Source organism: Chiroxiphia lanceolata, chromosome 2 (assembly GCF_009829145.1).
Source record: "Chiroxiphia lanceolata isolate bChiLan1 chromosome 2, bChiLan1.pri, whole genome shotgun sequence".
NCBI lineage: Eukaryota > Metazoa > Chordata > Aves > Passeriformes > Pipridae > Chiroxiphia > Chiroxiphia lanceolata.
Window position 1 is genome coordinate 45,731,508 of NC_045638.1, and position 72,089 is coordinate 45,803,596.

Genomic DNA, 72,089 nt, shown 5'->3' on the forward strand with positions numbered 1-72,089 from the left:
GAAATTTCTCTCATTCTGACAATCACAGTTTCACTGTCAAGCACAAAATTACTAGAATACATGTAATATTCACATCGGGTTGTTAGAATAAAATACATGACTCCATTGATCACACACTAATAAATATGCACTGCATTACTAATGATTATATTAGTATTTCAGAATGGTTTTAATCTGAATAATTTTTTTTATTGATAAAGTTCTGTTTCCTCTTTCCTACTAAAAATCATTGCAGTAACTTAAGAGATATTTCTATTTCTGTAGTAGTCTAACATTTCAAGTCTTCCTGACATACGGTCTTGATACTTCCACTTCTTTGAATCTGATATATTTACCTTTTTCTCTTATGGTAAATCAAGTCTTTTAGGCCAGTCAGTCATTTTTGTTACTCAATTTACCAATACTTTTAGTATAATTAAATTCTTAAATTACTATTCAATTTATGTGTGCCTTGAACATTAGACAATTAAGTGCTCTGGAAAGTAAATTGATGCCACTGATTAAAGGGTGTGGGGGGGGTTAGATAACATCATCCATAGTAGTGCAAATAGCTCAGCAGGTTACGTAGGGGAACATGCTAAATGTCAGCATTCTGAAATTAGATCTAAAAACTTATCAAAATTAATCATGCCATATCAAAGTTAAATGTTTCACAGTGTTCCCTTATTGCCCACAGTATTTTCTCAAGCAAAACCATAAATATTTTAAGACATTCATGAAAGATGTAATTCAAATATTTTTCCTCTAATAATTTCATAGTTTTAGCAGTCTTTCCACGTGGCAGTGTCCAGAGTTATAGAAATAAATAATACTTAAAAAAAAAAAAAACTGGTTTGTATTTTGGGGGGGGTTAGTGTGGTTCTTTTGGGGTAGGTTTTGGGTTTTTTGGGGGGATATTTGAAAAACAGTACTAGTTTGTGTGAAACAGCAGAAATAGCACACCATTTATTGTTTCGGTCCTGGAAGTATGGGGATGTTTGTGCACACATGTGTGCATATTTGGGAGGAAGGTGGGAGAAAGATGTGACGAGTTATATCACCAGGGGGCTTTTTCTCCTCCAATCTCCATAGTGACTGACAGTTAGTTATTTTCACAGATTCAAGGGAGCACTGGTCTTCACAAGTTTAATACATCTCACACATCAGGGAAGGCATTTTACTGTGTGAATGTCAGTGCTGATAATCACTTGACTTACTATTCTGTTGAGAACAGACCACTAATAATGCATGGAATGCCAGACAAGAATACCTCTGTAGCCTAGTTTTTAAATGACTCTTAGCAAAAACAATCCCCAACATACTGGCTACTACATGAAAGACAGACTGTGAGTTCCACAAGTGTTTTCTTGGTTTAAAATGGAAAACTTAGAAAGGAAAATCTCTTCCCACTTATTGACTGAAGTTGCTTTGTTACTGAAAAAAAGTCCCACTTTAAACTTTTTGTGTGTGTTATTTGGAGTTATTACTTAGAGTTATTCAGTTGTTACACTCCTAAATTCTCCAAGAATGGTCTCTTCATTAATATTCAAATCTATGTCTTATTCTGTAACTTGAATAAAAGCAGCAACAATTAAAAATATCCCTACCCATTCTTCTGAAAAAAATTTAAGGCCTCTTCATGCCTTTAGTTTCCTTAAAAAGAACAATTTTATTTCCAGAATGCATCTACTGAACACAGTATATTCTTCTTAATATAAATTTATGTACTGAACTACTGTAATTTTAAAGAAAGAAGGAAGTAAACTTATGCATTAAATTTAGACCATCTCCACATGAAGTGAATTACCTCATAAAGGCTTCAAATAAAAGTCAGTCTGGATCTATGACTCCAATCAGATCACACTGATCGGAACAAAAAATTTACCCTGAAACTAGTATAAAGTGCATTTTTCACAGTGAAATATTATAGCAAATAACAATCTGTAATCACAAAAAGACACACAACTTAAGGTACACAGATATGATAGTTTTAGAATATAATAAGAATTCACAAATCACTTTCGAAAGTTTTGAAACTTCAGACCAGTTTCATTTCTAGATATTCACTGTCCTCAGTACTCCTACTTAGAACACTCTGGGAAAGTCTGACTCACCATTGGTCTGTAATTCCAATGAGATTAGATTTTCTTTTCATTTTGCAGTGGCTGACTTGTAAATGGACTGCAAATAAGAATATTTTAGGACAGCTAGGCAAAAAGCAATTCAAAACAATAGAGCATTCATAAATTCGTGCAATGCAGCAGGTCTGACTAACACAGAGGAACAGAAAGTTCAACGTACATATGATATGTGAATCAACTGTAAAGTAGGGAGTTGAGAAGAAAATTAATTTCTTACTTACAACTAATCAGTTAGTAAAGGCTATAAATAAAAGTAGTTTTTATAAAGGAAATAAAATGATAACTGCAAAATAAAAGTTTCTAATGTAGTGAAGATTAAAAGTTTGGAGGGGTGATACAATTAGAAATAATTTGTAATGTATTTGTAATTCCTGTTACAGATGGAAAGCTTTATAATCATCAAAAGTGTCAGAGCAAGATATAATATGCAGTGAAGACTTGATGTTCTATTAATGTCAGAAAAGATGTGGAAAAGTATTTTTCAGCATACTGTTAATACTTTCTAATAATGATCAGAATTGTAATACCAGTTTTCCAAATGTCCTGAACTTTTTCTGTTAGTTGGGTCAATTTTCCTACATAAGCTGCTGTATGTATAATATTAAAAGGTGGATATAAAACTCTGGGTGTAATTTTGCATATAAAATTTTTGTTTGTTGATGTAAACTTTGACATCTGCAATTGTGCATAATGTGTATATGCAAAAGTTGGCATATAGGTTGTGTAACCAAAAACATGAGCATAAGATTTTCAACGCTTTTTTTTCCCCTCCAAATTATCATCCATATGCCTAATATATTTTCCTTTTATCTTCCTCCAGGCTTCAGGCTAAATTTGGTTCTACTTGGCAGATACCAACAAATGTGTGAAAGCAATAGAAACATTGTGTAATAACGACAAAAGAACAAAGCTATTGAAATAGTTATCTAGAGCATTCTCACAGAGAATAAAATATCTTTAATTAGCAACTATCAGGATATTGCTTTGTTAGAGATCATATTCTTTGTCTTCAAATGCAGGTCATCACAGAATAATTTTAACATTCAGTGCTAAAATATCTTAATAGACAATTTTACATTAAAAAAAAAATGCTCTTTGTAAAAGACAGTCCTGACGCTGAAAGAATGAACAGCTCAAAACACCCTTAAAATTCATTTTTCAATATGATAAAGCTGTGCACCTTCAAAACCAGGAGAAAAACAGTACGTAAAAAATTTGAATACAACTGAAATTACTTGTATTCCCCTCTACACAATATCTAGATTAATGAAGATATTGTTTTCTAAAGAATCTCTAATAGTGAAAACGTTATGATGAAGTATCATCTGGTGTTTAATTACTAATATCTGCTTCAATGAGGTGAATCTGTGAGAAAACATAACATCTAGTAGTATCATTAGTATATGGCTGTTGGTTTGGGGGCATTGTGTCATTCTCAATTATATGCAACTGCACTGAGAAGGAGCCTATCAGAATCTGAACTCCGTCATGCTTTCAAATTTTATGTCTGCAATATGTGACCTCTGTGTCACTTGCTTTTGAACCATGTTGTATGCTAAATAAGTGACAATAGCTCAAATTAGGTTTCCCACATGTTGAATATAAATTTAAATTAAAGCTTTTTTTCATTATTCTGAAGTGCTTTACCTCAAGAAGCAGACTAATGCACTCTGGATGCGTCCTTTGCACATCCTTTCACTTAGTTTGACCTAAATCAGGTGTAACTGCCAGATAGAAATATCAGTGGAGTTCATCAGCATAAGTCACATGTTCACCAGTATAAGTCAAGGCCACAGCTTGTATACAAACCTTCACAGGAAATCATTATGCAGATCATTTGTAGATTACACAATCTGGATGTTACAACCATCAAGGGGTTCTTAGCATAAAAAGTTTAGGCCACTATTTTGTTACAATCCTGTAAAAAAACTCCACAGTGCAGAAAGCTATACAGCTATTCTTTTCTTGTGTGTATATATATACACAGAAGTTAAAAGTGGCTAATCACATTTTGATTTAGGTAAAACAAGTTACTAAAGTTTCAGGAGTTATGTGTACATAGCTAAAGACTACCACTTGGTCTAGTAAGAATAGTCAATGTTACTGCTAATTTAGTTTTCTCCTTGGTCATCCCCATTCCCCAAACCAACCTTGAGAATCAGTGTTCACCATGTCTAAACTTAATAATCTTACAGGTTACAACTGTACTAAGTTGAGGATAACTCTAATGTCACTAGGCATACAATTAGAAATGCATCTCCCTCCAAACAATATGAACTTTCAGCCATTTCAGTAGGTTTTCACCTTGTCTGCTTATTGTTTCTCTTTAGTCCTACCTGCAGTGATTTTTTTAGCCTCAGAGCTTTTCTTTGGTCCTATGATGCCCCATCCCAGCTAATCTTTAACTGAAGGGTAAAAGAGAGGGCAACAAATGACAAAACCCTCATGATTCAGCGCATGCTACGATAAAAGGTACCTGGCATAGAAGACCTTTCAGAGGGAGGAGGACAGACAGCAGAGGGAGAAAGATAGAAGGAAATGCCGTCTCAGGCTTCTAAAACCTTGAAAGGGATGAACACCCTGCTGCTGTCTTTAATAGTTCATAACAACAGCTGTCTTCCACTTGTGAATGATTCCTATGATGTGGCGCTTCCTTATATGACATTCTTCAGTTCCTTCTACCTCTTGTATTGCTTCATGCCTCACTGCACCACAGGAGACATCATATTGCAAAAAACTCTTCTCTTGTGAAGTGCCTAAGCACCACAGGAATAGCACTTCTCTGTCAGAATGAAACGAGTCTTCATTACATATTCCAGGTTTGGGATTTCTTTCGTTGCTTTCTTTGTTTTGTTCGGTGGTTCCTCCTCCTCCCTCCCCACCCCCGAAATATACCAGTAACAATTAAAATAATCTGACACCTTTAATAAACTAACATTGTAACAGAACTCAGTTAAATTGTCAGATACATTAAGGTCGTACCTTGCTGCATAATTTATGTCTAATGTGCTTTCAAGTTCATGAGACTTTTATATACATCTATGAGCATACATAGATATCATGTCCACCTATGATGCTGTATAAGTGACAACTAAAAGTATACATGTCATATACGTTTATGTCTATAAAGTTATGTATATATGATTTTCTCTAATGTTTCTAATGCTTTATGTTTAATATTGCAAATACAAATAAACACAATCTTTGGATCATTCTGCTAAGTATCTCACTGGATTTGTGAGGTATTATTTGATGCTTGCTTTCTTTACTGTTCATTGAAGGATAATGTAAAAAGTGTCAGACAAAAATACATGAACCAATTTTATGAGCTGAAAAGCTCCAGTGACTACTGAGTAGATATTTTTCCCATTTGATTAAACAACCAAAAACTGAAAGTTCAGTCCTGCAAATGCTTAGACATATGAAGAATTTTACTCCCATAAGTAGGTCCTGGAGATATTATTAAATTCCTGGAAGTAAAATTACTCATATTGTTCAGAGCATGCGAATCTAAATATGAGCAATATATTAACTATTAAAAGTGTTATTTTTGCTGTATATGTGCACTTTTAATTATACATTCTATTTGACAATAACCCATTTAAAAACATTATGTGAAAAAACATTGCTTGGCCTATTTTTATTTTTTGAGTATGGCTTTTTAAAGACCAAATAAAACAAATTAAGGATTATTTCCTTATTAATTATATAAATTTTGAAACCTAAACAATATAATGCATTGGTAAAAAATCCATTGTTATAGCTTGCAATTATGAGGTGACTGTGTACAAAAACGTGTATTTTATACACTTAATTACTATGGCATATTAATAAACTGAAGAATATAGAGCAGTACATTCTGTACGATAGCATTCAGCTGTTTCTAAAGTTTAGATCAACCATTTGTTTACTGACAGGTTTTGTTTGGGCTTTTTTCAAAATTGGAGAGACGTTCAAATTTTGAGACATTTGACAAAGGTTTTAGTTCAATTTAAAACTAGATAAGCTGAATGGTTTTCTTTTTTATTTTAGGCAAAGTTCTGTTTTGTTTGTCAGAGATATTTTTATTTAACAAATTCTAAACCACATTTGACAAATAGTACTTCCTTGGGAAAATGATGTGAGTTGATTTTTATATTGAGCACGTCCACAAAAAAAAGAAAAAAAAAATGCTATTTTTACCTCAAAAAGTTGATGTTATCACAAAAAGTTGATGTTTCCTATAATGGTTACAAATATGCCAATAAAAAGATGTTTAATGAAAAGTATTGTAATACACAATAAATTCTTACAGAATATTTATTAGTGAAGAAATACAATACAAAAGATTTTAAAGGTCAGATCCTACAATGCTTTGCTGAGCAAAATGGAAATCAGCAAAGAATGCAGAATTGGACAACAGCTAATTTATTTCTAACATGAGATGGATATGTGATCTTTGTATTGCATTAGTCATTTAGGCCCAGATACTTAAAGGCATGAAACTTGATCTTATTTTTTTTTTTTAGTAACTCTCATTTAGCCCTTTATTTATTAAATGTATGTATTAAATAATTTGAAGTCTAAAGAAGAATTGAAAACTTCTTTGCTAAGCAAAAGTGCCCTGGTTTCTTTGGGTGTTTTGCCTGTCTAAGGACTGCAAAAAAAGGCCTTAGGGAAGATTTAACAGGAAACATATTAAGTGACCATGAGATCACACACTAATCCTATCCTTAGGATAAAATCTAATCCTATATTTTTGATTGAAGTGCTAAATTCCTCCTGGCCTGTCATCAGCACATGCGTAATCACTCCTTTTTTGCTTTTGCCTGTGCATGTCTAATAGAGACAGTGCAATTTCAACCTCAATATCTTTTATTATAACCTATGTTTATGACATAATAATGACTTTTTTAGAAGTATTAAGAATGTAACACTTTTATTGAAAACACATATGAAACAAAATGGAAAGAACTGGCTGTTAACTTCAGTGATTGCTGTTCATATTCTCTGTAGCTTTCTGGAATAGTTATTCCAGAAATTATTTTTACTTATGTTAAATTGTTATTGGAGAAGATGTGTTTTCTAGCCAGAAACGTAAGAAAACATGGCACTTGTTCATTCAGCATAGATTTAATAATTTTTATATTTCAAGGTTCTTATTGTTAGAAAAGGTTGTAAAATAATGTGTTTCTAGTAGATGGAGACACTTAGATCTACTGATCTATTTGAATTAAGTTCTGAGTGCCTTCCTCTCCATATTCAATACTACTTGAAAGCCACATCTATGTAAGAGATGAATACCATATGCTGTTGTTCCTCTGAAAACCCCTTTTATGAACTACCTTACAAACCTTCTGTCCACGGATGTCCCAAATTATTCAATTACTGTAAATATTTTATCCAGGTACTGTATAAAAAGGAGAATATTATTTTAAAAATTGCATTAGATCTGTTTTTCAGTTTGGTTTTGGGGTAGTTCTTTTGTGTTTTCTTGGTTTTGTTGGTTTTTTTCCTGCAATTTTGCCAGTAGATTTAGTAAATATTTATTCAATAAGACTAGAAAACTTCAATAAGACTATTGTTGAGTTTATTTGTCCCTGTAATCTCAAAACTTCTTTCTGAATATACAGTATGTATATTCACCTAATTCAAAGACTTTAGTTGCTACATATTCAACTAGACAGCTTGTTGTGATGGTTAGTTCTTGGAGCTGCTTATTTTTCAGGCCCATCTTAAACTATCTAACTAGAGACAAATGAAACAGTCCAACAGCCAAGTTTTCCTCTTTCATTTGTTAAATTGTAATAGTTTTTTAAATGCTAAATAATTTAATTATTCCTTATTCACCAATATAAATGGTCAAGAAAAAAATGCAGAGTGAAAAACAAATATCTGCATTAGTTCTCACTTTTTTTTTTTTTTTGCATCTATGCATGCTGCTTAATGGTTTTGTAGCTGGCAAAATTTTTATATGAAATGCCTCTATATTAAAAATAAAGAAAAATATCAGAATACATGGTATAATGCTTGCTTTCAACTTGCATTTCAGGCATACAAACATCAAATCCTGTTCTTCGCATATCACAGCAATCAGCTCAATATGTAAAGTGAACAAATGTGGAAATATACGCAAAATACTGATTTGAATATCAGGCTTTCTCAGCTAGACATTAAAAACTAATCAGCAGAAAGATACAATTATTATAGAAGATTTCTAGTATTTCCACGTTATATTTTTCTGAAATTATTTTAATTATTGTACCAAAACCATGCAAATCTGATCTCCAAAATATGTGTATACAACATATGAATAATGAAAATGGTATCAGTCATTACATCTACTGGAACTAATGTTCAAATCTTCTGAAAAAATACAAAAAATGTGTTTGGATGAAAACTCAAACAAATTTTAACAAAGGCTTTGCTATTAACACTAATATTAATTTGTACCATGTACCCTTCTAAAATCATACTTGTTTTTTAAAATTTGCAAGCTGTATATGATAATATTCACTTCCTGTCTCAAACCACTGGGAGTATTGCTGTGTAAATTGAACAGTTTCACATTTCAGTGGCAGAAGTGATGTTTGAATGCAGCTTTTATTAGCTTCTTAAGTGCCCAGTGCTGTTCCCATTGGCAGTGCTCCCATTGACTTCAATCAGGGCAGGAACAGGCCCTAATTTTGTAAGGCACTTTAGGATCCTTTGGGAAGAAAGGTGTTAGAAGAATACACACCATAATTATCAATTAGTTGTCAACAAAGCACTCTCACAAATATCTCCCATGGTCACAGAACATCATACCTTAATTTCAAATTTCACTTTGCTGTAGCAATTTTAATGCTGCTACTGAACTATTATTTGCCCAGACTCTGAGACATTTTGTGACATCATTCCAAATTTGACATGAAGAATTTTGATGCCTGTGTAATTAAAAAAATAAAATAAGCCAACCAAAAGGAATTTTTTCTAGGATTATATAAAATAAGATAGATCAAAATACCTGCCTCTCTTCTGACTGTGTTGCCCTAATTATAGCTAAAACATCATTTATATGTAAGAATCTCATATGAAGGGCTGAAAAGTTTCACATATCTAAAAAGAATGCTTACAAATTTAAGAATTAGTATTAATTACGAATTTAAGAATTAAATACTCTATGTTCTGTATACTTTTACTTTTGCATCTCTTCATTTGGACAGTTAAATTAAAATCTTTGATTTAACTTCTGGTAAAAAGAATACTTGCTTTCAGAGTCTCTGCCCTGAGAATAACTACTTCCTTTTCAGTATTAATAAACAATTTTGACAATGTCAATCTTTTTGGTATTAAAATGCAGAAATAAATATATATTGACCATATTCCCAAATATGAATTCACTAAAAAGGGCTCCTATTTAATCACTGGGGTAATTTAACTTGCTGTAACATAGAGGGGAAAGGCCTCTTAGCAATTGTTCACTCACCTCCTAAAAACCCTGTAAGTCCCAAAAATAAGCATGACCTGATTTTTCTGAGCTTGAGAAGAAAAATAACAATAAAAACAACAATTCTTATTGAAGATTTTGAATGACAGCTATTTAACATCTTTATATTTCATTCAAATACTGCAATACCTATTCTAATAAAAAAAAAAAAAACAAACAACAAACACCCTAAGCCTTGTTTTAGAAAACAAGACAAAATGAAGACATTCAGAACCTATAAGAACTTATATTCTATATATGGCTTTACGGTTCAAATCTCTGAATAAATAAAAATATTCATTTAACCCTCCCAGTACCCTTCTGCCACTCAAACATTATGAGGAGTAACCTTTTCAAGCCAGCAACATTCAACTGAAAACAAAATATAGGAAAACAAAAATGAAGCATTTGAGAAACTGAACCAGTTTTAGATTTCAAGGTCCTCAGGTGTTTCTGAATATATCAAAGTGCTTTCTGATACACACAACTAATTGTATATGGTCTACATGAGAAATATCAAAATATACTCTTTTAAGAGGAAGAAAACACTTTGGTAACAGTAACATTATCCTAATATGTTCAGAAACACACATTTCTCCATCAGACAAATCAGAACTCGGTCTAAGGACTGAAGTAAGCCTGCATGTGTTAGATATATATCTAAAATCAAACTCCAAACATAAAGGTACGTTACACAAAAAACTCTGACGGAATCTGGTGAGACTACTCTCATCAATCAAATTATCCACATGTGGAAGTAATCAGAGAACCAAAATCTATCTGGGAAATTTTGTCTTCATTGCTGCGTTAAATTGTCTTTCTCTTAGGGTTGTAAAATAATATTGAGTTTTAATGATTAAATGAACACTTGTGAAGCCTTACACACAGAGCTGGAGATACGGGTACCTAAGTATAAGACATAAAAGAAAACAGTTTCACTACGTAACTGTAAATTGAAATTACATAGTATTCATCAGGCCAAAACTGGAAATTTTTGTTATTTCACCATAGACGATTATATAAAGCAGTTAGTAATTCTCAAACATTTAAACAGAGTGTGAGGTAAAATAAATACTTATTTTGACATGAAAAAAAATCAATCTGAGTCATTTGGATAATTTTTCATAAGATAAATAGTATGAAGACAAATTGATGAGACGGGGGGGGGGTTTCTCCACAATTAAAGCTCTGATCCGAATCAAATCTAACAAAACTTTTTAGTAATTCAACAACTCCTAAGAAATATTTAATTACAGACAGTATTCAGTATATAAAATATACTGAAAATTATAGAATACATTCATTGTATAAAATTATGTATGGATGAAAAAATATTAACCATCATAAATACATTCAATTACATTTCTAAAAAATTGGTGAATTTAGAACCATTATCTTAACCACTTTTTGTAATTATAGAAAAAATTTTCTCAAAAGAGCAGCAACTTCTTATTCTTTAGGAAAAAGTATTCTTAAGGAAGAATTAATGTACAAGTAAGAACAATATGCATAAGTAGATTTCTACAATTTAAAACTTATTAAGTAATATATTGCACAATAAATCTAACAGATCCTACTGTTCAACACATTATAGTATGTTGCCACTTATTTGTTGGTAGCTATTACCAGTCATGCCAAAAAGGAAAAACCAAACATTTCAAACCTGATCAGAAATTGTCAATAGTGAGTTAATTTTACCATTTAAATTACTGTGATGAAAAGCTTCATTATATAAGCATTGCCTAATTATAAGACAGTTCCTCTTTTTAAGACAAGGTGCATTTTAAAAAATTATTCACAAAAAAACCATGAAATTTTTAACTGTCTGGTGCTCCAGAATCACCTACATGTTTATGTGAGTAGGTATTTGTGTTACAAGTTTACATGAATGATGCTATAGATAGAACTTTTTAAAAAATCCCTACCTAAAACATCATTTCCTTTGACATTGATGAGGATTTTACTTAAGGTTTTACACCAGCTATCAGAGCTACAAAACCAAACACACCTCTTCACTGCCTCATAGTGTAAGAATGGAGAAAGAAGGAGGGGAGAAATGTACACCATGTGATTCTGCTCAGAAAATCATCAACTACCTAAAAGACTATCATATTTTTCTTTAACGGAAATAAACACATTGAAGAACAATAGCTTAGATCCCTGCTCTGTACTCAAAATAAAATAAAAAGCAGCCTTCAAAGCAAAGACAGGTAGTATGATTCAGTAATGTGTAGGAAAAAAAGAATGACAACGAAACAGAAAATTAAACCAGAAAATGTGTAACTGTTAACTCCATTTCAAAGAGTTAGAATGTTTTTAAACATTAATGTTACAAACTTTAGGAACCCATCAATATGTAGTGCTTTTAAATCATTTCCACGACTAGTATTGACTACATTGCGTGCTACATTTGGATGGAATAAACAAAAATATCCACCCTTAAAAGACAAGCTTAATTTAATCACTGAAAAAATAAAACAACCTTAAGAAACAGCCAAAGCTGTAATCGATAGTGATGTTATTGCCATTTGATATTTGAAACACCTTTGTAGCAGGGATTTTCCTTATGCATGGTAGGTTAATAAACAGTATCTAACAGGAAGAGAAAAAAACATGAAGTGTAAAGACATTCCATACTTTCAAAAACCAAAATCAATTGCAGGATTTTCATTCACTTCAAAAACATCAAATACATTGATTAGCCAATTTTTCCTTTGATGCACTTTTCATCATAACTAAAGGAAGATATTTAAGAATAAATGATTCAGCAGAATATTCATTCTTTGAAAGTATGTGGTTCAAGTTCTTTGATGTCAATGTAGGCATTTCTTATAAATTTGCAAACAGAAAAATGGACATATTCTTAAATTTTGAGCTTAATGTGAAGCATATTGTAACCTACACTTTTGGGTTTGCTATAAATTACCCAATAACCACCTAACTCAATGTGCAGTACAGTATGTATCTACACATAAACTCATGCAAACACATCATTACATCACTTATAAAGACTTGTATGAATGACTTAAAAAAATTATGTCAAAACTATTTTTACTTGGATTATTAATAAATTTTAGACAAAATTAATGATATATTCGATTCAACTTAGCAAACTGCCAGCCTGAAAATGCTTTTAAAATGTTTAATTTTCCATATTTTAAAAAAAATTACAAGTGTAAAATTGTATCGTGGCTGAAGAGTACCAATGCTGTGAACAACACTGCTTTAATTTTTAGTAGAAAAGTGTCATTGGGACTACCAGTTTTATTATAGCTGAAACTAAAAACCTGATCATTTCACCTAAGTTCAACAGTTAGAAAGAGAACAAATCTTTGTCATGTAGTAATTACTGCATAATTAAACGCAGTTATGAATTCAGTGATTTAAAACTAAATTCAGATATCTGATATTGAGACCTTTGTAAGAACTGCTGTCATACTCATAAATACATTTGGTATGTGTCTATTTATCCATTTGACTGGACAAAATAATTGCTATGGTAATGAAGTTACAGCAAGGTCAAGCTCAGGCCAGTTTAGCCATGTGATGGTACATGAAATGTAAAAGGTAGAGGTTTAAAATACAGGAACATTAATGGCCCTCAATGCATATTCAGCTAGTTGCAAACTGCATTTGAGCTGAACTTTTGCTCCTAGCAACTCCAACCCCAAATTTATATTACTATACTAGAAAAGCTGAAATGTTGAAGGACTAGACTGACTTTTTGGTGACTACGTGGATATAACATTCATAAGCTACATATGCTATACGAAGAACTTTTGTTTCATTACAAACCTAAACGCTTTCAAAACTCACATGGAAATATTCTTACATCACACTAAAAACAATGTTAATTAAAGAAACATAGATAGCTATAAGTGTATGCATACATATATATTTGCATACTTATATATATGTACACATACACTTCCATACATATACACACAGAAATATATATTTCTTTTTTAAAATACAGATGGTAAAAAATACAGATGGTTAAAATAATAATCTACTTGGTAATTAAACACTGTTTTCAGAAATTCAAAAACTGTACCAGATTGTCACCTCCCAAGTTTTAAGAATCTAATTTAGTACTTCTACTCTAAGCATTTCTGAATAAAGTTGATATGATGTCTCTGACAAAAGCAATCTCATTGTTTGACCCTCTCCTCAAATGTAAACTTTTTGCCATAGTATTGGTACAAAATTACCAGAAGGCTTCAATAATCTAATGCTCACATAATCAGATATACTGTTGAAATCATGAGAAGAAAATGTTTTATTACATGAAATACTGAACTAGACAAATATTATTTCAACTTTTTATCTTATCCCACTCTAGACCTTTTCAGAAGGTCATCCAGAACCATGTCATGATATACAATAGTAATCATGTATCTGACCAGAAAAAAACATTTATGTTTGACATGGTCTATAGTTTACTGCAAAATTTAAAAATGCTGTAAATATAAGCCTGCAAAATCGCAGTAAAAGTAGTTACATCTTCCATGGCAAAACCACCACAAAGGTTATAATTTTTATTAATACGTATTTAATCTAATTCAAGGTTTCAGGACCAAGTCCACAGAATTAAATAGAGGTATGCTGTCTGTTCATAAAGTCCATCATTCTGAAGAACCACATCTATACATGTGGATTATATGGACTTCCCATATAATCAGGACAATGTGGGTCCAAGTATAAATTTTGCAGTGCTATACTACAGCAATGTTAGTTAATATGTCAGCAGATTGGAAATAGATGTCATTCATTTTTTAAGTACATAGAACTACAAATGTTTACCATTACTGTATTCGAATTTTTCACTTTACAAAAGAGAAATACTAAGAGAATGGCTTATTTCAATGACAAAAAGCCAAACTTGCAAGAGCAAGGTAAATGTTTTGTAACTTCCTTAAGTCAATGGAATCCAGTTTAGTACTTATACAACAAGAAGCAAAATGTGGCCCATTAGCTGTAAGTTAAATAGTTAATTTGATAGCCATTTAATTACAAACTTCATTACACTTTACTTCTTTGACTATTCAATTAACTGCCTCTTGTTCCTAGTATCTAAATGTGCCTCTTTTTTTGTGTCCTAACTGTTCTGTTCAGTGTTTTAAGAATAAACAATTATTCTAAAGCATAACTGTGCTTAGCATTTCTGGAGTATCATCATACTGCTAGCTACTTTGAAATGTAGCTAAATAATGAACAGGGGAAAAAAAACTATTGTAAAGACTTGTGATATTAGCATAGTATTTACAGACAGATGGATAATCACAAATCTGTAAGGCAGTATTGATGAACTGTAAGGAGAGCTATGTGTCCTTATTTCATCAGAGCACATTGCAAAGCATCTTAGAAAGGTTGGGGAAAACAACTAATATGGCTGCCCCATTCAGAGGGCTGCTATCCTGCTGTCTTCTCTCACAGAAACACCTCACTCATCTACTCCTCCATCCTCTTGTCACTACTTAGTCCTACATTTTCCAGAGTTAAGCAGATGCTGCAGAGAGGAGGTACAAGTTCCCTACAATGAAATAATCAATAGAAACGTGAAGACTGTTTGAAGGTTGACAGCTATGGAATTGTGTCTGCCATTCACTCTCCCTTCTCTCCCCATTCTTCTTGTTTAATGCCAGTAGCATCAGTAGTGTTCTCAGTTCTGCATAAGACAGCAAAAGATTTCAGCCTCCTTCTCTGGTTTGGAGACGCTGCATTTCAGTATGCCAGTCTTTAATCAAATGAAAGGCTATTCAGATTCCCTGGAGACACTGAGCAGTATAAAGAACCTGCCCTCTAAAAACGAAGGAGCTCTTGTTTACCCTGTCCTTCAGGATATAGTGCTTTAATGGACTCTGCCCCCTGAGAGGGAACCATATGCATTAAACAGACTCTCAAGTTTCTGTAAGAAACAACATGCTGGTCAGACATTTTAGCTCCAGCTAAACAGAGGTCTAAAGAACCTACAGAACCAGGATCTTGCCTTCATATTTTCAAACAACTAGAATTAGCTATTCCTGCCTTTCCAGATATATTTTCTAAAATGTGTTTACCATGGGTCATAAGCTCACTTTTACGATATTTTACCATTTTTGTATTACTTTAATAATTAACTTATTATGTGAAAAAGGTACCACTGTATCTGTTTCCTAAAAAGAATACTCTTAAGATATAAACTTCATAAAAAACTAAAACACAGGAAAACATTCAGAAACTAAATACTGCAGTATAGAGAATCAATTGAACATGTTTTCACAACCTTAAGTGACCATTAAAATAGTGGATGGTAAATATAAAAAAAAAAATTAAAAATTTGGGTTTTAGAACTATAGAAGTGTAAGATGCATTTATATCAGACTTTTAATCTGGTGTTTCAAGCAGTGCATAAGAATGTCTAGGAATTACAGAGTGTATCTTCTGGGATTAAGTTGAAGAAAAGGGAAGGGGAAGGGAGGGGAGGGGAGGGGAGGGGAGGGGAGGGGAGGGGAGGGGAGGGGAGGGGAGGGGAGGGGAGGGGAGGGGAGGGGAGGGGAGGGGAGGGGAGGGGAGGGGAGGGGAGGGGAGGGGAGAGGGAAGAAGAAGAAGAAGGGGAAGGGGAAGGGGAGGGAAAGGGAATGGAAAGGAAAAGGAAAGGAAAAGGAAAGGAAAAAGTTCTCACTCCTAAACTCACCATTTGTATTTAAGACATTGAATTGGCTCGATATGGGAAAAAAAGGTAAAAAATATTTCTTTTACGTAATAAATATATATGTTTTATATTATCACAATTTATGTTTTGTTTCCAGTAATTACACTGAGAAATCAGGATTCTCTTCTACCTTTTTTCGTTCTTTTACCACAGAATTGCATGCACTTTTGAAATAAAATGTGAGGCCATACGAGTGATTCAGCACGCTCAACATTACTTGTCAAAGGACAAAAAATAAAGAGGGGAAAAGTCACTTTAATTACCAATCTAAACCAGTCTGATAACCAACTTAAAATAATATACTGAATTCTCAAAATAGTGTGGATTTTTTTGTCTTGCAGTATTACCCCTTTGGTCAGCACTAACTGAGCAGATCATCATGCAGAAGGTTTCACTGATCTTGCTAACAAAACAAAGGCTATATTCTTACAGAAACATTTTTTCTTCAAACAAATTATCCTATTTTCAAATCAGAGGCATATCTACCTTTGTCTATGTCTATTCCTTTCCTATTTCTTATGTCTTCTCCTTCTTTCCATAATTATCCAAAGAGGATATATCACTGTAGCCACTGTGTGGAAATTTCTACTTCCATTGAAGTCCTCATTCACAAACAGCCCTTTCAGATATGCTTCAGGATGTTAACAGACTAAAGAATATTATTTTTCACTCTGTATCCTTTCTTAAGGATTTATCTTCAGGAATACACTTTCTGTAGGTAACTGATGTAATTTAATTTTTTTCTCCATTAACGGAAGCAATAATATTTTTTTTTTCTGCTGAAGATAGGAAGCTGAAAAAATTTAAATTAATTGTTCTGATTGCAATGTAGATGATTAGAAAAATTCTTCATTACCAGTTATTAAACGCATGTGGAACACATGGAAGCAGCAGTAATATTAACCTCAGAAAAGGCAACATCAGAATGTAAGCATAAACAGAATGCCAAGGCATTTCTGTCAACTATTACAAATCAAGTAATTCCTGCTCATTTACTCATTTGTGGATGCTGCCTCTTTGTGGCAGCATGCCATGCAAAATGTACCTTTCCATTAAGGACCTAATCCTATGTTTGTATTGACACCTATGCAAACTTATGTTTATGAGTTTAGAATCATACAGAAAACATATATATGCACATGAACAGATAAAGTTTGCAGGAACTTATTCAATCCTTATTGAGTTAATTTCTCTCTGACAAAGTCAGCAAGGCTGAAAATTTTCTTACTTATACCATTTAACAACAGTGTGCCTCTACTGAGTTTAAATGGGAGAACCAGACCACTGGTTTCAGCAATAGTTATAAAGGCAGTAATTCAAAATTAGGGCTCCAAAACTGCACCTCAGGCAGGAACACACACATCTCTCACTAGTGTCAATAGGAAGTCTGCAGGAGATGGCGAGCAGTGAACAGAATAGCCATGTGTTGTGTCTCTTGTGACAAAAGAACACTCCTCATCTCTGTGTTTCAAACTGAAAAAACACTCCATGTACTAAACTGTCCAAACTAAATACAGTCATGCTTGCTGGTTTTTTTTTTTTTTTTTTTTGCTTTCGCTCAATGTGGGTGGCATAGAGAGAACACATGCCAAGAAAACATTTATCTTGAATTCCAACAGACCAGTTATATAGCTTTGTTTTTGTAGAAAGTGACAGATTGTACATGGGTAAGAAAAGCAGAATCGAACAGAGCCCTTTTGCAATAAAAGATTTACTAGGGAAAAACTCTGCGAACAATATAATATATAATAACCTAATGAAGGAAAAAAACCCACGTGAAATATGACTTACCCTATTCCACATATTAAAGAACACTTCAATAAGGAGACAAAACGTAAATATAAAGCTATCCTATTCAATATGTTGTTGAATCACATATCCCTATGTTGCTTTCTGACCCATGTTATGTACGCTGGTAATTACCACACCGTATTTTGAAAACAGAGAACACGTTATGTTTTGCCTAGAAACATTAAATCTTTTTGATGAGCCATAATCGCTAGTAAAGAGAATCCAATGTAAAAGCAGATTATTTTGGCAAGAAATTTTAAAGTTCAAATACTCATTACTTCAGGATCTTACATTTGAAATATTTACCAAGTGTTTATTCAGAAACTATTAAAAAATCACATGTGCTGGGATACATATCAGTTGTCCCCTCTTACAGTGACGCTGTGTTTATGAATATCCTTGCCATTGCTTGCTGCCCAAAGGGGAAAGACATTTTATATAGACGTGTACAGTCCACCATTTGGTCTTTCAGGATGCCAGTAAACGTGGATCTGTACAAGTGCAATTGTACTTGACTAAACAATCAGAAACTGGCTACAACAGTTGCAAAATCATTATATTTTGGTTAACTAATACAAAAGCAAAAATGAAAAAAGAATCTAAACTGACAAATCAGAAATGAAACACTTTTTTTTTTCCTGATAAAATGAACGCCTTCTACATATCCCTCACTAGTTTGCCCAACCAGACTCCTAAGCAGGAGCTTGCTAAAAGGTATATTCTCAAATAGAAATGTGATTTTTTTTCTATTGTGATCAGATTTCACATCTTAGATTGTCTGTTAAGATTTGGTCATAACTGGCATTATATCTAATGATTTAAAAGGTCCTTTTGATTCTACATCATATTTGGAAAAAAAGCTCTCAGTGTAGTGCAATACTTTAAAGGAATACAGACACTTTGGACCTCGTCCTGAATTTAAAAAAAAAACAACAAACAAAAACACTGAAACATTCCAGTAGTTTTACTTGTAAGAATAGTTCTGCATCCTCTATCCCAATTTTTTCGGCTTTTGACTAACTTTGCTCAATGAGTGAGTCTAGAAAACTACACTCATTGGTAAAGTTGTTCATGTGCTTAAGTGCCTGCAGGATGAAGGCCTAAGCTGGGACTTCTTTCACAAGTAGAGACACTGAAGTGAGTTAGAACTTGCAGGATTAGGCCCTAAAATAGTGAAGGAAAGAGAAATGCTAATGTGCATATAAAAATAGGTGCTACAATAAAATATTTTTTTATATTTCATCAATAAATTATTTTCACTAACCAGTTATGGATCATATATCTCTGCACTCTTTAATGATTTGTCCACATCTACAGCGATCCTTTTAAAGATCATAATATATTTTTGAATTCAAAAGTCCAGAAAGTATACAAACACATCCTTAAAAAAAGGAAACCTTGTATTAAAGTCGGGGTGTGCTAATCTCTCCAAAAAAGCCATTTAGACTCACCCATGGCTAAAAGGGGAAAATGTGCGCTGTACTCTTCAACTAGAAAGAAACCCAAAATAAAGAATGTGTTAAAAAAAATAAAAATAATAATAAAAAAAATAGTAATAGTGACTTTTGTACTTGTGACCTGAACATGAACTGACAGGAACCTCCTGCCACCTTCCCCAAGCACACATGGACACCCGCACAACACCAGTGTTGTGCCCATTTTACAAAGCAGGTGGTTTCTGACTTCCAAATACAGTAAAAGAAAAAAGAATAAACTAAACTGAACAGCACACCCTTTCAGAATCATTCCCCGAAGCTGAAAAGTCCTGTGCCAAGGCACTTCACCCTACAATAAAATGCATTAAAGGGGGAAAAAAGAAGGGGGACGAGGTGGGAGGTCAGCATTTACGTTTCTTTGTTTTTCGTGTGGTTGTTAAATACAAATACTCTAGAGAAGGAGCTGCTGAGACTGGCGAGGGGAGGGGGAGAGAGGCTGTTTCTCAGAACTGGCTGAATGTGGTCTGTTTTTCCAGCACTTCGAGGTAGTCCGGCTCTGCGTTTAGTTTTGCTTTTAGCTCCAGGTACTCGTTCCTGTTGGGCTCTACATAGACAGTACTCGGGGGGCTGTAGAGCACCGTCTCCCGGAGCCTGCTGTCCCCCGGCCCCGGGTGCAAGTACTGGTGGGCACGCCTAAGGTCATAATTAGGGGAGTAGGTGTAGGCGGCAGGGAGCTTGGGGTAGTCGGGGAGGGTGGAGCCGGGAGTGCCCAGCGTAGAGGAGGAGTGTTTGTCGGGCTCCAAAATGCCCCTGTAAAAGCGATCGGCGTCTTGCACTGGGGAGAGCAGCTCCTCCCGCGGCTCGATGGTGCTCACGCTGTACGCGGGGCTGCGCCCGGGCGCGTCCTCCCCGCCGGGCGCCGGCGGCGGTGGGGGCGGTGGGGGGGGCGGCGGCGCGCCCCCCCCGGGCGACAGGGGGTGGCTGCTGTAGGTGACCTTGAGCTCATGAAGGTCTTTGTAATCCTCGCCCGAATTGCCCTCCCGGGAGCGGTAGATGGGGTTTTTGCACATGTGGCCCAGGGGGTGCGGGATGTACTCGTAGACGTGGCCGGCGGGGGTCTTCACCTTGGGCAGCGCCGCGCCCCCGCCGCCACCGCCCCCGCCGCCGCGGTGGGGCGGGTGCTGCTGCAGGTGGGGGTGGTGATGGTGGTGGTGGCCGCCGCTGTAGACGCTGTACTGCATGTTGAAGGAGCTCACGTCGGAGTTGTTGGCGCTGGCGTGGTCACCCTGGCCCTTCTTGCGCCGCTTCATCACCAGGACGAAGAGCCCGGCCGCCACGAAGACGGACATGATGAAGACCAGCAGCAGGCTGAGGATCAGCACCGAGAGCGGCACCGAGGAGGTGCCGCCGCCGGCGCCGCCCGCGGGCGCGGAGCCGCCCGCCGCCGCCGTGCCATTGAGGCGCACGGTGGAGGAGGAGGGGGTGGTCCTGGCCGGCAGCTGGCCCGGGGACGGCGTGGGCGTGGAGACGACGATATCCGAGTAGTCGGGGCACAGCAGCTCCGCCCGGACGGCCCGCATGTCGCTCTGGGCAAACTTCTTAGGGGACTCGCAGATAACCTGGTCCACCAGGACACCGGTGTTGAGCTGCTCCAGCCACAGCTTCATGCCCACCACGTCGCAGGTGCAGTCCCAAGGGTTCTCGTGCAGGTCGATCTGCAGCAGGGATTTCAGCTGGTCCAGCACCCCGCTCACTGGCAGGTAGGAGAAGTGGTTGCTCCGCAGGCTCAGCCTGTAGAGAGACAGACCAGAAAAAATGTTCCCTGGCAAAGACCTCAGCAGATTGTTGTTCAAAAACAAGAGCTGAAGGTTGGGGACAGATTCAAAGGTGCCTGCCTCTATCTCCCGGATGACATTGTACTGCAGGAAGAGGTACTGCAGGCTTTGCAGCCCATAGAACAGCTCTGGGCTCAGCCGCTCGATCCGGTTCCCATTCAGGTACAGCCTTCGCAAATTAGTTAAATCCCCAAAAGCCCGGTCCTGAATGACCGAGATCCGATTATTGCCCAGATGTAGCAAATCCAGCCCGGTGGCATCCACAAAATCTGCCCTGCGGACCAGTGCAATGTAGTTTTCCGTCAGATACATCTTCTTAGGATTATAGGGTTTGGGCTGCAGTTCAGAAATGCTCTCAATCTTCCTCTCCTGACAATTGACATTTAGGCCCAGGTCAGAAATCTGCAAGTTGCAAGTGCAGGCAGTGGGGCACTCCAAAGGCACCGGGGATTTGGTCTGGTAGGCAATGCTGGGGCCATAGTTGCTGTATCCCAAGTCTTTTGAGGGCAAGCGGGAGGTGGGGCGCACCCTTGGCTTGTTGGGTTGGCGGGTCCCTTTGGGGGGCTTCAAGGGAGATTTGTAAACAGCTGAAGAAGAAGTAGCCACGGAGTTGACCGAGGCTGGGGTTGTGTGGAAATACCCTGTGGTGCTCAATGGTGTCTGAGGTCTCATTTCATAATCAGAGATGAGCCTCCTGGGGCAAAGCTCCTGCTTGGAGACTTCATCCAAGTCTCGACCATGTAAGCGGAAAGGGGTCTCGCAAACTACATCTCCCACCAGAGCAGAGTATGAGATACTGTCCAGCCAATCCTTTAGAGCAATCAACTCACAAGAGCAATTCCAGGGGTTTTCCTCCAGCTGCAGCTCCACCACTTTATCCATGTGCTGCAAGAGGCCCATATAGGGCAACAGCTTCAGCCGGTTACCCCTCAGGTCCAGGTGAGTTAAGGGCACAAAACGGAAAAGGTTGTTGGGCAAACTGGAGAGGAGGTTATCATTGAGAATCAGCACCTGCAGCAAATGCAGTTTGCTGAAGGCATTGGGTTCAATGATGCTAATATAATTATAGTCGACCTGTAGGTATTCCAAACTCTCTAGCCCAAGGAAAGTGTCATCCCGTAGAAGTTCCAACTTGTTATTGTTCAAGTGCAGCCTCCTTAAACCTCTCAGACCATGAAAGGCCCCAGTTTCGATGTCTTGTATGTCATTGCTCCCCAGATGCAAAATTGAAGCCCCGGTGTAATTGACAAACTGGTTTGGGTACAGCCTGTTCAAAAGGTTCCCAGACAACAAGAGGTGGTAGACAGGGAACCTTGGTGGACTGATCTCAAAAAGGCTGATGATCCCTCTGTTTTCACAGCTCACTGTTAAGATGCTGTCCTTCTCCTCACAAGGACATGCATTATCACAGATTTCCCCATAATACTCGATGCTTTCTGCCCACGAAAGGACTAGCGATGTTAAAGCAAACGCGATCGTCTGCAGCATCCAGATATGCATTTTTTTGTTGAGGTCCTGTTCCAAAGTTACTGTAGAGCAGCAAGCATACATTTTATTTCCTGTAAGGATAAGGAGAAAAAAAAGAAAGTACCATAATAGTACAGCCCTGTAAAATTTAAAATGGAAATAAAGTTTATGTATGTCTTCATTAGGGTAGAGAAATGATTGTTAATCAACAAAAAAACCAAACCTCCTGTCACTTCTAATTCCCATACTTTCAAAAACTGGATGACATGCATTGATTAAAGGGTTGATAGGCAACTCCTAGCGAGTCAAATGCCTGCGGTGTTTAAAACGGTGAGGTCACAGTAGGAATTGTTCTGGTTCTGTTTGTGTGGGGTGCATTTCAATGCTTCCTTGGATCTTTTTCATGACCAGCCCCATAAATATACATAAAATGGCTGTCAGTTCAGTTTCACATTTCTAATTTAAGAGAAAAGAAACACCATTTTACGAGGTTTCCCACCTCCCCTATTACCCAGCTCCCCCTTCCCTTCAGAACCTCCCCGGTGAACAGCGCACCAAGGTCTTCCCCTCCTTCTACCTTGATTTTTAACCGTTGGTGGAAATACCATGGTAGGAATCCAAAGAAAAATATTCAGTGCTGAAAACGGCAGCTGAATTCAACAGAGAGAATACTGACACATTCTCCCCATCACACATTTCTTAAAACTCTTTTATGTTGGGTTTTTTACTCCTAGCTATACATTTACAAAGCACACACTCACCCACACAGATATGCACACACACACACACACACACACACACACACACACACACACACACACACTCACCCCCAGATGACTTCTGTGGAGGAATTCTTCTGTAATGAGATTAAATACATTAACCTCCTACTTCAGTGCACTCAACAGCTCTCTTCAATTAGAGAAATTTTGTATCTTTACACAAGCAAATAATTTTAACTGATTTTTGATCCCTCCTCAAGTTATACACAATGTAACAGAGCTCATTTCAAGCAGAAGTCTTCAGTTCTCTCTCACATACACACACACACACACACACACACACACACACACACACACACTCTTAAAAGAAATATTTTAACCACTCACCCAAAATTTGTGAAAAATGTAAAACATGCAGATCATCTTCGGAGTCTCATCCATATCTGACATAGCGCTTATTCCCAATGTTCTGCAAAACTAGCCTGGTAGAAGTGGAGAGATCTAAATAGGTCTGGTGAAAATATCTCATTGCCAACACTCCAAGCATCAGAGTTACTGATTATAAGCAGCAATGGCTGTCAGTACTCTTTATCCTTTAGGGGAGAAGACACCCAGGCTGATTAAAAGCCAAGGAGGGTGGAAGGGAAATCCTACCATTGACCTACGTCAGTAATTTAATGCCTGAATTTCACCTAGCTGGAAACAAATGCTTTCCTTTCCTTTTTGCAGTCTTTCTGACTCTTTGTGGCTTTCTTCTACTAGTCTAAAAGCAATATGAATGGGGAAAATAGATGTGTGTTGGTAAGGGAAGACTAATAAATCATCAGGCTTAAATACTGGGATGTTGGAGGAGGGTTGCATTTTCTAATGTTCATCTCAGAGCTCCAATCCTTATGACACAACTCTGGTTTGGAGGAAGGTATCCTAAAAAATGAGAGGTCTCAGTACTGCAAGACATCTCCTGTGGCATCAGGTTCACGGCTGCAAATCTAGCACTTGCAGCAAAGGCAGTCATGCAGCAAGAAATCGGAAGTCTCGGTGAATCTCTCTCTAATTCTGACCAGACGTCAACTGGATCAGAATTACTCAAAGCAAAAAGGCTTCATTGCATAAAGGCAGCAGAAATCTTACTCAAAGGCATGTATCTAGCATATTCTTTCTCAGTTTGATCAGATCCACTCATCCATTAACCAACAGTTCTTCGTAGAAAAGAAAAAAAAAAAGACAAGCCATTGAAAACCTGCCCGGTCAGTGTTAAACTCCCAGGCATTTTACAACTTTAATTCAATTATTGTTAGAAAAGGAGGAAAATACAATTTTCCTTCCCTCTTCCTTTCTGCCTTTCTCTCACAAAAATTAAAAAAAAAGGTAGGGCGGGGTGAGAGGTAAAGAGAATAAAGTTGTAGCTGGCTACATGCAAGGTTGCAATCCCGCCCTGGAAACCCCTCTGTGGTGACTGTGTGCTGCTGTTCGCCAGCTCCCTACAGAGGTTCAGATTGAGAAGGGGGGGGGGGGGACGTGGGGGTGGGAGCGACGGGGGGGGAGGGGAGAAGAGAAAAGGGGTTGCATCGGGATTTTTCTTGCGTGTGTGGGTTTTTTTCCCCGAAGAGTTCAACCCTTAGCTTACCGCACTGCATATCCGGCTGGAGGCAGCTTTCAGTACCGCCGACAGCAGCAGCGAGCCAGCAGCCCCAGCCGGACACTGTCACCCAACTGAGCAGCACCCCGAGTTGGGAGACATGGATTTCGGGGGGGTGAGGGAGGCGGGGGAAGGAATGGAAAGCAACAGCAAGCAAAGACCTGGCGGGGAAAGGGTGGGGGGGACGAGGAAGGGAGGAAGAGAAGAGGGAAAAGGGAGCGAGAGAAAAGTCGACCCCGGTACTTACTTCGTCCGAAATCTCCAGGGCCCAAGCATGGTGGCAGCCCATGAAGAAGCCTCCCCGCGGCGCGGCGGCGGTGTCGGTGTCGGTGCGGCGGCGGCCGGGGCGGTGGGTGCGGAGCGGAGCGGAGCGGAGCGGGCTCCCCCCGCGCGCAGGCGGCACCGAGACACAGCGCTCGCACAGGGGCGCGCGCACACGCGCGCACACGCGCCACACACACACACACACACTCTCACACACACTCACACTCACACACGCGCGCGTGCCCGGGCAGCCGCGGGGGCGCGCCCGCCACGCACGCGCGCTCTGGCGCGCGCGGCCGCGCGGCGGGGGTGGGGGCGGCTGGCGGCGCGATGCGCGGTGCGGAGCGGAGCGGTGCCGCCACCGCTGAGCGCGGGTGGGGGGCGGTGCCAGGGGAGCGAGGGCGGGGCGGCGGCGCTGGGAGCGCCGGGGGCGCCGGGGGGTGCGCGGGGAGGCGGGAGGGAAGGGGCCGCGGTCCGGGGTGGGTGTCCCCGAGTGACGGCGCGGTGGCAGCGGCAGCAGCAGCCGCCGGCGCCGTGGGGCGCCGCGCCCCCCGTCCGCACGGGCACGCACGGCGCGGGCACACGCAGGACACACAGATGCCGATACGAGCGCGGCGTTCGCCTCGCCACACCCCCGCACTTTCCCCAGCACGGGCCAACTTTCCGGTCACTCCGCCGCCGCGGACACCGCCCTGTCTGCCCCCCCTCCCCTGGGGCGATGGTCCCCAGCCACCCCCGTGCTCTCCTCGCAGCGCTCGCTGGCCGCGGCCGGGTGGAGCGGAGCGGAGCCGCGAAGGGGGGGCAGCGGGAGCCGGGGGTCCGGCCGTGGGCGCTTCCTGTGCGGGAGCCTGCGCTGCGTTCGCGGAGACCGCGGGGAATTGGGTGGTCGCGGTGAAACGAAGCGACGGTTTTCGCCACGCACATCCTCCGAAACCGGGGACGCGCGCGCGTGTCGGGGCCGTTCAGTTTGTGTTTTCTCCTCTGCCCACCCCAGCCGCGGATGCACCCACAGCAAACTAAGGGACGGCGCGGCCGCCCCTATCCCTCCCGGGCCGCTCCCCGCGGCCGCGCTCCGGCCGCTCCGGGCGGGCGCGGGCAGCAGCCCCGGCGCGGTGCGGCGCCTCTCGCCGCCGCCAGGTGGCAGCGCAGGGCGGCGGATGGGCCGCGCGGGGCCGCCCCGCGGGCTGTGCCCAGGGAAGGCGCCGCCGTGGGCGCCGCATTCGTCTTGTTGCCGGTGGGATCTCCGGCTTTATGCGGTGTGCTCTGGACCGCGGAGGGTAACACTGGCTGGCTAGCAGTCGTGATGGGTTTTTTTCGGGTTCGATTTCGGGTTTTATTTTCCGCCAAATTGCGTGTTTGCCTGATTTAAAAAAAAAAAAAAAATTTAGGAAAAGTCATTTAATTGCATACGGTGAAAGATGTGCACATGGTCGCATTTGTGTATTCATTACTGCTGTGGGCTCTATAGATTGTAGTGCATAAGTTGAATAAGTGTTATGCGTACAGGAACACATGGAGTACATCCCATGTGCTCAGCACAGAGGATGGAATCGAGCTTTAACTCAAAGGTAATGCTAGATGTGGTTGTGCCTTCGTGAGTTTTATTGTGTGAGTCTGAACAATGAACAATGTTCTGCACATGGTGTATGATTTCACTACATGTATATCTTCAGCAGACCTCTGTTAACTCATATCTTAACATCCCAACGTGCTAAACCCAGAGATGATTGTAAAGAATCATCTTTTTCTTCTCAACCTTCCTCAAAAGGTGTATTTTTCTTCTTTGCAAACATAAAAGGAGTGTGACTCAAATCCTCTTTCCCTAGGCCTGAAATAAGTGAGATCTTATATTTGAATGGAAGACAAATTTTTTATATGGACCAAGTAATTTTCCTGACCTTGTAGAAGCTTTTGGAAATCTTCTCAGTGGGACAAAGTACTTACTTAAATTCTTAAAGGATCACTGACATTCCCGTTTTGATGCAAAACCAATTAATTTAGTGGAAGGTTTTGAATGATTTTAGAGTGAGTTCCAAGGTGCTAATTTTAGTCAGGACAAAAATACCAAACCATACTAGGTACTTTTCCTTCCCCCCTTACATACACTCTCTTAAGCTTTTCTAATATTCAATATGGAATTTACAATAGTGGAACAAAAAGAAGTCACAGATAGTGAACAGAGATGTCTAACAGGAGTTTCTTATGACCTCACTATTTTTGAAAAACATCTTTGTTTTGAATTAATAATTCTGCACTTTGAATATATGGGGGTTTATGCATATATGCTTGCATTTTTTAGGTCTGTCATATTTATAGCATCTGCCTATTTTTCTATGCTGTTTTTCTCTCTGACACACAAAATTAGACACATGTAAATACTTCTTTTATTCATAACAGAGAAAGATATTTTAAATAACCCTGTCAGATAGGCTGAGCTTAACTCCTTCCATGAAACTCTTCTGGAGAATTTGTCATTTCATAAAACCAAAATCATGTTAAAAGCTACTATGTAAAAGTCAATATTGGAGACGTATTTCAGTTTAATTGTTCTGATCCTGTACTAATGAGATATTAAAATGCATCATAAATAGAAAATCTGATTTAATGAAATCTTTCTTCTGAGCTGTTAGACTGCTAGATTGTTTTAGTAGCATGCATGAGATTTAAATAGTTATTAGTGTAGAACTATCATGCTGTTGTTCCATTCATTTTTATTCTGATAAACATTTTGTTTTTAGTAATAGACCTTAAAGTTCTGTAAAGTTTTTCAGAATTTTTATTTCAATATGTATGACTAGTATGAGAGAACCCAGCTCTGTATTGCGTACTGGAATTGGAATTAGACTCCATTTGAATGGAGTCTAATTCTAATTTGAATGGAGTCTGCATAGTCCAAAAGTATTTCTGACAGTGAAAAGTTACATCTGAATGTTGAACTGGAACTGTCACTATAAACCGAAGCACACAAACATCAAACAGTAAATGCTGCTAAATTTGCGAGAAATAAAGATGTTTTTATTATTATAGTGCTGCCTCTTGCTAATTTATCTTTCGTCTACGTTTCATTAAACTGGGAAATCCTAAAAGCCTTTAAACTGAAATACTCAGGAGGAAAGATGGAAATAACTCATATAATCCTCACATGGAATAAAAATAGAGGGACCTGAGTGAAGAGGGAACAAGAGAAAAGATAGATAAACAAAAGGATATGGGGCATACATGCATTATATGTATAACAACTTGTAAGTGTACAGATCTACCCCTTTTCTATAGTACTTCAGTCAATGACAGTGGCAGGAACAATTGATCTAGCACATGAAACCAGATACGGGAAACCAGGAATATGGAGGTTCCAAAGTCATTAAGTGACACACTGAAACAGAAGGATGGACGCTCTTTGTTTAGTTCATGCACTAAAATGTATTAAGGAGTGAAGACTGTTAAACAATAGTGCAATAAAAATGTTAAATCTGAGGGTGAAGATGAGATGGTATGCATTTCAATGAAAATCATTGAGCAAAGGGTAGGAAAAATACTTAATAGGGATGCAATTTATTGTGAATCTGCTGGTACAGATTTGATCTGGATAATAGTGCCTATAAGTAAGGGGAGGGGGAGCAAAAGTTGAGATTGTGCGATCATACAAATTTGTGTCATTTCTCATGGGTAAATATCTGCAAAAAGTTCAACCAGTGATGCTGGGGATGATGAGATTTTGAACATTATAGAACATTATAGAAGATTGCTTCTTTTATGGAATAGACACTGAGGCAAGGATAACATAGACTAAATCTTAGTAAATTATAGGATCTACAGGAAAAAAATTATAGAAAATAAATGTGATAGTTTAGAGCTTTTCTACTTCATGTGAAGTTGCAAGACAGAAGAATGTGAAGGATCTATAACAGCAGTCCAGTGTTTCAGAAAGGCAAACAAAAGCAAAAAATTTTAGTGAGGAGTACAGGAAGTAGAATTTAGATAACATATATATTACTGTATGTAAAAAAAAAAAAAGGCAAGTGATATTAAATGTTTACACTGGAGGAGAGGAAAAGAAATGAAATAGCCCCCCTAAACGGGGATGAAAAAGAATTCCCAGAAGGTAGCAACCTTAAGCAAGTTATTAAGAGTAAGCACAAAACCTAAAAAGAATAGAAAAGAGATGCTGATTAGCAAGAAGAAATCTGCATCAATAGTTTGAAAGTGTAAAACCAAGCTGAGAATGGTCAGAAATTTGTTAAACCAAAACTTGCATAGCAGCCTGAAACATAGTAAAAATTTCTTAAGCCATATAAGTAAAATGAGAATTTAAGAAGTGGGATGGATGTTAAAGGATGAGGTAGACATTAAGAATAAAGTAGACCTGGACTAAATAGATACTGGAAAAGTTGCCTCTGTTTCTGGTAAGAATTTTTATATATAAAGAGAAGTCACATCATCAATGTATCTGGTCCTGCATGGCCCAAGAATTTGGTCCAGCAATATTCTGTCCTAAAGTACTGAAAGGATCAACACATGAAATTCAAGTCCAAAAGTAAGCAAGTCAAAAGTTTTGGAGAAGGTTAGAAAAGGATACAGTACCTAATCTTGAGAGGGGGGTTATCTAAATGGGTGGAAGTCTTTAGTGGATTTTGTTGGTGGCCAGTTTTTAGCCCAGTCCCTTATAATACACTTAGCGCTGATTTCAGGATAAAAGATAAGTGCGTCTGGACAGAGTTTGTAGACCGCACAAAATTAATGTTTTTTTCTGAGAAACAGACGTGTTGAGATGCATCATGGAATCATATTGAGGTTGGAAAAGCCTCCAAGACCATCGAGTCCAACTGTCCCCCAGCACCGCCAAGGCCACCAATAAACACATGTCCCCAAGTGTCACATCTACATGGCTGTTAAATCCCCCCAGGGTTGGGGACTCCACCCCTGCCAGGGCTGGATGACCCTTTCAGTGAAGGAATATTTCCAATATTCAACCTAAACCTCCCCTTGTGTCAATATATATACTATATAAATATTTGCAAATGTAGTCTTACTGTTTGTGTTTTAACTTGTCAATATTTCTGAATTTAATTCATGTGTATGTATATATTTTTTCTTTTGTCCCAGGCTGATGGAGATGGTGTGAAATTGAGTAATGTAATCTACAAACTCAGGAATGAAAACCTTTGCTGTAGACTAGGAAGATCCAAGTTTATACAAAATTCTAAAAATTTGAAGGTAGTAGTCAATCAGGAAGTGGCTATAGGTTGCCATTATAAATGAATTACTTATATAAAGGGAAAAGAGAAGTGCAATTCTATGATGTATTAGACAGGATGTTCTAATAGGCAGGGAAGCATTATTAGTGTTGTAAAGAATGTGTTTTTTCAGGAGTTCCTGTTGTATTATGCATGGTTCTGGTAATACATTCAAAGAAATTAAAATGAAATTTAAAGATCAGAAAGAAACTACGGTAATTAGGGCATGGAAAATATGTCTATGGAAGAGTGATTAAAAAAAAAAAGGCATATGTAGCCAAATAGATATTGAAAGGACATGTGAGTCCATACAAATGCATTTTTAGTTAAATAATAAAAAAGGCGAAAAGTATTTAAACTGAAGAGTGACGTTGGCATGCCATCAAATACTTATATATTGATTACAAAGCCTAGGAATGTGAAGAAATTTACTGACTGACTGAGACTGGAAAGGTCTTCCAGATAGGTAATCAGGCCAATAAAGTTTTTTAAAATAGACCTTGAGAAGCTTACAGAAAAAAATGTGTAATTGAATGGGACAGTTCTTGTTAGTAAAGAGACATTTGTGGCAAGTTGGGAAAGAAAGGGCTTTTTGAAGAAGGTGGAATATGTTTTTTCTACATTTATACTGTATCTCTTCTCTGCCTCAGGGCTTACTGCAGGCTCTGAGGTCAGGTAGGATGTTTTCTCCCTTTATTGTATAATTTAGATTCTGAGTTATGTTAATTTCTTTCTTTCTTTTGTTCTCGTTTGTATAGTGGGACATGTTTTAAGTCCTAGAACATTCTGCAGAGAATTTCTAACATATTTCCTCCTATTATGGGGGTCTCCACAGACTGATAATGGTGCCCTTTTTCCCCTTCTTCCTCCTTTTTTTCTTCTTCCCCAAGGAAGAGTAGAGGTTTGACTTTTGGTCTTTACTGCAAAATGAAAAGTTTTGAGTCAGTGGGTAGTACCATGTTAAGTAAAAATCCTGTAGATATCTGTCTCTGTTTTTTTTTTTTTTTCTTTTTCTCAACTAAATATCTAGTATATTGCAACCCTCAACTGTGAGAATGTAGAAATTTAGATAGTCCTTTCCAGCAATATGTTTCTATTACTACTTCTTGTGGAAATCATATTCAACTCTGTTCCATTATCTCTGAAATACTAGCTAAACTTTCAGCATTTTCAATAGGACCTGGCATGGATTAAGTGACATATAGAAAAAATATCTCTGAAATTTCCTAAACTGTTCTGTCATTGTACATTAGTTCTGACTTTTCATTTTTCTTATCTCCTTGCTATACTTAGGATTATCAAATAATTAAAATTATTTCACATCAAATATGTCTAATATTAGGTATCTAAATCTATCCCTAATAACTGAAATAAAAGGATTCTGATTTCATGTGGCTCTGAACACTTCCTCTGGGGTAGCTTCTTAGGTTTTCTGGTGGAAATTGTAGGATAGGAATTATACAGAGGTTTATTCATATTCTTACATACAGGAGTAACCTTAAGGTACAAATCTGTTAGGTTATTCTTCTTTTCTTTTTGCTTTAATTTTTTTACAGTAAAGAGATTTAACAGGAGAAACTCAGAGAATTGCTAGGTGTTTTCTGCCTTAATGGTTAAAAAATTCAATAGAAGGAGTAGGCTTAAAATTTTTATGCCATATTAGTTAATAGAAATTTGAATATGATCACTATACTACCCCTCACACAGAGACTGACCTGTCTCATTCCTGTTCACTTTGGGGAAGTTAAGCATCTCATGAGAATTTCTATTGAACTGTTCCTCACGAGCAAGACAAGCCGGTGGATACAGGTGCTTAACTTTAGGTTTTATAATTTTTAATATATAATTTAATAATTTATAATTTTCTCTGAGAATAATCAGTTGTTTTACTGTTTTGTTGCTTTGGGTTTATTTTTTAACCTACTTGCATACCTTAATTGATAAAATTAAAAATCCTTAATCTTATTTAAAAAAAAAAAACCAACAAAAACAAGCCAGTCTTATGGATTTCTACATTGCATGTTTAAACATATATTTACAAAATATAATACGTCAATTTCATATATTTACAAACTCACTTGATAGCATGGAACAGGTTGATTATTAATGAGATGGTTTTTATTTAAAATAAATATGTAACATTATTTACACAATGATAATCAAAAATCACAGTATTATTTTACCATTCTACCTAATAGGCACCATAACTGTGTTATGTTGTATTACAAGGAAGTGAAGAATGTTTTGTTTTGTTTTGTATTTTTAAGTAAGTGGGCTTACTCCAATGAAAGTGCAAAAGCCTCAGAATGAACTGAAGTTGCGTGTTCTGGCTACTCGGCATGACCTGGATTTCATACCAGTGGTGGCTCCTCCAGGTCTTCTGACTGGGGAGTTTTCATCAGTTTCTGCCACTAGGTGTCCCTATATGCCCCCGTGTGCAGGAAAATGCCTGGTGAAAACGTTAACTGAGGGAGGAGAAGGGGAGAAATTGAGCGGGACTAGTAGAAAACATAATAGTAAACGTCCTTCATGTTTTTTGACTTCTGTTTGGCAACTATCTGGCACGTTACTGAAGAAGAAATATGAATAGATTCATGATTGTGCAGTTGGATTTCAAAAAAACTTTTTAAAAAATGGATAATAATATACTCTTAGATATTACATAGTCTTCAGTATTATGCAGTCTTTTTGATATTATGTAGTTATATATATGTATATAAAATGAGGAATCTTCTAAAAACATATCAGTTTAAGCTTTATATTTGGTAAATTTATTATAATTTTAAAATTATTTATATAATTTTGTGTAAAAAATGGATTTTCAGATAGTAAACCCTTTTAATTAATTATATATGAATAAGAGTGATGAAGAAACATGTACCATGAATAGCTTCTCTAGAATATCTTGATAAATGGGATGTTCCACGAATTAGGAGCCTTTGATGGATTGTGCAGACCTCTAAACCTTACAATTAATGTTTCAATAGATCACCAGTAATGGAAAATAATTTGTTTTAGACCACAATTCTTTTCATAATCAAGTGGCTATTAGATGTTATGCAAACGTTCTTCTAGTGGGACATTTGTTTAGTCAAAGTCAGCAGCCATTATGACATGAGCACTTTTAAAAATAATAATAACAATAATAATAATAATGATAATAAAGTAAAAATGCAGAGATATGAAGACATGGTCTTTCAGGTGTAATAAGCAAGATACTTGAACAGACACCTCAGAGTATTAAATAATTATTTCCTTTGACGTCAAAAGGCTGCATGTACAATGACAGATGGATTATACTAATACTGTCTGGAAAGAGTTCTTGAGTAATGCCTTCTCTTTTTCAAAATACAGACCCTTAATTAAAAAATAAGCAAGCAAACAAACAAGCTTCCATCCTTCTCAATACTATTCAAAACGTGACTAGTATAATTCTGAGCTTACTTGTTTTGAACTTGTAGAGAACAATAGCTCTGTTTTGGAGATGCCAGCATTGTTAAGCATTTTTCTTCTGGATATTTGTATCACACATAGTCTAAGAATTTGGAATTAGGCAAAGAGGTTTTATTTAAAAGGAATTTACTAACAGCATAATTTTGTTGGAATGTCTCCACTGCTTTTGAGTTATGGTCTTGGTTTAAAATTTGAGCCCATAGTCTATTAACCCAAGGATAAGAGAGTTACAAGTCCACTGCACTGAAAAGTTATGAATTGATGAATACATTAATGAATAATAGCTTGTTACTCTTCATCAGCCTTGTCTACTTCATGTTACTGATTCTTCTTTGGAAGTAAACTAACTGAAAGTCAAAGTGAAAGCACCCTGTATCAAAACAGATACGATAGTCTGTTATTTGGTTTGGATTTTCACTTGCCTGTTTTTAAATTAAATTGAGTTGTATATTTCCTCAGTTGACAAGACTGAGTTTTTGTAGACCAAAAAAGCGATGAGACAAATTTACTAAAAAACTGAAAGTCTGTCTTTAAAAATATTGGGATAGGTTCCCTTAGTCTTTGAACCACAGGATGGAATCAGGCTAATTTGAGTATCTATTGTTTAGAATTATCTATTACTTAGAATTCTATAGGAAATGGAAGGAGGAGGACTGGTGCTTTATTGTTCGATATGAAGAAATAGAACATCTTTTGTCACCAAGGGATATTGAACATTCTGATAGACAAGTGGAATACACAAATAAGAGTCTATGTTTTATAACAGTGAAATAAATGAGTAATACAAGTGTTTAATTAGTTTACTGGTGAAGTTACGAGTTTAAGTGAAAAATATTAGTGATATGTCATAAAAGCTTCTATATTTCAAATACTACCTATATAAAGTATACAGAGATCTTGCAAGACACTAAAGACATAATACATTAAATAAAAAAATGCCAAAGTCTTCATAACTATATGATGTTATGAGTTAATGCTCTGCAAGCATTGTTTGTACAATACAAACAATACAAGTTATAATACAGCAAGCAACTTTTCACACCCCTTGTTGAAGACCAATATAGAGTTACAGTCTTCAGAGGAAAAAATGCTGATGAGCAGCTTATTTCTGCATAGAAGTTGTATGAAAGCTATGTCTTAATGTAGTTTCAGCTCTAGTTTTCTACATGTATCCCTATGGAATATAAACATCCTACAAAGCTTAAGTACAAAGCCACATGAGATTTTACTATGTTTATTGCTATTATTGTGATACCGAGTAGTTGCAAATGGCATTATCCATTAAAAATATCTAATCAGATAGTATCAATTCATGTCACCTTACTATACCTATGATTTAGAGAAAATGATTTGGAGTGAGAGTGTCAGTCCTCTTGAAAGCTAGTGGTAACTGAATAGTGGGAAATTACATAACTGTACCTAGCTGCCTGTAAATTTGAAGCCACAGTAGAAGAAGCAGATAAAAGAAAAGTGAAAGGAAATATCCTAGTTTTCATTTCAGGAATGGAAGCAAAATGAGATCAGTTAACTGAAATGTTGCATATGGAATATCAAATACTTTATTAAGTTAATTCAGAGCTCCCTGTCCAATATCTCATCTAGAAAATGAATCTGACTCCTAATACAGTAAAAAGTTGGAAATATTGAATGTCCTTTTATGTCTTGCTTCAGTCTATTTTTTTAATGCAAATGTATTGCTGAAATGGATGGCAACAGAGAATTTTAAAAAATAACAGTATCAGTACCTAAATCATGAGGTCTGCCTTGCTTAAGATGAACTTTAGCATTTTGAAGACTATATAGGTTTTGCAAGCTTCAAGATTTGTTAAGAAGCTGTCTTTCTTTACAAAATGTTACCTATTTCTCAAATGCATCTATACTGTACTATGTTAAATTAATTTCTTCCACTTGAACAATTTCCCAGCTATTGCAGGAAAAGCAAGGAATATTTTACATAGCTTTGTGAAATTAAACATACTTTTGAAAGGCAGATGGGTACCATGTTTTCAAATAGTCTTACTAGGCAACCATGCATGTCTTACAGATAGTGATGTGAGATGGGCATCTCTCAAGGATTATTCTAATTATGTGACCTGAAGTCTTCTCTAAATAAGTGTCTCCTCTACCAATCACAGTGACATAATGCATTTACCTTAGTGCCTGACCTGTTGCCTAAAATTAAGTGGGCTTCATACATACTTGGTGAATGGTCAATTGATGTATAAAACCAGAGATAGCTAAATATAACTGTAAAGAGATAAAAATATATTTATACTTTATGTCATCTCTAGTCTTATTGACCCAGGTTTGACTTTTTAGGAAATATAGTGCTACTAATCACGATGTGGATATTGTGTCAAAATTCAGACTTGCATTAACAGAAGTACTTTTAAGAAGCTAATATTACAGGAAACACCCTAAGTTCTCTTTCAAAATTAATTAATATTGTCGCTATCAAGTGCACTTGAGAATTTCTGTATAAACAAGTTTGTTTTATGTAGTGATATCTGTAATAATATGTATTTCCCATTTGTTCTTGTGATAAATTGATATGGATGAATATATGTATTATGGAACAGCTGTTTGGATTAACTATGTGATAGCAGACCTCTGTAGGCAAGAGTAGGGTTTTTTGTTTATTCCCTTTTTGCTGTTATGCATTGATTAAAATCTCATGTTGATACCATAATAAGAAATCAATTTCCTTGCTTTATGCTTATGTTTTTCTTATAATAGAAATTACTATTTGTTCAACAAATTATATTTAATGAAAAGAACTCTCTATTAATTTGTATTTTTATTTTCTTTCATTGCATATTCCATTGTTAATAATATTTTAAACCTTCATTTTTTTGTTTGCATACAGTTAATAGAGCTCAATAGTTAACCATCACATCCAAGGCAAAATAGATTAGGTGTCTTTGTTACGCTGAAGGGAAACTATAAAAAAAAAGCCAGAAAAATGCTGCCATCACTTGTGAATGAAACCTGCAGATTTGACAGGATATCCAGAACAATGACTGCCATGTGATTTATTAGTACTGACTGCTGACTACCACAGTTTAATTTGCTACACTAACACCCCAAATCCTATTGTATAACATAGATTTTTTTTTTTCAATTTCTGCTTTTGACAAAACCTGATTTAATTGTCTGGCAATGTCCCATATGTTATCTTCATTCCAAATTCTTAGCTGGAGGGATCTAGTACAATCATGAGAAACCTTCTGACCCTTCTAGATATAGAAGTATGTAATCTATAGTCATTTAATATATGCTGCTGGTTACAGCATATTTTTTCAAATAAAGAGTGTATTTTTAAATGAAAAAATATATTACTCAAGTAGAGTACAAAGTAATAAATGTTCTCACTGTGAAAAAAAAAACTTTGTATCATGGATTCATGTTGCATTAACATGTAGGTTTTGAACAGTAAATTAATAATCTCTGATGCTTATTTAGCACATACAATTTTGATATGACTTCATCTCATTTTGATTTCTGTTTCTAATTCTTACTGAATTGCAGCTATGATTTCTAGAATTTTACTGGTACTTTCAGATTTTAATGAATAACTATATCACTACAATTTATTTTTTTCCTAATAAAATTTCTTTTTGTTTTATTACAGAGTTTCCTAACTTACATAAATCTTGTTTTATTTTGGATGAAATTCTGACATTGAGGTAACATTTCACTTCACTGATTCTATTAGTACAGGAAAATAGAACCCAAATATCAAAATCTGTGAGTAGGAGACTTAACTTTTCTTTTTGTTACTTATCCATCAAAATTTAGTATTTTTACTCTCTCAACATACTTGTAGTAGACATGGGGTGGCATTCACCCCATTTCCCAAATCCTGTCCATGATGATATGACCTGCATATGTGCAGGTTAAGATTTAGACGTAAATGACCCGTAGGTCCCTCACTCACAGGTTTGTTCCCCTTCCTGAGTTCTGCCTTGCAGAACATGTTGGCAGTGGGCAGTAAATCCAGTAATAAGAACTTTTCAACTGTTCCAAGATAATTTTTTTTCCAAATTATTTAATACACAATTTTATTTTTCCTTTTGCAAGTAGGAATAAGATTTACATGCCTGAAATATAGGCATAAGAAATAGCTCTGGAAATGTCATAGTTTTTCTTCATCCTTTGCATGGCTGAAAAATTTATTTATGGCCTTGAATACTCTTCCACTGTGGATAGAATTTCTTCAATTGTTTTCATGAATGAAACTGTTAATTCAAGCTGATAATTTACAGACTGCCAAAGCTTTAAAGAGTGCTTGCTCAGAATCTGACATATATTAGATAAATTAGCACCTGGGGAAATGCAACATGTGGTGGTTGTTATTGCCATTGTTGTTTATTCTCTGGTATTACATAAATTTTGTTTAAGTTTTGTAGAAGTTTGTTGATAACAACAGATTTCAAAGTTAAAACTTCAGTCAGCTCACACATTAACTAATACCTAGAGTTAAACCTGTGGATAAGTTCAGGGACTTGCATACTAAAAGGAGGCTGAGGTGGTTTTCAGGTATATCGTAATATAACTAGGAACAGTTCTTCTCAGAAGAGCCTTCTGTGACTCCTAAACCTAAAGAGGCAAGAAATTGCTCCCGTGGGAGATGAGCTGTTCTTACTGGAAAAATTCAAGCACAGCAAATAGGTACTGGAGCATGCTTTAATGGAGGCTTAGCTGCTCTAGGCTGCCTCTGTACTTAATGGTAAACAGGTGTTAAAAGCCTCCTTTAGTACTGAATCATCCTCTCAAGAAAGCTGTTTCTTTCAGTTGAATATGTCCCTCTGTCCCTCAGGGAAAGTAAGGATCTAAGATAATTTAAAGGCTCGTTTAAGTGCTGGAAGCTAGATGGGAGAAACTCAAGTTCAGGAATCTATTTCTGGCTATGCCAGAACTCACTAAAAATGAGTAAGTATCCATGCTGCTAACCTCAGTTCTGGAAATTAAGAGAAACAGTTTACACGAAGTTCTGCGCTATTATGTTATGTTCTTTAAAGGTTAGTAATGAGAAAATTGAGCTTGAGGTTGTGTCTGTGGGAAGTCTTTAATCATAAACCAGATGAATTAACAAATCCGAGGGACAAAAGATTCTGAGACAGACAAAAATTGTGTTTGACTGAGTCAGACTGCTAATGGAAATTTTTATTATCAACCCATATCAAAATATTCCATGTTATGTTATGATTCAGTACAAACCTGTTTAAGAGTTAATTAGCCTTACATTACTCCTTCACATCTCCCAAAGGAAATACAATGTACATGAGAAATTCACATTTGGTTGCTGAGATGTTGTAAGGTCTTACTCTCAAGTTCCAATCTCACCATGGCTCTGCTGAAGTCTTCCCCAGTGCTGGTTTTGATACTAACTTTTCTGCAGTCAATTTAGTTTTGGAAATGGAGAATCAGAAATCAGCTCTTGTCAAATACTTAAGTCTTTAGCATGAGTGACATGCTTACTTGCATGTATTGTCTACAACCTAATATATACCACAGAGAGGTCTTGTAAGAGGTCTTCTGTTGTCAAGTTTTTCAACATACGTGCTCCAACAAGAAAGTAATAGCTTATATCAATTGAGAGAGTGAGGAATCTCCTCTTGACAGCCTTAACATTATGATTCATCACATCTACTTTGTCCTGATCTCAACCCTCAACAACCTAACTGTATAATGACACTTATACTGATACTGAGGATGTTGGAAATACCTAATGTAAGGTTAGCTCTACTCTGCTTTCATCAGGTATAAAACTGAATTTTGAAAAACAGTTAAAAACAACTGCCATATAAAGGCGCTGGGTTTAGTATTGGCCTACAGCATATTCAGTCTACATGCTTTAAACTAATATCAAGGTGCTTTTTCCTGGAGAAGTCTGTGGCTTTTTTTGATACTTATAACATTCTGAAAACTGCTGACAGGGATTTTACTTTGTTTCTTCTCGTTATTCTGTTGTTGCTAGTCTGTTGATTGTGGCATTGTTCTGGTTTCTTTATAACACATCTAATATGACTTTATTCTGCCATAAATCTATATTTAATTTATTAGATAAAACCTATTTTCTATGCTTAAGTTAATATCTTGGGGTTTATCTTTTTTTTGGCTTTGTGTGTTTTTCTCCAAATCTGTGTCTCTGCGTTCCACTGTAATTTGATACCAAATTACTGGTTTTACAGACCATTAAAATCAGAATATTTGGTTCATCTGTCACAAATATGTCATTCAAGGAATATTCCAGGAAGAGTATACCCCTCATAGTATACTATTTTATTGTAAAATATGGTGAGACGACGCTTTTCATACAGAAGTTCAGAGGTAAGGAATTTCGACCAAGGAACTTGATAACTTGAGTTTAAGAGTCTCTTTAAATTCACGCGTTTCAAAATCACTTCCTCTTAGTTAGAGGAAGCACTGAGTGTAGCAGTCTAGGCTTTTATATTTTATAAAGCCAATTATGGATCTAAACATTTAATATTTTTCCTCTGTTTAATTTGGCTTGTTTACACAGTCTTTTTTTCATTTACAATGATCAGTTAATAATCTTTCAAATGATCTGAGCAAGCTTAGCCTGAAAATCTATTCCAGGAATGCCTTTTTAGTCACTGAGTGTTTGTAGTATTGAATTTGATTATATAGTAGTTCAGCCTGACCTTTTCAAACTCTAAACAAACAAGAGCAGGGTTACTTTTTCAGTGATTTAAATTAATCAACATAAAAAGAGCTGTATGAAGTTGCAATGCATGTCATAGTGTTATGAATGTTGGCTAGATCCTTTATGGACTGACAACACTAATAAAAAAAGTTAAGAGTTTCCTTTGGTGACATTTTACCAAAGATGTGAAATCACTCAATAATTGAAGGCCAATGCTTGCAGTTATATCTTCAAGTTAAAAAATACATTTGTAAGGAATGTAGAGCTTGCAAAGATCTGGAAAAGATACCTTTGCAGTCAAGAGGAAACTCCTCTTCAGTTCTATTAGAAGAGAACATGCAGATATTATTTTTTTCCTTACACTCCACATGCCTATCTTACATGTTCAGTGGAGACTAAATGATCATAATTACTAGACTCTTGAATATTTTCATGTAAATAGAAACCAGTTCCAGATACTCTGAAGCTTAATGTGAGAGGAACCTTGAGATCCTGATGAATTGTACTGTGTGGCATTTTATATTTCCAGCCGATCAGTTGTTTTGCAAAATACTCCCCATTAAAATGTTATGCACCAGTCTATAGCTGCCAAAACTTTTAACTGAATAAGACTTCAGAATTCTGTTTCACAGCATGGAATTTGTTGCTTCTCTGGAATTAACTTCTGATGAGGATAATTTAGTTTTTTAAAATCAGCCAGTTAATATGTACTGAAAAAAAATCTCAGTACATTCTGGGATAACCAGAACATACTGAAAAATGCTCAAAAATGGTACTTCCTGTACTAAAGCAAGATGATTTTAATTCTTTTTTTTTTTTTTTCTTGGGGTATACCTTCCTATTTTCTTTCAATATTTTCTGTATTGCAGATAGGAGATAGTAACAATACAAGGGCAAATGTATACGCTTGCCTTTGCTTCATATAACCTATGGTCACATCATATTTCAAAGGTAGCATTGAATCTGCTTCTCTCAAAGATTTTTAGGGTCAGCCTGACACTTGAATAAGGTTCTTCTCCTCTGAAAATTGATAGCTCTGTGGTAAGAGACAAAGATGCTTGCAGCATCAGTTCAAGACAAACATCAAGAGGAGTGGCTCTGGTGATGGCAGAGTGCATATGAAGGTCCTAGAGGTGTAACTCTTCTGCACGCATATATACATATGTGTGTGTGTGTCTGTTCATATGTATAGGAGACCATATTAATATCTCCTATGTATACCTCTCCTATATTATATCTACAAGTATAACTTTTTGTGGGGGGAGGTGCCTGCCTTACTACCCAGTAGTAATGCATCATTCCTCAATCATCTGTCTTCTTTAAGATGCCACACAACTGCAGACGAAATGTGATCAAACAGTTCCCCAAGAAACAGTGGCTGCATTTCATCTTTGCCTACAGAGTATGTGACTATAAGTGTATTTCTCTGACACTCTCCACTACTAATTCGACCCCAGAACAGTAAAGAAGAATTTGCCCTTCTAGATGAGATTTTCACACATGTATCACACAGAGTTACATGTTTAGTGAGTTTGGGTATTTTGATAATTCTGTAATCTACATACAATAAAGAATTAACATATCTCTAGTACCTGCAACATGCCACTTAGTAACAATTGAATATAAATAAATCGGAGGCATTTGAAAAGGAGCTAAGAACCAGTGAGGACCACAGTTATGCATCTTACAACTTTCTGAAAATATGTGTGAAATCAGTGACATTTCAGTGTCTAAATACTTTGGTGAATTTGGGTGCGCAGAGTGTCTAAATGATGCCTGATGTGGGAACATTATAGTAATTGCCAAGAATGCTTTCAGTGTGTCATTCCCATGATAGGGAAAAATAAGTCAGAGAATATGATCAATAGGCTTCCTAAGCTGAAAGGTTGTGGTGTTAAAAAAGGAAAATTTGTGATAAATGACAGTTTTTAAAATTACATTCCTTATCAAGTTGAAATCTCATGTATTTTAATGGAAATTGAATTAATACTGATTGAACGGATACTGTTGAAACAAATCCTATTCAACTGAGTTGGTCATGCTGTTCAAAAAGTAATTTTTGTTTCTAATATCTTTAAACCTTTTGAGTTATTTTTCTGACAGGGTGCTTGAGTACTTGAAACCTAGGTTACTGTTTACATTAACTCAATAACACTTTGTTGCAATGTGTTTTGACCCTTCATTTCTATGGTATTCCTTCTACCTACTGACGTTCCCTAGTTTTAAGTAAACAGGAAGTGCAAAATGGACTACTTGCAATCCCTATGTGGGGAAAGAAAGATAGAGCATCAGCAGATTTTATGAATGTTTAGATGAGCCTAGTCTGCCATGCAGTCTCCTAGAATGCATTTGGAACATTTTTCAGCCACACAAGTGACTGTTTTGGAGCTATTCCAGAAGCTCAGCTTTGAGTCAAAGAGAGAAGTCTGCATTTACAAAGAACCATTCACAGCTGTCAGAAGTTAGCTGTCTGTGGGACTCAAAGTACAGCTGCAGTTTTTCCAGAATACTGACTACTTCTGTGGCAACCAGAGTCTGTTCACTAGTACTGGGATTTCTGAAGCTTTACCAGAAAAATCTCAATGCCCCATGCTTGTAATTTCCATTTCTGTGTTTTTGTTGCTCATTTATTGTTTTGTGTTCCAATGACTTACTGAATTATTTTTCTAAAGTTAGGAAAATGTAAGATATCAAGTTTTGAAATTATATGCTTATTATCTCCAGGGGTTTGGGGTTTTGTTTTTAAGCTTCCTGAATTAACAGAAAGCAGTAAACTCTATTTTTTAGTTTTTCTGAAACATATAAAATTGGCTTCATGGCTTTATGAAGAAGAAACAGCAGCAATATTTAAGCTATATAGGAGTAATGGGAATGTATCCTCCCAATTTTGCTACAGTCAGAAGTATATCCTTCTCTTTTTACTTCTAATCCCCTTCTGTCATTGTCTCATTGAAAAGTTTGCATAATTATAGCAAGGAAATGAAAAGCAATTGGAAACAGAAAACATACTTTTTTATTTCTTCCAGGAAGTGCACGGTACACATTAGAATAATATAAAGTTGTATAGGGTAAACGCTAGCATTTTTTGAACTATATCATAGAATGTTGTCTTAAAGAATATTTCAAATATGAAAACACAGGGAAAAAACCCACTATGAAGCCAGAGAGATCCAATCATAGCTTTGAAATGGGTCAAGACTTAAAATCAGGATAGCTTTTATGACATTGGGTTTGCATCTAAAACAGCTTCAAAATTCTTAATTTTTTTAAAATATATTTTTCCTTATGAGTAAATTTCATTGTTCTCAGGCTATCATTTTATGTATGAAAATTTTAGATGTCAGTGCAGAGGAGGCTTACAAACTTAGCAAAGGAATTTTGACCCAACTCCTTTTTTTTTTTTTTTGTGTTACTTGGAAATAGCTTGAAGTGTTCACCAGTACATACAAACATTTCAATCACTGTTAAGAAGAGGAAGGGAAGAGGGGGATGACATTTTAAGAATGATGACTTCTCTTTGTTTTGTTATTCCTAACCTTGATCCACCTTACTTGCATGTTCCTTATGACTTCTAACTTTATTACCTTCTTGAGGCTGGCCAGGTAGTGTAGAATCTGAAAGGCTTCTGAGGAGTTGCAGTGAAAAGCCCTCTGCAGTTAGGACTGGGTGTATCAGTGTCAAGCTGCTCTCCTGTGTGCAGCGCAGAAACTGAGTGTTGTTTAGTGGGAGCATTTCTAGATATCCAGTTTCTCTGAACACATTGATGTTATCTTTAAAATCTCCCGGATTTCTGTTCTAATTTCCAGAGGAATTAAAAAAAAAAAAAGATAGAAAAAACAGCTATATTCATGGATAAGGAAAAGACCTATAAATGCATGTTCTCAGTATTTTGATCTTCTTGCAAGAAATATTTTTTTAAGTTCCTTTTCCTTCTGCAGTAATAAGCAGATGCCACAGACCGGTAATTTGGATGTAACTGTGATATCAGTATGAATGAGTCTGTACCTTATGACGCACAGGGTTTCTTCAGGAAGAGAGTCTCTTGGATTTGAATATGTTGCCATGTTCTGAGTAGTGCTGCCTTGCTGTATTTAGCTATGAATCAGGATGCCACTCAGTGAAAATTACTTTCCCTCTGTGTTTGCATTTTTTATTTTACATAGTAAGTTTTTTGTTTGATTGGTTTTATGCTTTTACCGTGGCTTTTCCCCTCTAATATTTTTTGAAGCCAGATCCTGATCACCATATTTAAATTATTCACCATTATCAAATCATTGGAAGCATATACATGTCACAAATGGGTGACATGACATCCATGATGTTTAAAGAAATATTCAGAAAATGCTATTGAAAAGGACTGTGAAAATTAGCATCCAAAAAGAATCAAAACCCAAATTTGCTATTTTGTTTCAAAAGTTATCTGAGTTAATATATTTTCTTTCCATTCCTGAGGAATGGAGAGAAAATCCATGTTGACAGATGTGTTCATAACTCTACCCTATGGTGCCCAAGACATTCTTTAAACCAAATAGCACATTATTATTGTATTGTCATCATGTTGCCAGAAGTTTCTAGGCAGCCTTGAGGCATTCACTTCCTAAACCATTGGGAGATATTTATCTCATGAAATTTGACATGCCCATTTTGCATAGAAAAGTGCTCAAATGAAGTCACCTTTCATCATCTCAGGACTTGCAAGTTCTCAAAAGACTAGGCTTCAAGGCAGTTATGAAAGAGCAGATATTTGTTTGGATTCTGTATTGCACTTTGGCCACTGTTTATGGAATAAAAGTGAAATGCTCAGAAAAAAATACTTAAATCTTGAAATGTTATTGCTATTTCTTTGTGATCCCAACCTTGTACTCTGTTTTCTAGTGTGGTAATAAACTGTCACTCAGTTATGATAATAGCAAAAAACTTGATGATGGAAACACTTTTTAATAATGTCTGATTAGTACAGAGAACTTGTTATAATTTGGTAGCCCTTGAGCAATATATTTATCAAGACTCAAATGTTATATGGATAATGCAAAAATTCAATGTTGAACTGTTAAAACAGCAAAGTCTTTTTGGAATGGAGATGATCAGTGTGATGAGGGAGAAAATAGGAAGGACTAAAAGCAAGAAAAACTCATGGGCCAAAATAAAGAAAATTTAATAAGTGAAGACAAACAAAACAGGGCAAAATAAATAATGCAGAGGCAATCACTCATCACCTCCCGCTACCAGACTGATGTTCAGCCGATTTCCAAGCAATGCCTGCCTTTGAAAAACTACCCCTGCTTCAGACTTTCCCTCCTCTCCCCATTTTATTGCTAAGCATGATGTTATATGCTTTTGAATATCCCTTTAATCCATTTGGGTAGCTGTCAGGGCTGTGTCCCACTCCAGCCTCTCCTGCCACTAGCCAACTCCCTGCAGGGGCAGGGAGAGTAAGAAACAGAGAAGTTCTTGATGCTGTACAGGCACTGTTCAGCAGCAGCTAAAACATAGATGTGCTATCAACACTGTTTTGATTACTAATCTGAAATGGCATCATATGGGCTGCTGTGGAGAAAATTAACTCCATCCCAGCCAGACTCGGTACAATATATCAATTATTTAACAGCAAATCTTACTACTTATTCCACTATTTTTGTAAAATAGCTGATTATAACTGCTGGCAAAGACATGAAGCTAAACTAGGCGTACTCTCCTGTGTTGACACTGTATGACAATTTTTAGCGTTATAAGCCACAGTGCCGTAGAATTAATTGTGGGGAAGAAGACTGGATGCTTATGTCTTAAACCGTTCTAAGAAAAATAAATGTCAGTAAAGAGAGTAAAAATCAGCTACATTGTTCAAAATCAATTGTAAAACAGAGTTTCAAATTATCCTCTTCTGAGAGGATAAGATTTACCCAAATGCAAGCATAATAAATATGTTCAGAGAATCATAATCAACAACGACTGAAATTAGAAAATATTAATCAAAACATATACCCGGAAAATTTTATTGCAATATATTCCTTTGGAAACTGAAAGATGGTCACATCCAGTGATTTATGCACTATGTTTTAACAAGTCTTCCGTAAACAGATGAACAAATATGTATGAATATCAATATATATACAGATACACACATCTGACCACCAATATATCACAAAATCACAGCGCGGCTGAGGTTGGCAGGAACCTCTAAAGGTCATCTTGTGCACCTCCTCTGCTCAAGAAGGGCTACCTAGAACAAGTCCAAGACCACATCCAAATGGCTTCTGATTATGTCCAAGGGTGGACTTTCAATTAACCTGGAATAATTGATAAGAAATACCTTCTGAGTTCCTTTGAAAATCAGCTTGTACTAGTTTTGAGTGATTGAGAATTTTATATAGGTGTGGTGGACTGAATTTGGCTGGACACCAGGTGCCCACCGAAGCTGCTCTATCATTCCTCCTCCTCAGCAGGAGAGGGGGAGAAAAAATATAACAAAAGGCTAGTGAGTTGAGTTAAGGACAGGGAGAGATCACTCACTGCTAACATCATGGGCAAAACAGACTCCCTTGGGGAAAATAAATTTGTTTGTTTACCAATCAAATCAGAGTAGTGTAATGAGGGAGATAGCCAAATCTTTAAGTACCTTCCCTCCACCCTTCCCTTCTTCTTGGGTTCAACTTCACCTCTTTCCCTGCTGCAGCTCAGGGGGATGGGAGATTGCAGTCAATTCATCCTATGTTGTCTCTGCCACTCCTTCCTCCTCACAGTCTTTCCCTGCTCCATTGTGGGGTCCCATCCACAGGAGACAGTCCTTCACAAATGTCTCCAACACGGGTCCTTCCAATGGGCTACAGTTCTTCAGGAACAACTCCAGCATGGCTCCTTCCCATGAGGTGCAGTTCTTCAGGAACAAACTGCTCCACCATGGGTTCCCCCAAAGGGTTACAGGTCCTGTCAGCAGCCAGCTACAGTATGGGCTTCCCATGGGGTCACAGCCTCCTTCAGGCATCCACCTGCTCGAGCATGGGCTCCTCCGCATGCTGCAGGTGGATCTCTGCTCCACCATGGACCTCTGTGGGCTGCAGGGGGGCAGCCTACCTCACCATGTCTACAAACCTCATACAATACATAAATGTGTACTATGTATGATATAAAAAGGGGCTATGGGACAACTATAATTCTTAGATTGTAATGCACCACTTTTCTAAGACCCAGTTCTACCTTCTCTGGAAATACCTGTACCAGCACTCTAATAAAGTCAAATGAAACAGGCTTTTATTTCCAGCAGTCCCCTTTCTGCACTTTGACAAAAATGTCATTTATTTCAGAGTTTGTTTAGACAACAGAAAATTGCCTTTCCTGTCTCATGAAGTTCCAGCAATAATTCTCCAAAATTCCCCGCTGAGCTAGATGTGTGAATTCACTTAAAGGTAAATAGAGAAGAACAGACAGTTCTTAAATGTAGTTCACTTTATCCTAAAATACATTAGATAAGGTGATAACACCCTATTTCCCAATGAAGAGAAAACATTCTTCTTTGTATTAACTACAAATGGAATCAAGGTGGACCATATCACAAAGCCTACATATACACTGAACACACCTAAATTTTAGTGAAATAATTCTTATCTTAAGAATAAATTCCCCATTTTCTTATTTATTTCTTTTTGTGAAGATTGTCGGGATTGTGATAAAGGATGCTGCTGCTTCATAACACCACCAAGTTCTTTGGATTGTCCACATTATAGCAGTGGTATTGACCCTTCTTCTTCAGTCTTTTTGTCTTTAATTTATCATGCTTTAGCCACATATTTTCACTTCTTAAAAAATTCATTTGAAGGATGATATTATTCCAGTTTCTCTGTTCTTCAATGAGTTCCCCAAAAATGAAAAAAATTTGAATGTGCTATTTCTTCTCGTTCTGTGTAATATTTACAGTGATGTTCAACATGATGCCATTTTTTTATAATGTAAAAGTTTTTTGTCTGTTTTAACAATATAAATAACTTTGCTTGTGAACATGAAAACCTTAAGGAAATCTCTTATATTTATGGTTCTACTCATTGTTTAATTACTTTATTTTTTTTTTATTCATTTAGTATCTATCAGGTCTGATAATATCTATTTACTAATAGATACTAATTTTCTTATTTAAAATAAGGAAAAAAACTCACACAATTTTTGTTTTCCATAATCCTATATTTCTGAGTGACTATTATTTGAAAAAGAACCACTTTCAACCTAATGCAAGACCCTTCTGTTAGGTCTTAAAGAGCACAATGAACTGTCTCAAAACACTGTCAAAGAAGGAAATTCCCATAAAATAAGCCACCACAACAGATAAGCACAGACAGCAAGCAAGATGGCATTAATTCCAAGGCCTAAATGGAGGTGAAGGTTTGGAATTAGCATACCGAACAGAGTTGCACTATGCAGACTGTGGGAAAGCACAGACTGGCAACAACAGGGCCTGGTAAGGCAGATCTGGGTAACCTATCCCATACAAAAATTCCCACCTGCAGACTGTAAGCACACCGGACAAAACTCCTGCCATGGCAAGCTTTGGGAAAGGAAGCAAGGCCTTATACACATGCTAGCTGAAGTTGTGGGAACAGCACAACAGTCCTGTGAATACCCAGGACTTGGACTGTGTAAAAGTGGTACCCCAAAAGCATGACTTTGGGACCCCCACCACTGAGCAGACCAGGGTGAAGAAGGACCAGCAAGACACTGCAGGGATCCACATGATAGTGACATATTTGCTTAATCTCACTCTCTCTCTCTTTCTCCCCCCTCCACGTCTTCTCTCTCTCTCTCTTCCTATTTCTTTCTCTGTCTCACATTTATTTTTGAACAAAATCCATACTATTGACTTTGGCATGTGGTCTCATTTGTACCTTAATTTGAGCAGAGGCATTTTTCAATAATTGGCTCCTAACACCTTCTAAAATCTTAAGATTATGTCTTTTGGCCTACTGACAGAAAATTAGTTTGATTTGTGAGAGAAAGAAATACAATCTCAGCCTTAATGATGGAATCCCATTCTTTTGGGGATTACAGGTTGTAAAATGAACCAGTACACTGAATAACCTATTCTGACTATGACAATATAAACTAACAGTATGGTTAGTAACTTTTAAAAAATATCATAATAGAAATTAAGAGAAACTATTTTATAAATACTTAAATAGCAAAAATCAAACACAGAACAGCTTTTATTCAATTCTTCAGCTTTGGTAGTACTTTACTCCATTCTAATGCTTTGAATGTGTTTTGTGTAGGAAGGTAAAATGCCTATTCTACTTATCAGCATTTGTAGTTATATTTGAAGTATGTCCTCAGTATGTGTTGTGTATGGTTTGCCACTATTAGTTGCCTTGATACATCTTATCTTGACACGATATTGCACGACTTGTTTATTTCAGAAATACCATAAAATATCTAGGCTGTCTTTCATCTAATTCTGAAATCCTTGTAAAACATCATTCTGATGTACCTTCCTAAACATTTGGTGTGGTGGTGGTTTTATTATTCTTAACTGTCTTATTAAGGAACCTCCTACAACAAATTAAGCATTTCAAACATCTACTGAATGGAACTCATGCTAATGCCAATACTGAAGCTTTTACGCCTTTGAAGCACTATTTAAATAAAATACAAACAAAACATTGAAACTCTTAAAAGGCATACCTGTGTGAGAAGCACCATAGGATTATTTACTCTCATTTGTATTCATATATAATTTTAATCAGAGAATTTGCATAAGTTATAGTTCAAAAGTACTTTGAACATAAATTGTTGTGTCCATCATCAAATAGGTCATCCAAACAAATTAGCTCAACCCTATGGTTATTCTACTAAAACTATGCGAATTACCTGAGCCTAAATCTTTATAAACAGAAGAAAATCTCTAAAGACAGTTGACAAAAGATCTTAAGTGTTGGAAAGTTGTAGTGCATTAACCCCAACAGGCAGCTAACACTAATGTTACTTATCGACTGCCCCTCAGTAGGACGGGGAGAGGACTGGAAGGGTAAAAGTGATAGTTATGTTAACTAGCATGACCTATTTTTTGTTGGTATTTGGCAATAGGGACAGAGCTTGAAGTGTATAGTGTTAGCAAAATTTCTTTACCATCTATGTCTTTGACATGGAGAATAAAGTAGTTGAGGATGTCATCATCATCATGGCTAGACTTCATGAACAAAGATTTGGGAAGGGCTCTACGCACATTTGCTACAAGCACGTCGGTGGCTAAAGAGGCCAATGTGAGATAGACAAGTCTGGTTGCAAAAGGCACAGCAGACAAGACACGATTCTTTCTGTGTTGTCTTTTCTCCTCAAGAGTGATCCTGCGTGCTTTCTCAAAAGAAGCAGCAATGTTATAGATAGTGTGTCTCCAGACCTCCTGATTGGAGGCCAGAGTAGACCAATGATGATGATCAATATGGTCAAGGCTGAGATGTTGTTTCAGGGAGTCATTGTGTCTTCTCTTCAGGGCTCTTCTCTTGTGTCAGCTGGTGGCAAGTTCACCATAGAGCAAGATCTTAGGGAGGCAGTGGTCCTTCATCCTTGAGACATGTCCTGCCCAACATGGCCTCAATACTCGTAAGTGCTGCTTGTTCTAGAACAGATGTATTGGTCACATAATCTGACCAGTGGATGTTTAGGATTGTATGGAGGCAGTGTTGATGGAAGCGTTCTAAGAGTCGCAGGTGATGGCGGTAGATGACCCATGATTCAGATCCATATAAGAGAGTAGACAGCACAATGGCTCTGTAAACACTGATCTTTGTACTTTTCTTCAAGTGTTTATTTCGCCAAACTCTTTTATGGAGTTTTCTGAAAGCACTATATGCCTTTGCTAACCTGTTGTCTATCTCTCCGTCAATCTTACCATCCGAGGAGATGAGACTACCTAGGTAATTAAACTGCTGAACTGATTTGAGCTCTGATTGGCCAATGGTGATATGGGGATGATGGAAGACTTCCTGAGGTGCAGGTTGAAGTTGAGTATGTAATGCATTTTAAATAAGGATAATAATAATAATAGTACAAAGAAGAAGAAGAACAACAACAACTATGGATGGGAAAAATATATTATGTGGCATAAGTGAAAACCAGCTGGTTTTTGAAAACAAACAAACAAGCAAACAAGCAAACAAAAAAACAACTTGACACCCAAACCAAACTAAACAACAAAGCTGATACAGCAACTGTGGTCTAAAAGTAAACATTAAAAAAATGTTGTGAAAACATATAATAAAGAAGAATAAATCATTAAATTTGTGTAGTGCCAATGATAACATTTTAATATAACCTTTTTGAAGAATAACTGTAAAAATTTAAGAGCAGCGCACATGAGAATACTATGAAAAAGATTACTGTTGTAAAAAGAGATAATTCTGAGAATAAGGAAAATCAAATCCCTGAGACAGAAATTTAAATATTTTAGAATTCTAATTGATCTTTATAGATCAGTAGGGTCAAGATTCTTGACTGATTGATAAACTCTAAAAATTTTAGGATCATAGAAAAAAATAATCTTTGCTAAGTAAGATAACAGTCCCTCATTGTTGCCATGGCAAATACAGGCAGTTACCATTATATCCTTCTGTATTGTCACCAGCTAGCTAGAGTACTCCTTTCAGGACCTGCATCTGAGACTTTTTTTGATGGAGTCTGCTGCCTGGTACATTTAGATAGTGCCACTGCAAGAGATATGGCTGATAAAGGCTAAAACCAGGAGGAAATGATTTCCTATCCCCAGCCATCAAGCTGAACAACTGTTTAGCTAGGAAGTGGTTTAACTGAGAAAAAGCAAGTCAGATTTATCTGTAGTTTAGTGCTATATCAGGACAAGAAAGTCTCAGATTCTTATCTGTGCACATGTTGTTTGCTTCTCAGGAAAACTACATCAAGAACATTTTATGCAGTGACCAGAACTCTACGCTGTACCTTTTACAGGGCTAAGGCAAAAAGTTAACTGGTCTAATTTTAACCTGAATGTTTAAAGAATTTTTTAATCCTACTATGAAAACCAATTTAAATAAACAGATAAACCCATAAAAAATAAATCATTACAGTCTAGACAAAATTCTGCTAACATTGTTCAGTTTGCATATAAGGTAGTCCAAAGTACTCTGCTGGAAATATACTTTTTTTTCTGATTCTACAGTGCTGCTTGGTAAGCAGAAATTTTGATTATAAATTAAATGTAGGTTGAGTCTCAAGAAAAATATAATTGAAAAAATATTATATCTTTTCTAGATTAGTTTAAGAATAATTGGGAGATTCTTTTATGATTCTGTACTTTAGGTAATTATTTATATCAGGGAAAATCAGTGCCAACTACTCCCGTAAATATTCTTGATGTTATTTGGCAACCATCCATCCTGCTTTCATAGTGATAGAGTTCCAAAATTTTGATCCAGTGTCACTAGTGCTTCTTGTAGATTGAAGTATACTGTGGTATATTGAAAACTCACAGGTACACTGTTTTTAAGCTGCTGAAACAACTGTGTTTTAAACTTTCGAACGTCTGTACCCACTATACTTTTCATGTGTACAGTAATGTCTGTTGCTTTCTTTATAAATTAAAGATTCTTATCTTCCTCTGTGCTACTTGAAGAAATTTAATTTTCCTTGAATTAAGATCAGGGACTTCACAGTAATATCTCATTTCCTTGCATTTGTTTGGTTGGTTGGGTTTTTTTTTTCTGAATGAGAAGACTGAAATGACACATGCAGTACCTTAAAACAATTTATATTTAATTAAAATTGTTTAAATGTAAAGCACATAAGATCAAGGTTATACATTATAGCATCCTTTTCCTTCACAGTTATCTTATTTAGAAATTATATTTGAAAAATAAGTCAATGTGACAATTATGACATTAATTTGTTGATCATGACTAAGATCCAAATTGGAAAAAAAATAATACAATGTAGTCAGCTTTTGTTAATACATTATTTTTGTTAAGACATTAATTTTGTATTCTGTAACTCACTCAAATAGCAAGGTTTATATGTTTAGGAGTTTATTGACAGGTAGGACTTTGATGTGAAGAAGTGAGCTGGTTTATGTTATATAAATTTACGGGATCAGTAACTTTTTAATGCTATACAGAACAGCAGTCTAAACTAAGTTTTAAGATCTAATTCTTTATTTCTTTAGAGATACTGAGGTCTAGGTGAATTAAATGACACCATCCCAATCAAAGTAGCAGGATGACTTTTTAATCACTAAAACTCCAGTGGTGGGGAACTGTAGGGGTGGCTTCTATGAGAAACTATCAGAAGCTTCTCGCAGTCCAGTAGAGTCAATGCCAGTCAGCTCCAAGATGGACCCACTGCTGGCTAAACCTATCAACAACAGTGTAAGTGCCTCTAGAATAGCATATTTAAGAAGGAAAAATAAAGTTACTGTGCAAAACCAATTATGGACAGAGAAGAAAGGAGAAAGAATGCATGAGAGAAACTCTGCAGACACCAAGGTCAATGAAGAAGAAAGAGGAGGAGCTGCTCCAACTACCAGAACAGAGATTACTCTGCATATTCAACTTGGTGAGGCAGGCTGTGCCCCCTGCATGGAGGTCCATGGAGGAGCAGAGATCCACCTGCAGCACGTGGAGGATTCCATGCCAGAGCAGCTGGATGCCTGAAGGAGGCTGTGAACCTGTGGAAAACCCATGCAGGTTTGCTGGCAGGACTTGTGACCCCATGGAGGACCCACGTTGGAGCAGTTTGTGAAGAACTGTAGCCTGTGGGAAGAATTCCTGGTGGAGAAATTCATGGAGGGCTGTCTCCTGTAGGCAGGACCCCATGCTGGGGCAGGGAAAGGAGTTCTCCTGAGGACAAAGGAGTGGCAGCAGCCACAGGTGATGAACTGACTGCAACCCCTATTCCCCATTCCTCTGTGCCATTCAGGGTGAAGAGATAGAGAACTGGTAATAAAGTTAAATCTGAGAAGCAGGGAGGGGTGGGAGGAAGGTGTTTGCAAATTTTGGTTTACATCTCATTAACCTACTCCGATTTTATTGGTAGTAAATTAAACTCTTTTCCCCCAAATGAGTCTGTTTTGCCTCTAACAGTAATTGATGAGTGATCTGTCCCTGTTCTTATCTCGACCTATGAGCCTTTGATTATATTTTGGTTATATTTTCTCTTCCCCATCCAGCTCAAGGAGGAAGTGATAGAACAGCTTTGGTGGGCACCTGGCATCCAGCCAAGATCAAACACAACAGTTGTCTTCCATTTGTCTTCTTGGATAGTCCATCCTGTAGTGAAATTCTCAAGATGTAGGATAAAATTAATTATTATTTTTGACAAGAACTTGTGATTTTTTTTTTCCATTTTAGGAAAGCAACCCCCAGGATTTATAGGTCCTATTGAAATAAATCAATGAAATGATGCAGTAAAAGACTAGAGCATCTCCTAGATGTGGCACTACTTGACCACCCATATATCACCTTAATTTTCAATGAGATTTATAGTATGCAAAAAATTCAAGTAAGAGTCAAAAGACAGTTGATCAATACCACCAATAGTTATGGAAAAGTATGCCTAAGGACACAGAAATGTGAACTGGGAGAATAATTCCTAATACTTTGTTAATCAAATCTTTCACAAAAGTTAAAGAATTTGCCATGTAGATATTTGATCTGAGAAACAGATCAAATTCATGGAATAGCCTGAAATTATTTCTGAACAACTCATTGCGGGTAATTTAAATTTGCAATACGCTCCATAGTGCAGGTATGTTCCCTGATTTCTTAACTCAGCTAACAGTTTGGCTATAGCTGTATTGTGGTCTCAAAATCCTATTCATTGGGTTTGTATGCAGTTCTACAAACTCTTCCTATCTGTCTTTATTTACCCAATATCAACATTTACAGTTCATTTTTGTGCTCTGTATTGCTAGTGAAGTTCCTTTGCTGAAATATTAAAAACAAATGAAACAAAAACCTTGCAAACATGGTTAGAATTAATTAATTTTTAAAATGCACAATTTCACTCTTTCTGATTGTACTTCTTTTTACTGAATGTATTTTATTTTATATGGTCACATATAAATATGAAGCCATTCAGCTGTCTTTAAGCAACATAATAGACCTCCTCTGAAACAAAATAAAATTTTGGTGTAATTACAAATAAGTATTCTCAAAAATCCATTTGTTTTAATAGAGCCTATCAGACATTTTTACTTGTCAGATAAGATGCCAGCTAATTTCTCTGTTTTTTAATTACATCCTACATTTTGGCCTAGTGCCTAATCTGAGCTCTTTGTATTCTCTTTTCAGAATTAGCACATGCCAAACACGGATTGCTTCATAGTCACTTGTGTCTATCTTTTACTTCCTCTCAGATTTCAGAAAAGGGTTTGTATTTCAATGTCATCTGCAAAACCAAGACATATCTATGTCTTTAAGCTTAGTAGTTTTGTAGTATTTTGTAGTATTTTTACATGTTTATCATTAACATTAAATATATCTATTATTAGCATTGTGTATAATTTAGAAATTCTAGAATGAAGAACTATGTGTGAGACTGATGGGGGGAAAAGGGAGAAGGATGAAGAGAAGTTTTAGCCTTCACAGTAGTTGTCACACCCTTAGAACAACAACTCAGCTGCCAACTCATGCCTTGATTTTACGCGTGCAATTTAAATAATTAAATATTTGAAAGGCTCTAGATAATCCCAGACAACTACATCCATGTATTTTTTAAATCTAATTCGTAGGAGATCATTACCTTTCTGGATGGGAAGGACTATTCCTCAAGTGCAGACACCTGTGTAAGGCAAATGAAATATAGTTTGTGTAAAAGATGCTCCATGTCTCTGAAAGCTGGGGACAAGAAAGAAATGGAGAGGAAGTTCATCTCCCTAGTTAAATAAATAAACCAATAAATCATGGATTGTTGTCCTGGCTGCCTTTTTAAAGTTTTAACAGAAAAGAGGAGGTAGATTGATGGGTGAAATGTTATGAAGTAAAGAAGTCTCAGCTGTCCTGCCACTCCCTATTCACATCACAGTTGCCTTTTCCTTGGCTTCTGAGTTGAAGTATAAACAACCTTGTTTTAGTAATGAAATAGAAAACTAAATACATGGATCCAAACAAATTACTGTTCTGTTTTGTTGTACCAGCTACTGAAAGTGCATGAACATATATTTTTTGCAATGAAGCCATTTTGCAGTTTTGGTGGAATTAGTCATGTAAAATTAGATTTGCAGCATTCAGTAGTGAGAGTATCTACCAGAGTTGCGAGACATAGCTCATTGATCTATAAATTATACCTCTCCTTTCCACTGAAGGATGCTGTAATAGTGGTTTGAGGAAAGAAAACTTCCATGTAAGAACACTTTACAAATCTCTCAGTCAGACTGTTGGGCTGTGCTCATAGAAGAACTCAGAGGCCCTCTTCTTCCATTATGCAAATCTCAGAGGATTTTTAGAAACTAGTCTGCATGAAGACTTAGTTTCTAAGTTGGCTTTGAACAGTTTTTTCTCAATCTTTTGGCTACATTGCATCTGCGTTAGCAGCAGCTGCTTAACCAGACCTTACCAGAGAGTTTTAAATTATATTTTCTCTGGAATTCCAATAGTACCGGTCTATTGAAAAAATCCTAAATAAATATTATATCACCACAGTGCCTATAGAGAGTAAGTGCAAGACCTAGCACAAAGACTAGTGCCCAAGATAGAGCAGAGCAGACTGTAGCATAAGGAACAAATCAATAGATATATCATAGGATGTACATTTTAAAATACCGTAACTTATTATATAATTTAAAATCAACAACATAAAACTTCTGCTTCAAGCAATTCCCAGAATAAAAGAATAAAAGAGAGAGAATAAGAGAATTTCAGTGCAAATCCTGCAGTAATAATATCTATTATGAATCAGGCTATGGATATTCATTTCAGTACATACTCTAATTATAATTTAGCGATGTGGTGAGTTTGTAAACATAATTTCATGATTACAAATATAATTTTGTAATGTAATTTAGTTTATTGGAAATATAATTTAGTAATTTGGATATGTTCAGTAATTTATCCAGCATAAAATGTGCAATGATACAGGATTATAATGTCAGGAATTAAAAGAAACAGGAAAGAAGAACCTGCTGTTGATTAATGAATCCTAAATATTCAACTGTGAAAAAGCAGATTGGAAAAACAGCACACCTGTTGAACCTGTTGAATCTTTGGAAGTTGCTAAAAAATAATGATAAAAAAATAAAAAAAGGCATCTGAACAGAGCTGTGTATGAATTTACAGTTGTATTTAAAATGCTTCTTTCATGGTGTTCTTATTCATTTGTTATGATACAATCCAGAGCCACAAAGTACCCAACTGTGTCAAAATTTAACAAAGTTATAAGGAAACAATAGATTTTAAATTAACTGATGTTCTGAGTGATGAAAGCAATCAAACAAACAAACAAATAATGAGAATTATTCTTAGAAAGAGCAAAGATCTAAAGTTTGGAAGGGATTCATGTTTCCTAAAAGGGATATAATGTCCTATCAGGCTTCCATTAAGAGGGATTAATTCAATGACATTACTCTATGCAAGGTAGAGGGTAAGTAAAGTTTAATAAAAATATTATTGTTTTTTCTTCCGTTCACTTACTGAACAAAGGCAATAGCATCTAATTTACAAAGTTCAGTCACCTTTGCTATTGGATGATATTTATAGTCCCTTTCCATGCCTCCCTTTCTGTGTCCTTACAAATGTCACTGATTCCCTCAGGGTTCAGATCATGCACTACATTTTATTGAAATCATTCCTGGGTAGGAAACGACTGCTTAAATAGCCGAAATTCACAATTTCACATTCATAGCAATTAAACATTCAGTAATGTCAGTTTAAGGTGGGACTAGGTCTTGAAGTAGAAGTCACTCAAAATTGTTTGACAGACCAAAGCTTAGTGAATGAAAAAATAGCGAGGGCCCATCATGCTCTTTTCAAACAAGAGAGCCATAGAAGTACAGATGACATCGTAAGCCTAAGATGACACTCCACTTTGCACCTACACTGCTTGCTGTAAACACTGTCTAGCCACTGATGAACATCAACAGAGATTTATTAATATCTTAACAGTACATTGGCCAGTTTGCCACCTGGACTTTTTCTAACTCAACGTCATCATAGGTTGAAATTTCTGATGTCGATTAGTTTAGAAAAACTTAGACACACACCTTACAACAAAGTCTGACGTTTGCAAAAAGTCCATCTGAATGGACAGAATGATGAACCACGTTTTAAAAAGTAGCTATCTGACCCACTCTCTGTTAATGTTACTGAGAGATTGGCATCTGCATATTTTTATATACTTCCTCTCTTCTGTGCATTTATCCATAAAAGAGTGCATAAAATACAATTATATTGGAATGTTGCCTCTGAAAATGAGGGTAGGCTTGAACTGCAATAAGGTGTTTAATTCTGACAATTACTGGGGGTTTTCTCACCAAATTAGCTTTCCCTTTTTTCCATACGCCCTAAGCAAGCAAAACAACCAACCAAAATAAAAAAAGCAACCAAAACAAAACCAACAAACAAAATGGAAAAAAAATTAAAGAGAGAGAAAGCCCAGGTATTCTAATAAACATTTTAAAAAGGTAAAACAACTGTATTTTGCAGTAATTTGATCACAGAATTGTTGGATTTTTTTTTTTATTTATTTTCAAAATACAACATTTAAAGATACCATATTCAGACGTTTAAGATCTAAAGCCATGCAAGATATGGCAGTAGGTATACATGATGATACAACTGCAATATAAGCAGTTGCTATGATATATCATGTAGTTCTGTAGTCAAAGATAGCCTGTCTATGTATCTAACAAGAGTTTAATTAAGCTTCAAAATCAATACTTGTTTTTGATGAAGCTTGTAATATGAATTGGATGGCTTGATATTTTGGAAAGAATATGCATAATTTTTTTTTAAATGTCATAATTTTCTTTATTAGGGGAATATTAGCCAACAATTCATTAGCAGCCAGAAAATTTTTTTTGTGCTATTTGAATTTCTTTAATTCTGTTGGCATCAATTAATATATGGCCTGTTAGTAACACTTTTAAATAAAGGATTTGGCTGTTATAGCTGTTATAAGCTATTCTACCTTTTTGGTCAGTCCTACTACCCTGTAAGAATGACATTGCTTTGGGTTTTAGAAGAACTCAGAAGTCCATGCTGCATTTTCACTTGGTAGAAAAAAAAAATACTTTTCCACTGAGAGGTTTCTAAGATTGCTCAGGAAGTTAAGTGACAGGAATTTTTCTCTCCATTGATTATAAAGGAAAGACATATGCATTTTCTGAAAGTAAAAGAATTAAAGTAAAAGTAACTGAATCCACCATCTGTGACAATTCTGTTTGGAATAACATTTCCATTTCAAAAATCTTATCTTCTAATTAAAAACATTATAAAGAAAAGAATTTGTGGTGCATTTACACTACTATGTTTTAGAGAATCAATAAAACTTTAAATGTTAGGCTCTTAATCACTTCTAATGGTTCTTTTCTCACTCCTTGTCTCTGTTTGGGACTCTGAAAGTCTAATTTTATTTTAATATGGTTACAAGAATAGTATAGTTCAAGACCTGCAACAGAAGGGTAGTTATTAATGTGATTATACCTGCTTTAGTTTTCTCTGCCCTCTGCAGTCCTCTCCACTCCTCTTGCAGGCTTTGCACCCTCAAACATTCCCACGTGTTCCTATGCTACATCTCAGGGTATACAATGTAGGTACTCAGTTTTGTCCTCTAAGTACCATTCTGCTTACCTGTTACACCATTGCATGTTATTCCAGGCACTTAAAACTACACAAAAGAGAACGAAAGAAGTAATTATACTTAGGATCTGAGGATCTCCAGAAGGGTCCAAGAGGAGATCAAGAAATTTGCTTGACTATGATTCAAAAGGAAATTAAAATCAATAATTTCTTTCAAATATTTACACTCTCTATCAAGTGATAGGACTTGTAAACAGTTGTTTTCTTTGGCATCTCAAAAAAATTTATTCTTTTGATAATAAAACAGAAAGGGGATTAGAATACATCATTGTTTTAAACTCTTCAAGCAGTTAATGAGGTAATAAAAGTAAGATTAGAGCAGTACTCATTGGATATTCCAAAATGTTAGAAATAGAGGGACATTGCCCTTTAAACCTACAGACCTTAGCTTGTAGGTTTTGCTCCTGTGTATATAATAGACAAAAATATGTTACATATTTATATAGTATTGTGTGTGTGAACACTGTTTATGTACTCTCTCTCTCTAGAAAGAATATAACTAGCAGTAGAAAGGTAGAAACCTTAACACGTTTGACAGCACTTCCCTCCTATATACTCATATTCACACTTAAAAACAGGGCTGGAAATAGCTCTGAGAGTACATTGCAAATATCCTACCCTGCAATTTTAAGATAGAGTTGGCTGCTAATAGCTAGAGTTCTGTCTCCATTAATGTTCCTCTTGACCTCCTGCTCATTTGTTCTGTGAAGCAGGAAATGAGAAAAAAAGGGGATGCAGACTGGGTGCAAAGTCCATGGCAGTCCATGCCAGCTCTAACAACTATTGTTACTGCGCAGAGGACTTGTTAGAAACTTTTTTGAACAGAGTGTGTTTAAATGGTTGCCTTGGATCGAATTTGTGAGAAAGAGTCATATTTCAGTTTCTGTAGGATCCTCCTGAGTACCTGATGACCTGTGGAATGGAACAGGAGAAGTTTATCAAGGCAATAGATACACAATTATTAAAATTCTTCTCCTTGATCAGACTTCCTATGTGAAGTATATGATCCAGCTGTCACACAAAAATACCTCTCTAGACTGTTATTCCAAATACAGCTCATCCTATATAATTGTTTCGGTGAAAATTGCCACTTACAGAACAGGCTTACCTGCTCAGTGAAATCTTGGTTTGTGTTAAGAGGTCTTACCCATTGTTGTACAGGTGACATGAGCTCTGCATGGGGATGATACCTTCAGGAGAATTTAAGAACCAGTTCAGAGTGATATGGCACTGCTCCTTTTCCTTGTTCAAAAAGTAGGGAATGAAAGAAGTGCAAAAGCAGTACTACTCTCAAAACAGATTGAATAAAGAACTGGGCATCACCTAAAGGCAAAACCTATGCTTTGAAGATTTGAAGATTCCTATAGTTGTGATAGATAATAATTGTGTTGGAAGAGTGACCTTCTGCCAGGTCTGAAAAAGAACAGAAGAGTTTTATAAAGGACCAGAGGCCAGAATATTTACATTCCTACCAGAGTAGGAATGTAAATATGAACAATTATAATTAACAGCATTTCAGAGGGAAGAATGGACTAACACGAGTCATGGAATCACACAATCAGAGAGTGCCTGAGGTTGGAAGGGACACCTCTGGAGATAATCTGGTCCAACCCCTCAAAGCAGGGCCACCTACAGCCAGTTGTCCAGTTGTCCAGTTTCTGGATATCTCCAAGAAGGGGAGACTCCACAACCTCTCTGGGCAACCTGTACCAGTGCTCAGGCACCCTCACAGTGAAAAAATGTTTCCTGATGTTAGAGGGAACCTCTTCTGTTTCAGTTTGTTCCCATTACCACTGGTCCTGTCACTAGACATGAGAGACTGGCTCCGTCTCTGCGATCAGTACTGTTTAAAACCTTCAGCAGCAGCACAGATACTGGGATCTATGCATCCTCAGCAAGTTTGCAGATGACACCAAGCTGAGTCATGTCATTGAAACACCTGAGGGAAGAAATACCATCCAGAGGGAACTGGATAAGCTTGAGAAGTGGACCTATGTGAACCTCATGAGGTTCAAAGAGGCCAAATGCAAAGTCCTGCACCTGTGTTGGGGCAACCTCTTGAGAAGGAACACCAAAGTGATTGGGAAAGATTCAAAGCCTGGAGGGACTTATATGGAGCCTGAAGGAGTTAATAATTCAAGGACTTTCATGTTATTCCCCAGTTTATACCATGTTTAATGTACCTCCACATATATTTCTATGTTAATCCCCTTTGTTTGTATTGTTCAGGGCTTGTCTGGACTTCCTCTCACGTTTTTCCCACCAAAAGCTGTTTACTCCCTTACTCTCCCCTGGTTTCCTGCTCATCTCTCACTGATTGGCTGATGGGTGCTGCAGTGCAGGGTGAGCTCCCATTGGTCCCCTTCCCTAGATACTCCTAAATTCCTCCCACCTTCTCTGTGTTTCCCAATCCTGTTTCACCCTGAGGCGCTAATCCCATGCTCCACCCCAGTTATCAGACCTCCCCTTACCCAAACCCTATATAAGTCCCTGTTCTTCAATAAACTGGCTATTGCACCCTGACCTTCTACTGTGTCAGAACCCTTTGTGCAGTGTCACGTCCCTATTCCCTTTTCTCTCGCGTCATGGCAACCTCTGATATCAATACAGTCTGGGGGATGGAGGGGTTGAGAGCAGTCCTGTGGAGAAAGACTTGAGGGTACTTGAGAATGAAAAGCTGGACATGAACTGGTAATGTGCTCTTTCATCTCAAAAAAACAAGCTATTCTGGGCTACATCAAAAGAAGCCTGGCCAGTAGGTCAGGGGATGTGATTCTCCTCTTCTACTCCTCTTGTGAGACCCCACCTGGAGTACTGCATCCAGCACTGGAGCCTTCATTGCAAGAAAGACAGGGAACTGTCAGAGCAGGTCCAGAGGAGAGACACAAAAATTAGTAGAAGATGGAAAATATCTCCCATGAAGACTGAGTTGGGGTTGTTCTCAACTGGATCCTGGACAAGAGAAGTCTCTAGGAAGACCTTATTGTGGCCTTTCAATACTTAAAGGGGAATTATAAGAAAGATTGGGACAGAATTTTTAATGGGACTTGTGGTTTTAAACTAAAGTGTATAGATTTAGAGTAGACATGGGGGTGAAGGTGAATTTCTTTACAATGAGTGTTGTGAGTTACTAGAAGAGTTTACCCAGAGAGATGATAGATTCTTCCATCTCTGGAAACATCAAAGGTCAGGTTGGACAGGGCTCTGAGCAACCTGATCTAGTTGAAGATGTCCCTGCTCATTCCAGGGGGGTTGGACTACATGACCTTTAAAATCCCTTCCAACCAAAACCATTCTATGATTCCATGATCTTTACACCCTCCATTCAGGTATTTATACACATACATTGATCCCCTTGAGCCTTTTCTTGTCTAGGCTGAAGACTCAACTCCTTCAGACTTTATTCACTAGAGAGATACCCTATTCTCTTCATCATCTTTGTGGCTCTCTGCTGGACTCTCTCCAGTGTGTCCACGTCTCTCTTGTACTGAGGATCTCAAACCTGGAAATATTTTTCCAGGTGTGCTCTCAGCAGTAGCTACCTGCTTAATAGATGCAAGGTGACTTCACTGAGGAAACAGTTTTGGGCTTTGACAAAATTTTAGGGCTAGATAAGCATCAAAAATTAAAAAAGAAAAAAAGAAAAAAAAAAGAAAAGAAGAAGACTTGGGTTGTTGCAATTCTCTTAGTGACACATAAGATCTCTGGAAAAACCATTTCTAGTATGTGCAGTGCCTCTGGTGTTAAACATTTGAAAGAGTGGTATCTGATGAGAAAAATATTATGAATTAATGGGCAAAGAGGAAACAAAAACACAAAGGAATCGATTTGACATGGGAACTTAAAAGCGTGAAAGAATTCACAGAGAAACCTGCCTAAGCAGCTGCATGCTCCTCAGCTGTTAAAGGTTGAGTGCCACTTTCCTAAATGAAACTCAAGAATTATCTCCTCTGAATGGCCTCACTTATCATCAATTTCAGTTAGTACAAAAAGTCTGTAACCTCATCAAAATGTGATACTGTTATTAATGGACAAATACAGTACTCCAGATGATTGATTTTTCAAATACCCTCTACTCTTCTCAAAGACAAACCGGTAATATGACATTCAGAGATGCAGAACCAGCTGATTAGTTTACTGGCCTATTAGTTAGAAATTAGATTAAATTATTATTTTCAAAGTATTGCACTTGCTACTAAATGGTAGGTCTAGTAAAATATCTTGAGTTCTTGAATACTGCAACGATTTCTGGATTCTACCTGAAAATCCAAGAGGAGAGAGAAAAAAGATGCAAATTATTTCTTCTATTTCTCTTCCACATTTTAAAACATTAACTCATCACACATAAATAAATATTGATAAAAAATGGATTTTATATATCACTTTATATGTTTTCAATATCTCTGACAAGTGGCAGCTATTAATATATTACATGTGCAACAATATTCCCATTAAATTCAGAAAACATTTTAGTTCTACTTAAAAAAAAAAATCTGAACGAAAAATCAGACAGGATGTACTCGAAGTCTGGAGCAGCTGAGCTACATGATGCAAAGCTGTCATTTCCTACACTTCTACCATTCACATTTCAAGTGATCTGTGAAGTATTGTCAGTATGCTGAGGCTACTGTTCTAAGCAAATGACATTGATTCAGCTTCAAGGATGACATGAAAACATCCAGATGGCATGCATGCTTTACATTATAAACATCAGATAAATTATAACCTAGATATTCAGAAAGGTGGCCACAGTATCTATTTTATCAGTAAATATGAATATATAGATTGGTAATGGGTTTTCAAAATAGCAATATGCCTTGTTTTTCTGAGAGACAGGGATGCGTACCATAGGAAATAATTAAGACTTGAAATCTATTCAGGTTCAGCTGAAATTATTATTGTCCCTTTCCGAATCTAATATTATTGAAATTAAATAAGAAGGAATTGGGAGGGGTTTTTTTAATCAGCTGTCATATACATCTCCTGAAGAAAGATCTTGTGTAATGAATGAACAATGAAGTAATGTAAGTAATTTAGAAAGAAATTCTCTGAGGAGGAATTTTCTTATCATCTACAATTCATGTTAGTAAAAGGGGTGTATTATCTCACGCTACCAACCTATCCAGTAATTACATTCAAAGGACATTGAAGACTTGTTCTGTGCAAAAGTCAAAACTTGTAAGTTCACTTGCAAAACCTGACATTTTGGAAAAGGCAGGGGAAGCAAGCTAAAAAAAAAGCTCATAAAGAAATTGATGCTTAAGAATAATCTCCCGTAGTAGGAAAATAACACTTGATGGTAGCAACTGAGGAAAATTAGTCATAAATCACAGATCTTGAGCTGTGAGAACTGCAGAGATGTAAAAAGCTAATTATGTTTCAAGGTATATTGAAAATCAGCATACTGGTGAAAGTGATATTTTAATGATAAATTTTGTTTATTGCACACTGCAGTCAGTGACAGTATAACCCATGCATATTTTAGCTGAATATCTTCCTATGGCAAGATTATTTAGACTTAAATGGAACACCTACAAATATTCTTCTGCAAATTCTATTTTATATAATTGTCATTAAAATGATGAAAAGCATTTTGTTTCCAAAGACTACGCGGTAATTAAAGATTAGTTTAAATGCAGAAATAATAGTATATTACAGTTGACAGACAGAAGAGCTTTTTTAGTTCAATTTTCCATCAATCTTGTAAAATGGAACAATTTCCTACTTTCGACAAACATTTGACTAAGGAGATTACTGTAACTACTTTTAAGTACACAGTTGATGTTCAAATAAATTATTTATTTCCTCAAATATTCCATGCACGTTGAAGAAATATTTGTTATGCATAGCATTAGGAAGACAGTTTAAAAATTTTGCTCATTTTGGATAAGCAGATTAATAGAAGAAAACTTGATGGGATCATTTGTGTCTATATGGAGCATAATCCAAAGGATGTTCTGTCAAAAGAGTTCTTACTCTTTCTGATTCAACATATAAAAAATTTTCTGCTGAGGAACACTTGAGAGGAGAATGATAGAATCATAGAATTATTAAGGTTGGAAAAAAACACTAAGATAGTTGAGTCCAGCCATTAGTCTGCAACTGCCATGTTCACCACTAAACCATGTCTCCAACTGACAGCAGAACTGGATAGTAGTATTCCAAACCTGAAACCTTCCCTCCTCTCTTTCCACCACCCTTCTGCCTGCCCCACCCCGAATATACATATATGTTAGATTTGGATAGCAAGCTTTGGAGATGCTCATTCATTAATCACTGTGTATGATCAGTCACTTAAAGCTGAAGAAATCTAAATGACAAAAAAGACATGGGGACATGTTGCAGTGATGATCTTGTTTCCTTCTACAACACAGGGAATGAATCCATCATTGAATGGATTGGATGTGGAGAGAAGTACTTATCTACCTGTTCCTTGTGTTGCCTAAAAAAATCAGAAAAAAAAGACTCTTCAGGCAATATTAGGTAAGATAGAGAGCAAGTCTTTAATGAAGGTCTTCTGGTACAAGAAGTACAAAGGCGTGTGCCCGTGTCCAGGAGTTCCACAATTTATGGTTTAATCTGAGAACTATCCGCCCCCCAGATCCTCCCCAGATCTGGCCCCCTGGTATGCCTCCCCAGAAATTGAGTTGGAGGTCCTAAGACCCCTTTCTTCCTCATCTTCCTCTTCTGCACAGCATGTACTGTCTTTGGAACTTCTCCAAGGTTCTGGGCTTGAAGGTTGCTTTGACTGTGAGGGTATCTTGTTGTTCAGGCCTGGGATGCATATGTTCTTAAACAAGATGCATTTACAATAGTCCTGCTTTGAAAGGAGCCTAAACAAGCCTAAAGAATTTAGAAATTTTGATATGAAGTGGGGAATAGGGCTTGATAAGTGTTAACTACTATTCTAAAGTGTGACAGACTATACAGCTATATTAAAAATCCATATTTACTACATAGCTATTTTAAAATCTACAAAAAGCTAAAAATCCTAAAAATTCTTAGGCATCACTTGGATACAGCTTAGGTTTAGGCAACTAAACCAGATGTTGAATAACTGTTCTCTGAATTTAATCCTCTTCTTCCCAATATCCATCACAATATTTTGTTAAATCTGGCCAAAGAACAGATTATAAAAGTGTTTGGACATCAAGGACAAATAGGGCTTTCCTTGGTTTTCCTTTTCCTTGGAGTGACATTAGCTGATAAAAAATGAGTTGTTTAAACAAATTCATAATTTTTGCATTTCTTTAGTAATATTCCAGATTTTTTCTGCTCCAGGGATTGAAAACTGCATTATACTAGGTGTTCAGATCAAACTGTTTTACTAAGAGAAAGAGATTTTTGTACCTGTGGCTATAATCCATGGAATTGCTTATCATAAAACTGTAATTAAGGATTATAAATGCATCAGCATTCTTCAGCTGAAGAATGAAGGAATCTCATGGGTGGAAGGAAGCCTACTTTTTTTTTTTTTGACTCAGGGGAAGTAAATCATGGTAGTATACCATTAATACAGTATCTTCTATTTAGAAGAATAATGAATATTATTTTTAACTATAGTAGAATATAGCTATATCATGGTAACAAATTTAAAAGAAAATAAGTCCAAATATTCATGAAATACATTAAATGACTGAAAACATTGAGTAGTAATAATTTATTCGCTGTAAAGATAACTAATGAATTTTACTGGATATTTTTGTATACAGAAATGGCAATGGTACCATGTAAACTCTGCAGTGGAATTATACAACACATGCATTTACCACTTGAGATAAATCATGATAAACTGACAGTAAAAAGAAACATAGTGAAGCTAGCTGCAGTATCTCATTTGCAAATGTAACTACTCTCAAGTAGCACTGCTGGAGTTCCCAGTCTTTCAATGTTTCAATTTTATGTCCTTTTCAGGATTTAACACTTCATCACACAGGATACAAAACTCTTCTTTAACAACAAACAAACAAACAAACAAACTAAACAGAAAACAACAAAACTTTCTAGACTGAAATTACAAAATAAATACTATTTCTAAGATAGTTTTTATTATTATGATGACTCACATAGCTTCTCTCTGCCCTTTACTTACTGGACTGAGTTTTGATGAAAATCTTGCAAATGTCCCCACTTCGTCTTTTCCACTCAGCAGGCCTCATTTCCTTAGTCCTACAGTCAGTAAGAATTTCTTGTTAGATAATATTTTTTTCAATTTAGTTATAAAACAATTCGGCTGAAGCATCTGAATCTGCTAAATTCAGATGATTTTTATTTCAACTATATTTTAAAATTACATTTTGAGAGTTCTTTTTGAAATATATAAAGCAAAGTTAGGTGAAGAGTTGGAAACTGGAAGCTGGTGAACATTGCCCTGATTTTCAAGAAGGGCAGGAAGGAGGACCCAGGAAACTACAGGTCTGTCAGTCTCACTTCAGTGCTTGGTAAAGTTATGGAGAAGATTATTCTGGGAAGTATTGAAAAACACCTGAAAGACAATGCAGTCATTAGTCACAAATTGATCACAGCCAGCAATGCTTCATGAGTGGAAAGTCCAGCCTTTCCAAACTGATTTCCTTCTATGACAAGGTAACTCACCTAGCTGATCAAGGGAAGCCAGTGGATGCAATGTTTTTGGATTTCAGTAAAGCTTTTGATACTGTCTCTCACAGGATCCTTCTGGACAAAATATCCAGCCCACAACTGGATAAACACATCATGTGGTGGATAAACACATCATGTGGTGGGTGAGCAATTGGCTCACGGATCGAGCAAAGAGGGTAATAGTGAATGGGAGAACATCAGACTGGTGACCTGTCACTAGTGGGGTTCCACAGGACTCCATCTGTGCTCTGTGCTCTTCAACATCTTCATAAATGACTTGGATGTAGGACTGAAAGAGATACTGAGCTGGTTTGCAGATGATACAAAAGTGGGAGGAGCTGTTGATTTTGTCAAAGGCAGGGAGGGCCTGCAGAGAGACCTCGGCAAATTAGAGGACTGGACAATCACCAACCGTATGAAGTTTAAGGGAAACCATATGAATTTCAAGGGAAAGTGCCAGATCCTGCAACTGGGATGAGGCAACCCCAGATGTTCCTACTGACTGGGGAATGAGATGCTGGAAAGCAGTGCCACAGAAAGAGACCTTGGATTCCTGGTCAATGGCAAGTTGAATCTGAGTCAGCAGTGCCCTGGCAGCCAGGAGGACCAACAATGTCCTGCGGGCTGTCAGGCCATCAGGGCATTGCCAGACAGTTGAGGGAGGTGATTGTCCCTCTCTGCTCTGCACTGGTGCGGCCTCACCTTAAATACTGCGTGCAGTTTTGGGCACTGTAATATAAGAAAGATATTAAGCTCTTAGAGAGTGTCCAAGGGAGGGCAACAAAGATGGGGAAAGGCCTTGAGGGGAAGCTGTGTGAGAAGCAGCTGAGGTCATTTGATCTGTTCATCCTGGAGAAGAGGAGACTGAGGGGAGACCTCATTGCAGTTACAACTTCCTTGTGAGGGGAAGAGGAGGAGCAGGCACTGATCTCTTCTCTGCGGTGACCAGTGAGAGGACTAAGGGAATGGTCTGAAGCTGTGTCAGGGGAGGATTAGGTTAATATTAAAAAAAGAATGTTTGCTCAGAGGGCAGTTAGATACTGGAACAGTCTCCCCAGAGAAGTGGTCACAGCACTAAGTCTGCCAGAGTTCAAGACACATTTGGATGATACTCTCAGGCACATGGTGTGAATCTTGGGGATGATCCTGTGCAGGGCTAAGAGTTGGACTCAATGATCCTTATGGGTCTCTTACAACTCAACAGATTCTGTGATTCTGTGATATTTGAGATTCAATATTGCACTACAGAGCATACGTAGATGATATTTCTAATTATGTTATAATTATATGACATATAAATATTAATATAGATGCATATATTAACATTTCTAATTAGATTACAATATTTGAGTCTATTGTTGACCATACTACGAGAGTCTATTGCACAGTATATTTGTACCAGAATTAATCTCTGCATGACAATCTCTACTGAAGTAAGGAGAGGGAGGGTAAATGAAGAAAAATTAGTTTTGATATTAAATAGGGTGAGAACTCTGGGGCTTTGTCTTTTTATTTTCTTTTCCTTATTTCTGCAAACAGGACTAAGTCTTTTATTCAACTTCAAAAATAAAACTATATTCCCTTCTATTTCCCTATTTATGGTACTAATAGGGGATTTATTTAGACCCATTTTAAGTTGCAGAACTCAGAATTAAGGAAGGATTCAACATTTGTGAAGTCTGAACACAATTTGACCATGATTACAGTCATAGCTTTGAATAGTCATTTTCTTTATTTCCCTCAGAATCACAGGAGAATGATAACTTTGCTATTTGTATTACAGAAGTTTTGATGGTGTCCAGCAAGTGCTTTTTACAGTATCTTTAAAAATAGTGCTTTGATAGGGGAAGAAGATATTCTGTGCAATTCAATCTAGTTGTATGAAACACACAACGTTTTATACAAAGAATTCCAGAGCACGTATTGAATAAAACACAGTGCAAAGCCTTTCTGGAACTATTTTTTCTTGAGAGAAGAAGAAACTTTTTTTAATGTTCTTACTGTTCATACCCCAAAAATCTGACTTCAGAAGACAGTGAGCAAAACGTAGTGGTTTTGGTGACAACTTTGAAAAGAAATGATTTTGGGTCAGATTTACTTTGAGCTTTTCAGTTTTCACCAACACAAAACCTAAATATAGACAAAAATAACAATGTTGCATTCCACTTCAGTCATCAGTCTAAACAGTAGGATTTACACTTCTACACCAGCAGTGGATACTTTTGAGTTTCATTAACTTCCGGGGAGTTTGTGTAGAGCTAGTGTATTAAGGAGTCACATTTAAAGACCTAAACTATTCTGTCTAGGCTGTTTCTTTTCATGTACCATATTGCCTGAGGTGTGATAACCAGAAATTCCTGACCTAGCTTGTCCTCCATGTAATCAGCTGCCAGGCTACTTGATTTAGAAATACTGGATTCAGACTTTTTTTTACCACCTCCTTGGTCTGCTGCATCTCATATCTGTAAATCTCATGGTCTCATTATAAACCCTGTGCAGCTTTAGAGAGACTGGATGAAATACATTAATGTGATTGCTATTTTCTTGTGAGCATACATTTAGAAAGGCAGGTTAATCCACTCTGCGGCAAATGTATGGGTAGTCTCATTTATGTCAGAGGTATAAGGGATTAGAATTCTTTTGTAATGTATTATTTTAATTAAAGAGAAATAATCAGTCATACATCATGTTAGATGAAGCCTAACAATTGTGTTAGAAACTCCCAACCAGCCAAGGTATTGTTATGCAAAGAGTGAAATGCAGTGTCTTCAATAATGATGTGCATATTGGGATGATCTAAATGTTGATGAATTTGTTTAGGCATAGTTATTTCCCAAATAAATATAATTAAAAAAAATTAAAGAAGTATCTTTGTATGGTAACTAGAGATGCAATTCATAGTTTTCATACTTCAAGAGCAATGAAAAACCAAACATATGCT

At 36.7% G+C, this 72,089-nt stretch overlaps 1 protein-coding gene across 4 annotated transcripts; it reads right to left on the reverse strand.

Moving 5' to 3' along the window:
• Positions 1-16,500: 16,500 nt before the first annotated feature.
• Positions 16,501-25,531, reverse strand: SLITRK5 (SLIT and NTRK like family member 5). Of its 4 annotated transcripts, none has more exons than XM_032680239.1 (3): positions 25,396-25,531; positions 23,897-23,991; positions 16,501-22,882 (listed from the first exon to the last, which is right to left on the reverse strand). In XM_032680239.1, the coding sequence occupies exon 3, from the start codon at positions 22,872-22,874 to the stop codon at positions 19,992-19,994; it is 2,883 nt and encodes a 960-aa protein (XP_032536130.1). In that variant the 5' UTR covers positions 22,875-22,882; positions 23,897-23,991; positions 25,396-25,531; the 3' UTR covers positions 16,501-19,991. The 4 variants fall into 4 exon arrangements, with proteins under 4 accessions (XP_032536130.1, XP_032536133.1, XP_032536134.1 ...); XM_032680242.1 differs by lacking the exon at positions 25,396-25,531 and adding an exon at positions 25,137-25,228; XM_032680243.1 differs by lacking the exon at positions 23,897-23,991.
• Positions 25,532-72,089: the final 46,558 nt, after the last annotated feature.

What these genes read in the sequence shown, in the direction of transcription:
- SLITRK5 (XM_032680243.1), bottom strand. Translation starts at nt 22,874, where the DNA reads ATGTATGCTTGCTGCTCTACAGTAACTTTGGAACAGGACCTCAACAAA.